This window comes from Psammomys obesus, unplaced genomic scaffold, assembly GCF_907164565.1.
Source record: "Psammomys obesus unplaced genomic scaffold, mPsaObe1.curated_primary_1811, whole genome shotgun sequence".
Taxonomy (NCBI): Eukaryota; Metazoa; Chordata; class Mammalia; order Rodentia; family Muridae; genus Psammomys; species Psammomys obesus.
Genome location: NW_026589732.1, coordinates 1698354 through 1770442, shown reverse-complemented (window position 1 = coordinate 1770442; position 72089 = coordinate 1698354). Strand labels below are relative to the sequence as shown.

General features: G+C 40.2%; 3 protein-coding genes across 6 annotated transcripts in view; 1 reads left to right on the top strand and 2 right to left on the bottom strand.

Moving 5' to 3' along the window:
• Slc25a51 (solute carrier family 25 member 51) overlaps positions 1-1807 on the top strand; it is a 12127-nt gene extending 10320 nt beyond the window's left edge. For all 3 annotated transcript variants that reach the window (XM_055605314.1, XM_055605315.1, XM_055605313.1), the window contains one exon: positions 1-1807. This exon is cut by the window's left edge and continues 2012 nt beyond it. The gene's annotated coding sequence lies outside the window, so the exon portion shown is untranslated.
• Positions 1808-13443: 11636 nt separating this feature from the next.
• On the bottom strand, positions 13444-54061 carry Dcaf10 (DDB1 and CUL4 associated factor 10). 2 transcript variants are annotated; one of them, XM_055605253.1, is made up of 7 exons: positions 53429-54061; positions 42906-43019; positions 31268-31465; positions 18911-19113; positions 16596-16706; positions 15093-15238; positions 13444-14470 (listed from the first exon to the last, which is right to left on the bottom strand). In XM_055605253.1, the coding sequence occupies exons 1-7, from the start codon at positions 53977-53979 to the stop codon at positions 14102-14104; spliced, it is 1692 nt and encodes a 563-aa protein (XP_055461228.1). In that variant the 5' UTR covers positions 53980-54061; the 3' UTR covers positions 13444-14101. The 2 variants fall into 2 exon arrangements, with proteins under 2 accessions (XP_055461228.1, XP_055461229.1); XM_055605254.1 differs by lacking the exon at positions 53429-54061 and adding an exon at positions 44417-44492.
• A 2043-nt stretch (positions 54062-56104) lies between these two features.
• Positions 56105-68919, bottom strand: LOC129675242 (uncharacterized). The gene is made up of 4 exons (XM_055605270.1): positions 68788-68919; positions 65260-65359; positions 61360-61490; positions 56105-56451 (listed from the first exon to the last, which is right to left on the bottom strand). Exons 1-4 carry the CDS (start codon positions 68917-68919, stop codon positions 56155-56157), a joined length of 660 nt encoding a protein of 219 aa, XP_055461245.1. The 3' UTR covers positions 56105-56154.
• Between the last annotated feature and the right edge of the window lie 3170 nt (positions 68920-72089).

Below are 72089 nucleotides of genomic sequence, written 5' to 3'. Positions count from 1 at the left end.
CAAGGAATTGTGGAGCTAGTTTCTGAGTCATGTAACACAACTCACCGTTGAAATGAAGTAACATCCAGTCTGGAGACGTAGCTTAGGAATCTTGAGACAGCTGTCTGCCACACTAGCGAGTTAAGCTTGCTTCCTGGGATTTGATAGGAGAAAGTCAGTTTCTTTCTTTCTTTTTTTTAATGGTGCTAGGGATTGACCCCAGGGCCTTGCCATGCTGGGCAAGTGCTCGTCCACTGAGCTACACTCCAGCCTCCCAGTTTTGTGGGTTTTTTTTTTTTTTTTTTTTTTTTTTTTGAGGGAGTTTGTTTTTTTGAGACAGGGTCTTAGCATGTAGCCCAGGCTGGTCTTGAACTCACAAAGATCTACCTGGCTCTGAGTTAAAGGGATTAAAGGTGTAAGCTGCTATACCGGGCACCCCCAGTCTTTAAAGATAGGTTTCTTACTAACAATTTCTCATGTGGGTAATTGCATGCAAGTAAGCGGATAGACCTACAAACTGAAATTAGACCCTCAACTGAAGTTTGTGAGAAGTTTCTGGGGAAGAGAATCCAAAACAGCTGTTTACCTCTCAACTACACTGAGGCTGGCAAGGTCAACGCCCTCCAGCTGTAAAGGGTGGGAGCTGGTGAGTTCAGGTGGCAGTGACGGAGGTCAGCAGCTTTGAAGAACGCTGCCGGAAGATTTTGTGCAGCCCAGTGTGGTCGTTAAGGGAGATGTGAGGACTAAGACGAGTTTGACCCAGATAGAGTCTGAAGCGAGTGAACTCTCACCAATGGCACCTTGCTTCCCGACCCCTCACAGCATTGAGCACCGGGGCCTGTCAGGTGCAGCGCAGGAAGGTGAGTTAGCGGGGATTACACCTGGCCCTGGGCCTGAGCCGCGCCGGCCTCCAGGGATCGTTTTCTTTACACTCCATGATTCAGCTGTGACGCACTCCAGTGAGCTACGTGAGGATTGGGACGGTGATGATTCGGCTTTTGCCGCCTCGATTATGTGGCATTTTCAAACAATTACTAAACTTTTTAATGATTTTTAACTTTTAAACATTTTTGTCACTCTTAGAGCTCTTGAAGCCTAAACTGCAGCGTATTACAGAGATGGCTTTTTGTCTCCTATAAATTTAACTTTGACAAAAAAAAAAAAAAAAAAAAAAAAACTTCAGAACTTGTAACCCACTCTGTCTGAACTTTTATGTCAGAATGTAACTAATAGATTCTAACTAGTGCGGTAATATTTTTTAAACCTGAAAAGACTAAAGAACTCTCTGAAAAGCTTTAAAGTGGCCTTTCTGTGATGTGTGTGGCACGGGTGGCTCCTGAGCACAGAACACTTGTGCCCTCAGAAACATGAGTTTTGCATTTAACACATTTCAGTGCTGTGAACCCTCAGGACCGCACAGGGTCAACACAGCCTCTGCATGATGGCACACTGGTGTCTTCTTTTCTTTGTGGTTAGAGACTGATGTTCGCGCCTATCACCATTTATCTCGTGGTTGGTTATATAATCACTTGCTGTGCATTGTGACCCTGTGCAATAAAGCAGAATTGTACATAAATAGGTATATCTGGGCACCCGGAATTCCTAAGCTCAGTTGCAGTGTAGATAAACTTGTAAGGTTCAGAGAGCTGGCCTTGTGTGAGTGGAGAACACCAGGTGAACACTTGTTTGACGGAGACCCATGCGGCGTGGGCGTGGGTTGCAGCCATAAGCTGAGGGCCAGACTGTTGGCAATAAGGCTCTCATACTTGGCTTCTCTATGTCAAATGTATTTTTTTCTCATATACAAATAAAAGCATATCAAAAACAATATGTTCTCTCTGGATTTAAAGTTTTTTTTTTGTTTGTTTGTTTTTTAATGCTCTTCTTTGTATATATTTGATGCTCTTCTTTGCTTGCCAGGTCGGTGAGAAGGGTCTACATCTATTTTCATTATTAAAAGTGGTTCAACACAAAGTTTTGGGTGCTCTTTTGAGTTGTGACTGAGTTTGAGTAAATCTGTTAAATGTTCCTATTAACTCCTGGGAAGTTGGAATACAGCATGGTGTGTCATGGCCGGGGTCTCTTCCACTAGCACTTTTGGGGGTATGATAATTAGCCTACCGGTCTCTTTGGTGATAATTCACCTGAAGGCTCAGCAAGAGCACACATCTTGTTTAGTAGGTTTGACCTACCCTTTACTGCAAAGCATTTTGTTTCTTCAATGTCAGTCATTTCTGCTGTAATGGCTCCCCTCTAAATCACGCTTCCAGGGATGAATGGTCTGGATATATGGTTTCCACTGAGGAATTGCTGCCACCACACGCTGGCCTGTGGACGTGTCAATAGGCGCAATCCTTTTTTCAATTTTGTAAAATGGGGCCTCACAGTGTTGCCTCAGCTGGCCTGGAACTCGCTGTGTAGACCACATTTGCTTGGAACTCACAGAAATCCCTCTGCCAGCTGGGATGCTTTCTTGATTGCTAATTGATCTAGGAGGGTCCAGCCCTCTGTGGGTGGTGCCAAGTGGGCCTGGGCTAGGTAAGAAAGGGGGCAGCCTGTGCTTGGAAACAAGCCCTTAGCCGCGTCTTTCCTGTGTTCCATTCCAGGCTGGAGCTCCTGCCTTGCATTCTCTTCGTAGTGGACAGTGAGGTGAAGTAAGCTTTCTTCTCTCAGGTCAGTGAGACCAAACATTTGGTCAGTGTTTTATCCCAGCAAGCAGGAAGCAAACATCCAATTTTAAGTTACTCCCTGTTTCTGGAAAAAGCTGAGGTCCCGGAAGGGTTGGCTGGAATTCTAGCATTTTAATTTTTTTATTTTGCTGAGGAATTTTCCATATACCTGCCTGATACTGTAAAACTGCCTTTTTAGGGCAAAGAATTCTGAGCATTGAGAGTCTGCCCTTAACTTAGAACATTAGCTGCTTACTAAATTCTGAAGGAAAATGGAAACCTCTATTGAATGCTGCCTCCTAGACTGAATTCAGTGTGTGCATCCTCTTTGGGGGTATCTTAAGAAATCAATCTTGGGGCTGGAGAGATAGCTCAGAGGTTAAGAGCACCGACTGCTCTTCCAAAGGTCCTGAGTTCAATTCACATGGTGGCTCACAACCATCTATAATGAGATCTCGTGCCCTTTTCTGGTGTGCAGGCCTGAAGGCAGCCAGGATACTGTATAAATTAATCTTTAAAAAAATCAATCACCCTGGTGCACGTTCAGTAGGAGCGGTGGGAATGCTAGAACTTCTAGTGATGAGCCCAAGTGCACCCCCACTCCAAAGGCCAGAGCGCTCGCCTTAGATTATGACAGTCGTTTGCTTCATTCTGTGTGCAGAATGAATTCAGGACCCCTGCATGCAAAGCAGGCACTCTACCACCAGCTCCTCAGAGGTGCACTTTCAATTTATTCTCTCTGAAAATGCCACAAGACGAGGGGCTGCCCACTTCTGGCAATACAATAAGCTGTTGTTTTCCTGTCAGGAACTGTAATTTTTAAGACAGACTAGGAGCTCCTTCAATTAAATATACTTGTTTGATTTGTTTTGATTTTTATGTGTATGGATGTTTGGCTATGCATGCATTCAGTTTCGGCAGAGGCTAGAAGAGGCCGTGGAGACCCCTCCTGGAACTGGATATGCAGACAGTTGTGAGCTGCAGCATGGGGCTGGGAATTGAATTCTGGCCCTCTGGAAAAGCAGCCAGTGTTCTTCACTTCTGAGCCATCTCTCCAGTCCCTCAATGAATAAATACAATGGGGGCTGGAGAGATGGCTCAGTGTTTAAGAGCAATATCTGCTCTTCTAAAAGACCCAGGTTCAATTCCCAGCATCTACATGGCAACTCACAGCTGTCGGTAACCCCAATTCCAAGGGATCTGACACGCATGCACATAAAATTAAATTATTTTTTAAAAGAATGCAATGTGTTCATAAGAGCTGACATTTTGTACTTTTTGCCCTTGTTACCTAGTATTTATTTAATGTTCGAAAAGCATTCTGTTCACAATGAGATTTGGATCTTTCCTTTTATCCTTACAAAAACTAATGTTTTAATGAGGAAGGCTTACTAGTTAATGCAACCACAGCAGTGTATCATAATGTAAAAATGGCTTCCAAGGAGATTAGTTGTGTGTGTGTCTGAATAATTTTGTTTTCCAAGGCTGGGGATCAAACTCTGCCTCCAGGCTGGTAAGCAGGCTCTCTACTTAAGCCCTTAACAAATGTTTTGAATTAGCTCTTTTTCTGTTCTCTCTTTCTTTGATACTGGCAACAGCAGGGGCAGCTACTTACAGCTCCTATGAGAGTGCTTTTAACAGCAGCTCCCCTAATTTAGAAAAGCTGCACAGCACTAAGTCTGTAGCTCAAAAGGTGATCTTGGCCTAACAGCTCAGTGAAGTAGATGTTAAACTGAGAAATCTCGGCTCCGGCTGGAGGAGTGCCAAGCTGCTATCCTGGGACCATAGAGCTGATGGAAAACATTGTTGTCTGTCTATACTGTCAATCCCAGAGTTGTCTTCTGGGGCCAGTGATACTGGCTCAGCTGGCCTGACCACCCTGGAACCCACATAAAGGTGGTGTGGGTTCAGTAGTAAATTCGGCCCCCATTTGGCACTATTGGAAGGTATGGCCTTGTTAGAGGAAGCGTGTCCCTGAGAAGTGGCTTTGAGGTCTTATGCTCAGGCCCCGCCCAGTCAGGGGAAGATGGTTTTGGCTCCTCCAGCACCACGTCTTCCTGTACGCTGCCATGCCTCCCACCATGATGCTACCGGACTGAACCTGAAACTGTAAGGCCGCCCCAATCAAGTGTTTTCCCTTGTTAAAGTTGCTTAGATCATGGTGTTTCCTTACTGCCATAAAACCCTAAGACAGGAGGAAAGAGAAAAATGACTCCTTGAAAGCTGTCCTCTGACCTCTCCAAACACACACACAATAAGAAAACTTAACACAAAAAAATATTTAAAGTTGTTTTCTGTTCGACTTCATGCAGAGATCCATCACACACACACACACACACACACACACACACACACACACACACATCCTAATTGTTTCTGTGTTTCTCAAACTGTGCTGCAGCAGCAGCAGCAGCAGCAAACTGGATGGATAGGAGGGGGGGGCTTTCAAGCAGGCGAAGGCCGATAAGCAGGCTGTGGACTAAGTCCTGTGGCTTAGCTCTTGCTCCCGATTCTAGTGTACATCGGGGACCTCTGCTTTTGGAGGGACTTGGAGGAGAATGCAGCTAGGCGAGCTCACTATTGAGAAGGACCACATTGTCCGGGGAGGGGGGCGCTAGAGAGCACGCAGCCTCCTCAAAATGAGAATTGCAGTGATGAGGATAAAGTCAGAGCTCATCAACACAGCTTCTAGCACAGGCTTCTAATTGTGAGCGAGAGCGAGGAAAAGCTGTTTGGGACCTGAGTAAGCATCCCATCCCTGAACGAAATTAATCAGTTTAGGATGTAGAAAGGGGCCGCGGAGATGGCTCAGGCGGTAGAGGTGTGCGATGCCACGCCGGATGGCTAGGGCTCAGTGTCCAGAAGCTGAATGCCAGGAGGAGAGAACTGACTCCTACCCGCACCGCCACACAAGCACACCCGCTACCACTGCACAGTGAATAAATGTAATAAAATACTTAGATTTTAAAGGGTGGGGAGGCTTATTTTGGCTCAGTTTTGGAGGTTCCAGTTCATGGTCTGCTGACTTGTTCGGGGCCCATGAAGCAGTGTACCTGTGCTGTTGTGTGTCACCTGGCAGTCAAGAAGCAGAGTGGGGAAGGGGCCTGGGTCCCCAAATTCCCTTTGAAACCACTCTCCCAAGGAACATCCCCACAGACTCCATTGCCTAACGGTTCTGCCACCTCCTGAATGTGCCATGGGTTAGGGAATACTGCAGACCCAGACCCCTGCAGGGCTGCTGGCTGTTTTCAGTGTTCCTCTAGACTTGGAAGACAAGGATGGAAACTCGGTCGGAACTAGGTGTGGTAGGGCTCACTTGTAATTGTAGTTCTCAGAAAGCTGAGGCAGAAGGGTCACAAGTTTGAAGTCAACCTGGGCTGCATAGGGAGCTTGTCTCAGAACCTAAAAATCTGATGAGTGTGTACACGGGAGCGTGTGGGCGCGTGCACACATGCACACGAGCCAGGAGTCAATCTCAGGTATTGGTCTTGGTTTGGTTTTGGTTTTTTGAGACAGGGTTTCTCTGTGTAGCCCTGGCTCTTCTGGACTCACTTTGTAGACCAGGGTGGCCTTGAACGCACAGATCTGCTTGCCTCTGCTTCCGAGTGCTGGGATTACAGATGAGCACCATCATGCCCAGCTTCAGGAATTGTTTCTTAAGCCATCCACCCTATTTTTGAGACAGGGTCTCTCACTGGGATGGGGGCTCCACGTTTGGGCTGGACTGGTTGGCCAGTGAGCTCCAGGGACCTGTCTGTCCCTGTGTTTCCAGCTCTGGGATTCACAAGCACAGACCAGCACACATGGATTTTTATGTGGATGCTGGAGATGAAACGCAGGTTCTCATCAACTGAACCACCTCTCCAGCTCCAAAACAGATGCCCCAGCTACGAATGACCCACGGTGTGAACACAAACGTGCACTCTGTCTGTGCCCAGTGTGCTCACCAGGCAATAGCCAGAGTTGCAGTGTCACGCTCTTCATGCTAGACAGCCGCTGACTTCCCTCTGCCCTTGAATAGTAGCACTGTGGTTTCTCTTTTCAGCTCCGAGAGGCAACAACCAAGCACAGCTGTTTCTGCTTTTAAAACTATTAACTTCAGCTGTTCGCACTCAGTAGAAAATGTCTTTAAGGAAAAGCACTTGGTGTAATTCTGAAGACATTACTGATCCTAAACAAATATTCTGGGCTTTCCACATTTTTGTCCTGATCCTAGAAAATGTTTACTTAAATTATACGGCAAAGCTGCAATGAAATTCTATCACTGTATGAAGAACCGTAACAGTGTCTTACACAGATTGAATCCAGTAGTTATCAAGTAGCATGTTAGGATGAGAAGGACGTGACTCAGGGAAATGAAGCTTTCATTCTGAAGGATGACAGTACCTGCTTCCTAGAGATTAAGCACCGAGCCTGGTATATGACTAAGCCTAACACTCAGCACACAGCAAGAATAATGATCCCCACACATGCTGGTCATGGTATCAGAGAAAAGATGCGAACATACTGTCATTGGCTTCACAATGGGGAGAGACAGCTAAAGAATACAGAGCATTCTCGCTCGAGTCCCCAGAAGGAATATAGCCTCCTGCTGCCTTAGGCTTGCCTTTTGCATAGGAACCCATTTTGTACCTGGAACTCTAATTTCATCTCTGTACTGGTTTAAACCACTAAGGTTATGAGAGTCTGTTACAGCATTAATAGGAAACTAACATATATTATTAATCTGCATTAAAATGCAGATTTCTTGCCTTTTGAAAATCTCACTAACACTCTGAACAGCCTTAAACTTCTGATCCTCATGCCTCAACCTCTCAAGTGCTGCAATTTCAAATGTCAGCGGAAGTCACAGTGAGAATTAGAGCTACAGTCTGCTAAATCAGTACATATAGTTTGGCAAATGAATCTGAATTGAATGAAATTCATTATTTCCTTATAGTTGTGCGATGGGGTCATGCTATGTCACCCAAGCTGGCCCTAGATTCTTAATGCAAAGGCTCAAGTGCTCTATTTCATTTTTTGTCTTGTATTTTGAGACAGGGTTTCTTTGTGTAGCCTTGGCTGTTCTGGATTCTCTCTGTAGAACTCACAGCCTGCCTCTGCTTCCCTGACTGCTGGGATCAAAAGTGTGCACCACCACGCCAGGCTGGCTCAAGTGGTCTTTGCATCTTAGGGTGCTTGAAAGTACAGGCCTGGGCAACAAACCTGGTTAAATCATTTTCTCTTACCTCTGGAACAGGGAGAAATTCAAAACCTTGACTTTAAAGTCTTATTATACTACTATTGCCTTATGCTCAGTCCTGGTCTGGAAATGCCCACCCATGTGCTGAAAGCAAAATATTTCAAGCCACTCTAATATATGATATATGATATGTAATATATATACCATCAACCTTTCAAACATGTTAATCACACACAAGTGTGTCAAATGTTTGAAAGTAGCATTTATTTCTTAACATTACATTATGAAGTAGAGCTATACCAAAATATCCAGTACACATAAAAAAGTTTAATAAAACTGAAGATTTTATGAAGATATGCGAAGTTTTGATCTGTAATTCTGTCTATCCACTCAAAGGCTGAAAACAAATGCAATGGTAAGGGTAAAAACCATTTTGCTATTCTATTCTGAAATGAACATTCACATACCAAAATCCTTCTGGAAGAAGCTTTAATTATAGATTACAAATTAAGGTATGAAATCGTGCACTCTGCAGCTATCTTTGAATGACTATCTTAAAGGAGGTAACTCCTGGTTCGTACAATGTCCATCTAGGTGAGAGCTAGTTAATGTGTGAGCCCAGAGCATATGAAAATGTTGGGCTGCTTCTCATAACAGGCATGAAACAATTATGGCGCCTCTATAACTCCACAGCCCTGTAACGCCAGCCCTGGATTGCTGTCTATTTCATATGCTTCTATAGTGAGACCTTAGTTTTATCTCTGTCCCCTGAGTACCTAGAACTAGACAAGGCATATGGTAGGGGTTCAATGAAAAATAGAGTCCTAATTTAGTTTTCAAAATCAGTAAGAATACCCAGATAAAGATAGCCTGTTAATTATTTAAAAAACGAAACAAAAACAACTGAGGCTACCTCTGGGGCTCAACCATTTTTTCATCACATTCTGGCTTCATGAGAACTTGAGGCCACACATAGTGAAGGTTCGTTTGATTCATTCAACAGATATTTATTGAACAACTACTCTGTCAGATCCTATCCCAGGCACCGTGGATACAAGAATAAAGAAGATAGCCCTGCCCTCAAGGAGCGCACAGTCTAGCAGAAGGACCAATAGCACCTTAGAACCTGCTGAGAAAGTGCTCTGGTTGACGGCATATTAGTTAGAATATTTCAAGTTGCCAAAAATATAAACCTAAAGTTTGCCTCTCACCGCCCCCCCCCCAAAAGAAGCAGAGTTTGGAGGTTGAAGGACACAGTCAAATTTAAAAGAAAATTCAAATATATATTCTTCATGTAAAAGCCATGAAATCTATGAGCCAGACAGAGCCTTGGGAAATACAGAGTGGGCCTATCTTAAAGACTGTGACCAGATTTAAATCCTGAACATTATTTCATTATTCCTGGGGTTAGGTGTCACTTACAGTGACATTTATATATACATACATTCAAAAGATACGTGCATGAGACGTGCTCCTTGGGGCTTTTGATTAAACCTCTCAGGTCATTTACAACTCAAGACATCGTATAAAGGCAAACTGGAGATTTTCCTCTTGTTGCTAGTTTCCATTATCATTTGAATGGGAGCGGTTCTCAGGGCATAGTCTGAAGTTAAATATAGGATGTGCATGTTGGCGCAATCTTGCCCTACAATGAAACCAAACTGTCTTCTAACGTGCTATTCAAGTGTACATTTTCATGGTTATTCAATGGTGTCTCCCATAGTCTTAGGCCTACCTGGATTTTCCTTTTCCTGCCTTCCTCTTCTGCACCTTTGTTCTCAGCAGCAGGAAGGACCCCTGTAGCTGCCAGTTTTGGCTGTTCTTAACCCAGCAGCAGCCCTGCCATGTACACCTCTTGCGTGGTTCCCACTGAGAAGTAGCCCACCATTAGTGAGGAGCTGTATTATTTAAATGGCGAATAGAGCAAAGCCAAAGGCGCTGCCACACAAACCATGGAACCAGAACTTGCCCAGTTATTTTTGTAGGCGCTGACCAGGGCCGAGTTAAGTTGTGTCACAGAAAGAAAGTGGAGCCTGTTAGAAACAGGCATATTGATAGAATACGTTACTTTGCAGGCATGAAACATTTGCTTAAAAGCTAACGAGGCAAATGATTACATGGTTGAGGGACTAACTTGTTCAAAGATATTCCTCGCATTTCCTATAGCCCTTTGTGTTCTGCGAAATGTTCTATAGAAATCAGAGCTCACTGGGTATTGGCAATAATACATCATGAATGTAACTTCATCACGATAAGGTGAAATAGACTGAGCATGCTCTTTACGGAGGCAGGGAGGTAGACGATCATCCCTAAGGAGATTTACGTCAAAAATAACTACAGATTTAAAATTTTGGCACTTAAGAGAGATGCATTTGTTGTCCGAACAAAGTTCATATATATGGACTGCTTCATGACCAACAGAAGGTGTTACTGAGTGCGGCACCCTTGACCACTGGGCACTAAACAAGCATGATTGTCATCAGGAAGTCATCAAGCCAAATGAAGCCTGGTGTGGTGACACATGCCTTTGATCCCAGCATTTGGGAGGTAAAGACAGTGGAATTTCTGAGTTGGGGACCACCCTGGGTTACAAACTGAGTTCCAGGACAGCCAGGGCTCAAACAAAACAAAACACCTTGTGCTAAAAAAAAAAAACACCAAAAAGTAAAATAAAAAGCAAGTGTATAGAGACTTATGGACACAGTGATGCGTGCTTCAGCGTGACAAACAGCAGTCTTCTAAGATTCTCCAAGTGTCAAGTCATAACTTTTAAGGTTGTGTTCCCTAGAAGGATCCACCACCTCTGCCATGACCCCCACCAGCTGCAATTACACATTTTCACTTAAAAGTAGAAGTCTCTTACTTTAGCCCTTTATTTCCTGATTGAAAATAAGCAGCTACTGTATATTTCATACACCTACAAGTTATTCAATATAGCATTTCCATTAATAGACTACTCTGAAGGAAGCTTTTAGCCTGGAAAATGATATTTTTTAACAAGATGTACCAACGGTAATAAATCCATTATTAATTATAATATACTCTGCCAATTATAATAAAAATTGTTGAATAAAACAGTAAAAAAGTACCAGAATCTTAGGTTGTTAAAAAAAGGTGGGGGGAGCCGGGCGTGGTGCCACATGCCTGTAATCCGGCACTCAGGAGGCAGAGGCAGGCAGATCTCTGTGAGTTCAAGGCCAGCCTGGTCTACAAAGTGACAGCCAGGGCAACACAGAGAAACCCTGTCTCTTGTCAGTTGTCATGTGTGGCTTTGCTTCCACACAAGGCTGACTGACTAGCCTTCACTTTCTCTACATCACGGCTGCTGTATGAGCTGAGGGATGAGTGTATCTCATCCTTCATGAACTAAGGGGTAAAATGGTAGAGGAAGAAGTCCAGACTTGAAGTAAAATAATAGACAAATCTCGGTCTGAATCCAGTGTTGCTGCCCACTGCCCACTCTGAGAATTCAGGCAAGTCACTTCTACCTTCAACACGATGTGAGGCTCCTTCCACCTTCTATGTAAGGTCTTTGTAGGGCCGGTAGGAAAGCGGGCACATTTCTTTAACACATAGTAGGTGTTCAAAAACAGTGACCCAAGAGTCCCTTGCTTGAATTCGGTACATTTGAGACAACATCTGACATAGAACTCTTTTCAAACTGATGTAATTTATAGAATCTTGTTTTATCTTTTGCTTTTTGATACAGGGTAGCCTTGGCTGTCTGTCCTGGACTCACTCTGTAGACCAGGCTAGCCTCAAATTCACAGAGATCCACCTGCCTCTGCTTCCTGAGTGTTGGGATTACAGGTGTGTGCTGATTCACCTGGCTGTAATCTTCTTTTGAGTATTTAATCTTTATACATAATTTAAATTCAATTTAATCTTTATAAATAATAGTTTTTAATTGTTTCCAGGTACTGGTGGTGCAAATCTTTAATCTTAGCACTAGGGAGGCAGAGACAGATGGATCTCCTGAGTTTGAGATCTGCTCTACAGAGAGAGTCTAGGACAGCCAAGGTTACACACAGAGAAACCCTGTCTTGGAAAAAAAAAATTGTGAAGGTTTTAATTATAGTATTTCCCTCCCAAACTATTCTCTTTTTTTTTTTTTTTTTTTGGCGAGGGGGGGGACTTTTGTCAGTCAAAGCTATGGCAAGTCTACAATTTTCATTGTGCTTTGTTGTTTTTTTTCAATAACACTATTTCCAGCTTTTCCAATATCTATGATAAAAAGTCTTGATTTTTAAAGACTGTCCTGGAGCTAGCATTGTTCTCTTTTATTTTATTTTATGTATATCAGTGTGAAGGTGTCAGATCCCTTGGAACTGTAGTTACAGGCAGTTGTGAGCTGCCCTGCGGGTGCCGGGAATTGAACCCTGGTCCTTTAGGAAGAGCAGACAGTGCACTTAACCACTGAGCCATCTCTCCAACCCAGCATTGTTCTCTTTGAGATGCAGCTCTTACAGGTGTGTGAACGGCCGTTTGATGGGCACTATAAAGAACTGTTGTGTTCATTCATGTATTTGGGTTGTTTAAATGTCTCTGTAAGTAGTAAAATACTTTTTTCTATGAAGAAACTTTCAGCATCTATTCCCATGCCTTCCTTTTACAATATGATCATCTTTCTTACAATAATATAACCTAAAGACAAAATGTCCACAATCTCTTGTGTTTTAAAAAGCCAGCATAATATAACAGGAAACTGCCCTGAGCAAAGAATTATGAAATTGACTTGAAGCCCTGGCTTTACCACTAACTTTGTATGACCTTAGGCAAAACAAATCACGTACCTTCTTTCATTTGTCCAACAGTGAAATGGATATCACTTCAAGTTATTTGCTATTCTAAAATTGCTATTATTGATTTATTATTATTACTATTTAGATAGCTGAAACATCTTATGGGAATTATGTTAAGCACCAAATATCTACTGCAATTCAGGTTGTGTTTTTAAACTATGACCTGGATGCCACCCAGACACAGATTTGAGATTCTGTTTAAGTAGTCCTTTTTCCTGCCTAAATAAGTCTTCTAAGGTCAGGCCCAGACTCCTACATTTTTTTCACAAGTCCTTCAAGGATTATACTGCATCCTAATATTAGAGAAGCACTGGCCTAAAGGGCATGTGAACAAAGAGAACGAGGCTATTGCATGGCTTTAATTATTCCAGCTTCTAGCATATCTCAACATAGTGCCAATCAAGACTGGAAGGACGCTGTCCATTCAAGACAGGCGTAGCCTCGTGCTCACACCTTCCTCCCAGACTTCCTATAGCCAAACACAACGCAGTAGTGCCACTCAGTCGCTGACTCTCAGGTCTGTGACAGCAGCTGAAAGAGGACTATAGCTCCCTTTTCACCATCAGTGCGAGCTGACCTGACGATCCCTGGCTGAAGGAACAAACACAATAAAATCTTTACTTGACTTCCCTCCCACCCCATTACTATGAACAAATCATCTGTGTGATTCAAAGAATCAGAGACTCCTCAGTCTATGGCCAGATACTGTGCCACTAAGAACAAATCTTCTGTACAACAGAAATGACCAAGCTTATTACTTTTCTTTTCCAATGCTGCTGACAGGAACAAAATACCAAGTAAAGACACATGCTGGAGATTTTAAATTCATAGAAGTAAAATAAATTACAGAGAGAAGTTGCAATGTTTTTCTAAAATTTCACAACAAAATCTCACATGAGATAACTTGTATAATTTTAACAGGAAACTTTAAAAAGATATTTTGTTGCAAAGTATCTGTTATGAGAATGTCATTATCTGTGCTCAATATTTGACAGCAACTTTAAAGGCCAAGTGTACTGATAAATGAAGATAAGCTTTTTCAACAATGGGTGTGCCAACATCCAACTTCTGGGCTTTATTTAATACTAGTGCCACGGGTTTTCTCATCCCAACCAAGACTCCTGCAGAATGTCCACAAAATTCATACCAAAATAAAAAAAACAAGGGAGGCAGGGAGGAACGGTAGAAACAGGGATGGGGAGAGAACAAGAGCCACATGCAAAATGACCAGGAAAACCCAAGCCAGTGGCACAGACAGGAGCAAAGGAATGCTGACAGAACGATGCTGCACGGTGGAGATGGAGATGCCGGGATGCTGGATGGTCACGTACTCAGGCCGTGTTTATGTTCACTGGCCCATTGGAATTGAGATCTTGACCCAAACTTATAAGAAAGAAAATACTTCACCTAAATTGAAGTAATTTATAAGCCAAACACCAGAAGAGTTCCTTATTCGATGTGAGTCCTGCCTAAAACTTTGGCTGATACAAAGAGACCCGTCCGCTAAGGCACCCTGAGGCAATCTGACAATGTGTTGGAGAGAACTTTGTTGTCAGGACCACATCATTATGAGAGTACAGAGAACGAATTACCCGCAGGGGACTGGCCTCTTTGGGTAAACAGTCAACAAGCTCACTGCACTGTTTGTCAAATCCCAACAAGCGAATCCCGTAGCCATGTGGGGAAGAAATCATTCGTCCGTCAGGGCTGAAGCAAAGTTCTTTGATGTAGCCCCTGCCTACGTTGGCTTCCTCGATATAATGAGTCAACCGCAGAGAACAGCGAGGTGAAACAGGTCGCACTGGAGCGCCTTCTTGGAATTCATAGACACAAGTCCACTGGAGGAGGAGAAAGGAGACAAACTGAGGTCACAGATTCCCAAATGGTACTACAGAGGTATTCTTTCTTTCTTTCCTTTTTTTTAAAACTCAGTTTCTCTGTATAGCCGTAGCTGTCCTGGAACGAACTCACTCTGTAGACCAGGCTTGACCTTGAACTCAGAGATTCTCCCTGCCTCTGCCTCCCAAGCACTGGGATTTAAAGCATGTGCCACTGCTGCCTGGCTTCCCCTGGCTTTTAGAGAGATAGTTATGATAACTGTCTTACTAAACCCCAAACATCACATTTAGTATCAGCTTAGCTGAACAGGTCAGTGTAACATTTAAAATACGGTTGTGTTTGTTTTTTATGTGATGGAGCAAGAATGAAGAAGCTAGGCATAATATGAGATGATGATGCTCTTTTAGGGTACTTCCCAGCTCACTACACTGAGACAGGAGAGGGAGAAGAGACTGCAGAGACAAAGCAACAGAGAGGGAGGTACAGGAGTGGAGAGGAGGGGCCTAGAGTGGTATGCCTTGAGGGCAGGGACTGAGCCTGGTTATCAGCTAAGGTTTGCACACAGGACAACAGCACTGTGTCCAGTGAGCTCTGATGAAAGTGAAGCACTGTAGCCTATACCTCCTGATCATCAGTGTTGCTTGAGCACCGAAGAAGAGTGGCCCAGCCTTTGGGGTGTAGCTGTAAGGATGTGATGCAGTTTCCACGATCTCTCTCACCAGGAACTTCAGGGGTTAAGACTTCAAGACTATTTCGTGGTGAAACTCCTGAGATACAATAAAATCAAATATTTTGGATTTTTGTTACAGTTCATCCATACCATGATTTCTAGCAACTACCTCCTTGCCTTCACCCCTTTGTTTGTTCCACATGTAAAAGAACATGCCTACCCTAACCCCAATATATGGTATACAAGTTTTGCAACAGAAACAACCAGTGATCTAAGGCATAAAAGCTGAGTGGGCCCTCTTTGAATTGGACCTGATCTCAAAAGGTTCTTTAAGAAGCGAAGCCATGTGCATGGAAGGTGTCTAGAAAATTAATGTCATAATTCTCAACTCAGAGGTCTAATGGTCTACAGAGCAAAGAAGAAAATACATGGAAGGCAGGGCTGCCTTTTAGAAAAAGGTGAGGACTCTGACCCCAAAGGACGGTCCAGATGTTCCTCTTATACTGGGATTAATGCACTCCTCCAGAGCTGAAACAGCACAGATTGCCGTGTACTCAAGCCACTGGGCACCACAGCTCTGTGAGAGCTCACTCTACAGTGTTAGTTGTTCTCACAACTGTATGGCTGGTTGGAAGAAACACATCCCACTTTCCAGAACCGGGGTGGGGGAACAAAAACAAAAATGAAAAAACAAAAAAAGCAATGCATATTTGCTAGACTAGAAAAAGACCAAAATTCAAAATGTGAAGTTTGGTTTCTGTTGAATGCATGCTATTTTATACCACTGTGAAACTGGAAAAATCGTAACTTGAACAACTCCAAGTCTCAACCCATACTATTAATAGATATAAAACAAGAATGAGAGCTATCTTCCTGGTGACTGTACTAAGCCACATCATTTCCTTCAGTCTAGTTCCTAGCATGCCACTGTTGCTAATGACGGTATGCCATGTCCCGTAGGTTTATGAGAACCCATCTTCAGTGTCATAAGAAAGTAGCCTAGAAAGTTAGAATTAAGAGAGAAACTTTTTTGTTGTTGTTCTTTTTGAGACAGGGTCTCATGCAGCCCAGACTGGTTTAGAAGTCTCTTTGTAGACGAAGATGACCTTGAACTTGATACTCCTGCCTCTCTCAAGAGCTAGATTATAAGCAGTGCCACCAGGTCTAGCTCTGTACACATACTGATTTAGCTTTCATAGCATCCTTGTTTGGAATCTACATTTCTTAAGCATGCTTCTCAACTAGACCAAATTAAGGTTGGTCCAGGTAATAAAGCCAGAGCTTCCATTAGTGGTTAAGGTACAAGATAGTTGACCTTTTTCAAATGATGACTGAAAGAGCAAGAGAGGGCCTCATCTCTCTTGGCTTTTGTTTTTATGGATTAAACCTAGACCAAAGAAAGCCATTTGATACGATCTATTGCTGTAAGGTTGTAAACCTAACTTTTAACCTACCTTCTCGTTGAGAGGCTCGTGACATGTGTTTCTCAGATGAATTAGAATCACTGTGATGACAAGGTGAACCAGAAACTCTAGAACCAGAAGAACTTGATGAAGTAGTCAAATCTTGAAAAGAAAATTGAAAAAATAAACCTAGTGTAACTCTTGTAGTATCTTTAAATTTTTAAATGATCTATTTGAACTTTTAAAATATGCTGACAAAATCTCATGTAAATGGAACTATAATTAAGATGAAAACAAGACAGTTCTTGGTTCTGTTTAAGGTCTACATTCTTTTAAAAACCTTTCATAGAAAAGTCTCATGTGAAATAAGACAAAAGGCCAAATAAGCACACAAACATCTCTGCTTCTCTATCATTTACAAAATAGAAGAAAACAAAGTCTGTAGGAGATGAATATCAGACACTGTGTGCTATGGCACTTCACATAGCTGCGCTTCACCCTGCATTTCTGGAAGCTGCACACTTCCATGGAGTCCTTGGCCTGACCTCCATTACATCACTTACAACTTGAATCACCTTTACGAGAGACTGAACAGCTTTTTGGTTTTTCAGCCAAAAGTGAACAACTTGAGCGGTGTCATTCACACACCTCTAGTACCTGTACTTGGGAGGCAGAGGCAGGTAGTTCTCTGAGTTCGAGGTTACGCTGGTCTACATATTGAGATCCTGGACACCCAGGGCCACACAGTGAAACCCTGTCTCAAAAACCTTAAAGAAAGTGGCCAACTATATCTTCTAAATCATTTCTCCTTCAGTTGATTATCAATGTTTAAGTTTGTTTTTAATAGAAGGCAATAGAACCTGAAAAGTATTATACTTAAATAACCATTAAACTTTGTAAGTTTGTAAAAGTTAAAAATTTAAAATTAGAAATTTAATACAGTTATACCTGCATTTTCCCAACGGATTAAAAACAAACAAATGCCAGGTGGTGGCATTTATCCCAGCACTTTAATCCCAGCACTCTGGGGGCAGAAGCAGGCAGATCTGAGTTCAAGGTCAGCCTGGGCCACAAGAGTGAGTTCCAGGACAGCCAAGCCTACACAGAAAAACCCTGCCTTGGAAAGAAAAATTAAAAACAAAAACATCCAACCAACCAACCACATAAACTAAAACTAAACCTGCTGTTATTTATTGTGTGTGCTGCAGCATGAGTGGGGAGATCAGAGAAATGGAAGTTGGATCTCCCAACTATGTGGGATGAAAAGGGACAGAATTCAAGTTGTTGGACTTGGTGGCAAGTGCCTTAATCCACTGAGACATCACTTCATCCCCAAAAGGAATTTTCAGGAGTAGCCTGTCCACACAGGAGAAAGAATCTAACCATTTGAAGTTGTTTTTAAAACACCTTTGTTTTTTTTCCACCTTTGTTTATAAACATTAATACTATGTTTCTAGGCCAGTCTTTCATTTCCAGATGCAGATAATATTGCTATAATGTAGCATTTAAGTTTTTGGAAGCCCCAACTTCATTTAAGTTAGTGAAACAGCAATGAAAGAAGAATAAGGCTGGAGAGATGGCTCAGAGGTTAAGAGCACTGGCTGTTTTTCCAAAGGTCCTTAGTTCAATTCCCAGCTACCACATAGTGGCTCAAAACTATCTATAATGAGATCTTGTGTTCTCTTCTGGTGTGCAGGCACACATGCCGCCAGAATAATGTATAAATAATAAATAAATCTTAAAAACCAACCAACCAACCAAACAAACAAACAAAAACCCAGAAGAATGTGGCTCTGGCAAGAGGATGCTCCAAGGTGGCATTAGCTTGTGAGTGGACATGGGAAGTGTAGGACAGACTACAAACTCAGAACCCAGAAGTTAACTGACTATAACTTAACATCCTAAAACCAGTTTCACTTTGGGCCATCACTAAATTTGAGGCAAGAATGATTCTCTGGCTAGTGTAAATCTGAAAGAGCTTTTAGGGCTATGAGTCTTTCCAGAGGCACAAGTTAACGTTGTCAGAGGTACACACAGCTCATCACACACCCTTGGAAAGCTATGAGTCAGTTTTCTAAAGAACGGCTTCCTTTCCCTTTCCTTCCCAGCACACTTAGAACACAAATACATGCCACCTCTGTGGCTCAGATTCTTTTTTTTTTTTTTAAAGGTTTATTTATTTATTATATATGTTTGCATGCCAGAAGAGGGCACCAGATCTCATTCTAGATGACTGTGAGCCACCACGTGGTTGCTGGGGATTAAACTCTGGACCTCTGGAAGAACAGCCAGTGCTCTTAACCTCTGAGCCATCTCTCCAGCCCCGCTCAGATTCTTTAGAAATCTTTTTAATAAGAAACTCTTACCTGAACTTGAAGTAGTTCTTCTTGCTCTCAAAATGGGATAGCTGCCTACTTCTAAAGACTTAGTTAAGTCCAAATCGTGCAAAATCAAGAGATATCCAGAGGATGTTGAGATCAACATTTTGGAACAATCTGGTGTTAATCTCATTCGCATAAGAAAACGTGTATGAAAGAATTTCTTATGTGGACAACCATCTTCTGTGCACCTACAGAAGAAATCGGACCAACAAACCTAGTGTTACCACAAATGTAATGAGTCCCAGCACCAAACTGTTTTTCTCTTAAAGCAGAACTGAAAGCCACACACATACTTTACGCTGCATTACTTTCTATCCTTTTTTAATCCCTGACCCTTCTTTTGAGATCACTTTTTTCTTAGTATATCCTTCACAATTTTTAAACTTTATTGAAGTAAATTCTTATGTATTTTATTCTCTTGAGCAAAGGTTTCACTGAATATACAACTTAAGGATGACAATGGTTCTCTATGAATGGTGAGGAAACTATTCCACTGCTGCTATCTGTAAATCTGCTAGCAGCCTGTTACTTACATATTCCTTTCTCCACTTCCTCACTTTCTAAATCTTAATATTTATATTATTCAAACAGTCTAGAAAATTTAGTTATTATCAATATTGCTTCACCCCTTTCCTCTATTTTTCATATCCTGATATTTGAAACATTCATATTTGATGATTTTTATCGCAAACTTTTTTCATCTTTTCTATTTTCTCCATTTCTTTATCCTGTGTTCTACGTAACTTTTCAATTACCTATCTATCTAATCTATTTTTTTTTTTTTTTTTTTTTTTTTTTTTTGACCTGTCCTATATAGTTTAAGTTTCCGTACTTTTTATTTGTTGGTTTGTGAGGAAAAGCAGACATGTATTCTACCAATGAACCACACCACCAGCCTTTTTTTTTTTTTTTTCTTAATTTTATTTGGCTCTTTTTCAAGATCTGTCTGCCTATTTTATTCCTTTTTAAATTTCCTTTTCCTTTTCAGTTTTTGTAAAAAATCACAAAGCATAAAATACTCACAAGAATTATATAAACTAAACATTTTCCCCCTAAATTAAGAAAAACTCGCCTGTAATCCCAGCACTCAGGGAGGCATAGGCAAGTGGATCTCTGTGAATTTGAGGCTAGCCTGGTCTGCAAAGCAAATCCAGGACAGCCAAAGCTACACAGAGAAACCCTTTCTCAAAAAAAAAAAAAAAAAAAAAAAAAAAAATATATATATATATATATATATATATATATATATATATATGTATGTATGTATGTATGTATGTATGTTGGTTGGGCACATGTATAGAGGATAACCTGAAGGAGTTGGTTCTTTTCCTTTTACCAGGTTGCAGGCTTGGTGCATAAAACATATTTAGAATTTTAAACTGAAGGGCTGTAGCTCATTACCCAGAGGTTGAATACTATTACTCCATTAAAAGGCCTCTCTTCTACTATATATTAGTTTAGAATCCAAGTCTTCTACCTAAGAGAATATGGGTAACTAGTTAGTATGTTTTATTCTCTCATGTTGTGTATCTCCCCAGAAACCTATTTATGTTTCCTCTATTAGAAGTTTTTGTCAATCATCTGATTATCATTGCATGCTTGCTCAGTTTAAGAGCAAGGAATTCAAGGTGACCGGGAATTCTGAGGTCAAGGTAGGGTGAAGTCATTTCTGAAGACACTTTTAGTGCTAATATCTTTGGAAGCAACAACGGAAAGAAGCTAAAAATTTCTGAACTCAACATTTATGCGCATTGCCACTCGGTCAGTTGGTTTTGGATAAGCAATTAAGCCTCCAACTATTGCTGCCATCCTTTTATATGGTAATATTTTCCATATTGCCCTCTTTACAGAAATAAACTTCTGGTAAAATGATCCACTGCCCATTGGAAGGGGTGAAAGGGAGAGCTATAAAGTTCTTAAATATATATTATTCAAACTTCTCCTTTAGCTACCTCTTTTAGTACAGGATACCCAGAGCTGCCAATTCCATAGTTTCTGAGGATTCTGAGTAAACTAACTGAAGTTTTAAAATTTTTCCTCTGCAACTTAGGATTTAGGTTTTGTTTTGTTTTATATTTATTTATTATTTACACAGTATTCTACCTGCACGTGTGCCTGTGCACCAGAAGAGGGCAGCAGATCTCACTATAGATGGTTGTGAGCCACCATTGTGGTTGCTGGGAATTGAACTCAGGACCTCTGGAAAAGCAGATAGTGCTCTTAACCTCTGAGGCATCTCTCTGGCCCCTAGGTTTGTTTTTTACTTTTATTTACATGTATGTGTGTGTACGTCACACGTGCACAGGTGCCTGAGGAGGCCAGACGATAACATTGTATCTCCTGAGCTGTAGTTGAAGGTGGCTGGTGCTGGGAACTGAACTTAGGTCCTCTGGAAGACCCAGCCCCGGGAGTTGGCTTTCTTGAACTTGAGTGAAACTGCCTAAACAGAAGTTGCTAAATCAGTTGCCATTCATCTACCTGCCTCCCATCTTCTAAAATTCTACTGTCAAGTTCCTTCTTCGGACTTTTTCTTTCTCTTTCTGTTTCTTTCTTACTGAGACAGGGTCTCTCTGTGTAGCCCTGGCTGTCTTGGACTCACTTTGTAGACCACTCTTTTCTATCGATTTTATTTTAATCTTATAAAGACTTAAATTTAGGCCTCACAACTAGCATAAACATTATCGATTTTCTGTGAAATTATATACTTTAGCTACACCCATACTTCCAGCACTTAGGAGGCTGAAGCAAGAGAACCCTGAATTACAGACTAGTTTGGTCTATACAGTAAGTTCCAAGCTAGTCTCAGCTACTCTGCAAAATCCCATGTCAAGATATATATAACAATTTGAGTGTAGTGGCACATGTTTGTAATTACAGCTCTTGGAAGGGTAAGACTGGAAGATCAGGAGTTCAAGGTCACCCTGTTACCTCATTAGTTGGAAGCCACTGTGGGCTGTAAGAGACCCTGCCTCAAAACAAAACCCCAATCATCAGTCAAACAAATAAATCAACTAAAACTTATGTATTTATATTTGTGAGTACATATACATGTATACATGCGCGCACACACACACACACACACACATTTTATTTCAAAAGTGCTGGTATACGCAAACTCAAGGATAAATTGGTTAAAAAGTTGTATCTGTCTCAAAAACAGAACAACAACAACAACAAAAAATCCAACAAACCTTTCAACTATTTGTAAGGACACACTCACAACAAAATTACAATATGATTGACTTGTACATTATCTTGTACTTAGTAACCTTTAAGGATTTGTTGTTGTTGTTGTTTTTGTTTTCAAAACAGGGTTTCTCTGTGTAGCCTTGGCTGTCCTGGACTTGCTTTGTAGACCAGGTTAGCCTTGAATTCACAGAGATCTGCCTGCCTCTGCCTTCCAAGTGCTGGGATTACAGGCATGGGTCACTGTGCCCAGCATACCTTTAGTTATTTTTAATTGAGTAAAACACTGTGTATAAAATTGTATATAAAAATTGTGTATACTTACAGTACGTAACGTGTGTGTGTGTGTGTGTGTGTGTGTGTGTGTGTGTGTGTGTGTTGCTAGGAATCAAAGCTCGGTCTTGCATATTCTAACCCTATACTAACCTATATTCCCAGCTAACATGTTTTGAAATGGCTACATTGTTAAGCTAATTAAAATATGCATTATTTTATATTATTTCAGGAATTTTTTCTTTTTTCCCTTTTGGTTTTAACATAGGGTCTCTCTACAAAGTCCAGGCTGTTCTGAAACTATGTAGAACAGGTTGGCCTTGAACTCAAAGATCTGCCTGCCTCTTTCTCTCAAATGCTGGGATTTAAAGGCCTGTGCCACCAAAGCCTTCTTTCATGGATTTTCAGGTATACGTTGTTATTAACTATGGCTACTGTGTTACATAATCTATACTTCTTGAGTTTGTCCTCCCTTATTGAAAGTTTGTATCCTCTGACCAATCTCTCCCTCTGCACTAGTTTTCAGCCCAGTAGATAATTTACCACCATTCTAGTCATTGCTTCTCCAAGTCCTTTCTTGGATTCTACTTATTTCCTAGATAAAAGCAGAATCTGTCATTCCATGTTTGGCTTATTTCACTTAAAATGTGCCCACTAGTTTCCCCTATGTTGTTGGAAAAGGTTTCCTTATTTTAAGGGGCTGAACAGTATCATGTATGTATGTACCATACTTTTTAAAATCCACTATCTGTTGGATGCTGTACAATGAGTGAGTGAGTATAGATCTTCAGACTCTGACTTAAGCTCCTTTGGATGGAGAGACCACTGGGTTACTATGAGAGTTCTATTTTTCTTTCTTCTTTAGAAAATTCCATACTTTTCCGTAACTGATAGCTAACAATTTTGGTTAATTTTTACTAATTCTGATTATTTCTCTGAAGACTTTCTAGGATTTTCTTATATAGGTAAGTGTAACAGTAAGGGGTTGGAAAGCTATGGCTACGGCCCAAACCTGGTCCACCAGCTTTTTATACAGTGTGCATGAACACAGCCACATCAACTCATGTATTGTTCCTGGGTGGCTGCCCGGAAACCACATATATTTATTATTTGCTCTTTCACAGAAGGTTTGTCAACCCTCGAGAGAATTACATAATCTGTGAATGATATTAAATTTCCAATCCATATACATACAGGATGATTTTTCTTTTATTGCACCATCCCACCCGTGATACTGATTAACAACAGTCCTAATGGGCATATTCTCTTACCCAGTTTTCTAGAGAAGCTTCTGGAGGTTCACCATTGAGAACTGTGTTGAGGTACTGAGGTATCACCCAGCTGGGAGAGTGCTTTTCTAGCATGCACAAATCCTTGGGTTTGAGGCCCCACAGCACATAAACTGGCTATAGCTGCACACACTGTAATCCCAGCACTCAGAAGGTGGAGATAGGAGGATAAGAAAGATGTTTAAGGTTTAGCTACGTGAGAGTTTCAGGCCAGCCTGAGCTACAAAACTCGTTAAAAAAAAAAAAAAAGTGCTGAATACTCTATATACTTTTGGTGAATTTCTACTTCTGCTTAATCATTTGGTTTTCACACGGTTTTATTGAGGAATAATTAACACACCATAAAATTCACTTATTTTAAGTGTACAGTCAAATGACTTTTAGGAAGCTTAGAATTGTACCGTCAATACAACATAGATTTACAACATTTCCAGCAACTTAACAATCTTCCTAACCATCATCAGCAAACATCCCTCATTTCAACTCCTAGGCCTAATAACTACTGGTCTACTTTTTGTCTCCATTATTTGCTAGTTTTTATAGTCATATAGCAAATGTTTTTTGTTTTTTTTAAATTCAGCTTTTTTACTTAAATACTTTGGGGTTTCTATGCCATAACACACACCAATATTTAGTTCATTTTCATTGCTAAATGTTATTTTTTAATTAGATATACTACTTTTTTTGTTGGTTTGTTTTCTGTGACAGGGTCTCTCTACATAGCCCTGGCTATTCTGGACTTACTATGTAGACCAGGTAGGCCTTTGCCTTCTGAATGCTGAGATTAAGGGCATGTACCACCATGCCCAGCTGATAAACTACCTTTTTAAAATCTATTTACCACTTGAGAAAAATCAGATTGCCTCCATTTTTGGAGGCAATTATGAAAAATACTACTATAAACATTCATATCCAAGTCTTCCTGTGTTCATTTTCTTGAGTAGACACATCTAGGAGGTAGAATTGCTGGCTCATAGGCTAACTATATTTATTATCTCATAAAGCTGGCAATTGAGCCAGGTGTGGTCACACACACCTTTAATGCCAGCACTCTGGAGGCAGAGGCAGGCAGATCTCTTGGTGGAGGCCAGCCTTTTCTGCATTGTGAGCTCCAGGACAACCAGGACTATGTAGAGAGGTCCTGTCTCAAAAAACAAAACAAAACAAAGCAAAACAACAACAATAAACACAAAAGAAACACAAACTGACAAAACGTTAATTCCAGTAATAAGAATTATAATAATGATGCTTCCAGTAATGAGTTCTAGTTTCCCACATTCTTAACATTGTTAACAATATTGAGTCTAATTCATAAACACGTAGTATCTCTCTGCTCATTTACACCTTTTTCTTTCAATAATGGTTTAGTTTTTACTGAACAAATCATATGCATTTCACACACTTTATTGTGTTATGGACCAAACCCAAGGTATTACGAACAATAGGCAAAGGAGTATCTTATTTTTTCCTGATAGCACTGCAAGATGGAAATGTTTTATTTGTCTTTGGATTGTTTTCTATTTATATATAAAAATACAATTGGGTTTTGTATATTAATTTTGTGTATTTGCTCATAGGTAGAAATACAATTGGGTTTGTCTAGTTTGTTGCCAAAGATGTTTACACTATTACTCCCTTATAATCCTTTAGTTTCTAAGTATGTTTTATTTAATGTTTTTTCTTTGCTTTTGAGACAAGGTCTTGCTATGTGTAACACAGGCTGGCCTCAAACTCATGATCTTCCTGCTGTTGCCTCTGTTTCAATCTCTGTTAAATTGGTGGCATTATATTGGTGGATTTTTAATTTTTTTAGCTTTTTTTGAGACAGGGTTTCTGTGTGTAGCTCTGGCTGTCCTGGAACTCACTCTGTAGACCAGGCTGGCCTCAAACTCAAGAGTTTCACCTGCCTCTGCTATACAAGTGCTAGGATTAAAAGCATGGGCCAGCACCACCCAGCTGTTGTTTTTTTAATTAAAACTAAATGTTGAATTTTATAAAACAAAAGAATCACATGTATCTATTTTATCTGTTAGTATAATTAATAGAATATCTATTCATTTTTAGAATAAATTCAATTTGGTTTTGATATTTTTAAGTAATATCTTCTAGGATTTAGTTTTTTATTTTAGAATATTTGCATCAGCATTCATATTACATATTGGATTTTTTTTCCTTCTAACTATCTTTGTTATGTTTGGCTACCCACGTCATACTATAATAGCTTTATACATGAGGCACAAATCCCCTTTTCTAGAACCTAACCAATTTCATTAGAATGTTATTTACAATATTTGGCAAAAGTCAACTATATAAAGTGTGCTACTTTTTTATTAGATAAGTTTTAATTAATTAAAGTTTTAGTAGATAAGTTTTAATTAGTTTTTATCATTTAATTGTTTTAAGATTTATTTTTTAAGTTATGCATATATGTATTATGTCCTGTGTGGGTATGTTCATGTGAGGGCAGGTACCCATGAGATTGGCACTGGATCACCTGAAACTGGAGTTGGATGCCATTGTAAGCTGCCTATTGTAAGTGCTGGAGGCCGAACTATGCTATGTTCTTTGAAAGAGAGTAAGAGCTCTTAACCACTGAGCCATTTCTCCAGCCTCATTTTTTGTCATTTTGTAATGGTCACAGCAAAAATAATGTTCAGTTCCGTAAAAACACCGGATAGGTAGAACAGATGTGAGTGGTACAGAGTCTTTGATACTACCGTATAAGGGGACTTCGGCTCCTGGGTCTTGGGATGATCTTGAGGGTGGTCTATCTAGAGGAGGAAGAGTAGGTACCAGAAAGTGCTGGGTATGACTTAGAGCATGAATAGTTATTAATTAGTATGGCAGTTCACTATGTGTGTGTGCTGGAGAATCAAACCTTGAGCCTGTGCAGCTATGTAACTGAGGCCCCAGGAAGTTCAATCTTTTAACAGCGACTTTTGCTGAACAAGAGGGCATGTTGATTAAACATCAGACTTGGTAACAAGTCAATTCTCATTGGTCAGTTTTACTGAGGTACTGGTTTTTTTGTTTGTTTGTTTGTTTTGAGACAGGGTCTCACTATGTAGTGGCCTGGAACACTCTGTAATCTTCCTGCTTCAGTCTTCCAAATGCTAGGACTATAGGAATGTGCCATTATACCTAGCTTCTAATGTGTACTAATGAGATGCCCATTTCATCAAAATTTTAAAGCATATTGGTATAAATGTGTTATTGATTTTTTAGCTTTTAAATTACCTTTATTTTATGTACATGTATGTGTGGATGTGTGTGCACATGTGGAGGACAACTTTCAGAAGTAGGTTCTTTCTACTTTGCGTGCTTGGGGGTAGAAGTAGCATGGGTTGGAGATTGCCTCAGATTGTCAGGTTTGGTGGGAAGAACCTTTATCTACTAAGCCATTTTACTGGCCACACGCTATTTTAAGACATGGTTCAATTATGTCGTCCAACCTGGCCCTGAACCGGTAATTCTCCTGCCTGAGGCTCAGTGTTGGGATAATAAGTATATGTCACTTCATCTAGCTCATACTTTAGTCTTATCTCCCTTTTCATTGCTAGTATTGTTTTTATCTTGTCTTCTCTTTTTCTTCCTCTTTTGATGAATCTTGCTCCCTCCTTTATTTGATTAGCTTTTTAAAAGAATAGACTTTTTGAGCTGGTCGAAGTGGCCCACATCTATAATCCTAGCACTCAGGGAGGCAGAGGCAGATGAATCTCTGTGAGTTTGAGGCCAGTCTGGTCTACAAAGCGAGTCCCGGACAGCCAAGGCTATACAGAGAAACCTTGTCTTGAAAAATAAAGGAAAAAAAAAAAGACTTTAAAAAAAAATCTTAATTTTCTTTTTTTTCTTTTTTTTTTTTGAGATAAGTTCTCACCCTGTAGCTCTGGCTGGCTTTGAACTCATGGAGATTCACCTGCCTCTGTCTTCCAAGATGTGCACTATTGTGGCTATGTTTTTACTTTCTTTTCTTTTTCTTTTTTTTCTATGTGCCTGCAGGTGTGTCTATGTGAATGTCAGATCTTCTTGAGCTGGAGTTAGAGAGTTGTAATCCACCATGTGGGTTCTGGGAATTGATACCAGATCCTCTGCAAGAGCAGTCAGTGCTCTTAACTGCTGAGTCATTTCTCCAGCCTTGTATTTTTCTTCTTCAGATTTATTTTTTGTGTGTGTGTGTGTGTATATGAGTAACCAATCTGCATGTACATGTGCACGCAAGAAGAGGGCATCAGATCCCATTCTAGATGGTTATGAGTCAGCATGTAGTTGCTGGGAATGGAACTCAAGACCTCTGGAAGAGCAGACAGTGCTCTTAACCTCTGAGCCACCTCTCCAGCCCCCTGTATTTTCATTTTCAATACTGATTTTATACTTCTTTTTTATTGTTGTTGTTTTGTTTGTTTTTTTTTCTGAGACAGTGTTTCTCTGTATAACTGCCCTGGCTGTCCTTGAACTTATTTTGTAGACCAGGCTGGCCTTGAACTCAGAGAGATCCGCCTGCTGAGATTAAAAGTGTATGCCACCATGCCTGGCTTACTTCTATTTTTTAACTATTATTATTTCCATACATCTACTTTTATTGAGTTTACCCCCTTTTTTCCTCAAGTTCTTTGAATAAGTTCATCAACTCTCAGTCTTCTAATTTTCCTACACCTAGGCCTTTCTCTCCCTTTCTTCCTCCCAGATGGAATCTCATTATACGTAGCCCAGGATAGCACCAATCTCATCCTCCTTCTGCCTCAATCTCTCAAATGCTGGATACAATGCTAAGCTAAATGTGGGAACTTGTAATAACTGTGTTAACTAAACTGGACAGAGTGCAGAGAAAACAGTTTGTGTGACAGCATTTCTTACCTAGTATGTTGTTTAATACAAGTTTTTTATTGGCTCTAGGTCTGTTTAAAGGAATATATTTACTGTTTAGGAAAACAGAATTCTAGAAAAAAAAAGTATATCATATTATTATTATTTAAATCTCCCAAAGCCTTACTCAGTTCTAAATTCTTTTTTAATAAGCATGGTGTGTGTGTGTGTGTGTGTGTGTGTGTGTGTGTAGGTCAGAGGACATTGTGAAATACATTCTACATTCTCTCCTTTTATATTCATGTGGGCTCTGGGGATGAAACTCAGTTCTCCAGGCATGCATACTAATTCATCTCCCTGCCTTTTCTAAGATCTATCTTATCTATTAGAAAAATGAAAGAATGGGCTTGATATTTCCTGATTTCTTGTTGTTGTTTTTAAGATTTATTCATTTATTATGTATAGTGTTCTATAGGCATGTATGCCTGCATCCAGAAGGTCTGCATACCAGACCTCATTATAGATGGTTGTGAGCTGGGAATTGAACTCAGGATCTCTAGAAGAACAGCCAGTGCTCTTAACCTGAGTCATCTCTCCGGTCCCCTCTTGGCTTTCCCCCCCCCCCCCCCCTTTAAAATCTTCTATAGATTTTTCTTGTAATTCTGTCAAGTTTTGCTTCTAAGTATGAATTTTATTTTTATGTACATCTAAGAATTTGTTTATATTCTACTAAAACTAGCCTTTTAATATAGTTGGTTATGCTTCCTGCCTTAAATTCCTTTGTCAGCTATTGATGTGGCCACAACTGTTTTCTTCCCTATTCTATTTTCTGGTTTTTGTATGTTTTATGTAGTTCTTCTAAAGAATACACAGTTTGATTTTACTGTTTACCACTATCTTTTAACTGGCTACTTTTGTATTATGGATTGAACCTAGAGCTTCACGCATGCTAGGCAGCTACTCTGCCACTGAGCGAAGTCCTTGGTCCTTTTATTACATAATTCTGAGACATTTTACTACATTGCCTAGCTTAGCCTTGAACTTAAGAGCTTTTTTGCCTCAACATTCCAAATAGCTGGGATTACAGACCCAGCCTATTTTTGTTTTCTAAAACAAAGTGTTCCTGTGTAAATCAAGCTAGCCTTCAATTTCTCCTGCCTCATATTTCCAAGTATTGGGATCACAGGAATATGCCATTACACATGGCTTGTTTACTTTTTAAATGACTCTATCCTCCCACTTTTATGCTTCTATTGGACTGATTGTTTTATTAGGTTTTATAATCTTTTTCTAACTTGGAAATTATTACTTATATTTCTATTCAGAATTTTTTCCCTAAATTAATATCCTCACCTTCCCGTACACATTTACATCTACATTTTAAAAGGTGTGTTTTTACTTGTTGAACGACAGTAACCCTGTCCTTTACTCAAACATTGGGCGTATCTAGATTTTTTTTTTACTGCGAATATCTCCTTAAGATAATTTCTAAAGGCTCTAATATGTCTCACCACACCACAGTGAGCAATAAGCACACTTTAAGTATTTCCCAAGCTTCACAATTTCTCTGTAAGAAAACATTTTCTTACAATGTTTCACAGCTCAGGGTATTGTGTAAACTGTGCTGTAAACTGCAGGATGCTAAGAAACAGTCCCTGCCAAACTGGTGCCAGAAGCTATCTCTTTCTTTCACAGACAACCCAAATGATTGTACGCATTATTTCTAAACACTGCTTCTAGAATAGAATAATTTCAAAGGAGAACTGCTCTTTTAATGCATGACAATAAAATTTAAAAATTAGAGAATAAATACATTTAGAATCTAAGGTCCAAAGAATGAGAAATATTTTGTTTCACATAGAAAATAAAAATATTTTCCCAGCCAGGTACAGTGGCACATGCCTGTAATTCCAGCACTCAGGGAGGCAGAGGTAGGCAGATCTCTGTGATTTCGAGGCCAGCCTGGTCTACAAAGAGTCCAGGACAGCCAAGGCTACACAGAGAAACCCTATCTTGAAAAAAACTAAAACAAAAAAATCTCCCTTATACTTAAGAAATTAATTAAATATATACCTTGTTCTCCTGCCTATATAAATTCCCCCATCTTCTTTATTTTTGCAGTGGTGGGCCCAGGAAGGTTAGAAAAGCTCTCTGCCATTGAACTATATTCTTAGTTCCAAAATCTTTAGTTTTAATACACGACTAAGTTTGTTTTTTTTGTTTTGTTTTGTTTTTGTTTTTGTTTTTTTTTTAAGACGGGGTCTCTCTGTATAGCCCTCCCTAGCTGTTCTGGGACTCACGCTATAGACCAGGCTGACCTCAAACTCACAGACCCACACTTACCTCTGTCTCCCTGAATGCTGGGATTAAAGGGCTGCATCACCACATTCTCTTTCTTTTTTCTGTTCTTTTCCCCCTGAGACAAGTGCATCTCCTGTAGCCCAGGCTACCCTCCAAGTTGCTATGTAACCAAGAATGCCTTTGACGTTCGATGTCTTTGTCTGTCTCTGGACTGCTGAGGTTACATGCTTATATCACCATGTCTGCTTTATGTGGGGATGAGGTACAAATGCCCAGCTTCCTGCATGCTAAGTGAGCACTCAATCAACTGAGCCACGTCCCCAGCCTAGGAGTCATTTTTTGATTGTTCCCCTGCCCAAAAAGGTAATTTTCTGACACCCCACTCCCCGACTGTACAGCAGAACACTGAACTTGTTCCCCACCCCACCTCTTAAAGTGAAAAAAAAGCTTTACAGTATTACATTCCTAACATGGTCTCCTATTTACAAACCTGTTAGTGTCCCAAATAATGACATTTCCATCAAATCCTGACGTTACTAAGAGTCTTGTATTAGTGTCATATTCGATGTTCTTCACCCAGCTAGTGTGACCATGTAAAGTGCATACTTTGGTGTTCAGTTTTCTCAGATCCCATAGTGCTATTGTGGTATCATCAGAGCAGGTAGCAAATAGCCGGTTATCAAGAAATCTACAAAAGCAGAAAAGAAAAACTGGTTCATTTAATCTCTACTGAAAGAAAATACGACTTTAGAAACAATCTCTATATTACCAGTGGGAAACAAAGTAATGCAACCTCCCTGTAGGCCGCAGAGATTCTGACATGGCAGATGGTGGCCCTGGTCCACAAAGCCGTACTTCCAGGCTGCTGACTAATCATTAGAGACATACTGTAACTGGCCCACCTCGCTTCTGATTTTATTTGAAACTAGAAATTGTGAATAGATGTTTGGAGCACAGTTGGTGGAAAGAAAGTAAAGAATCCCAAAATCTGCCCAGGAAATGAAAAGAGAAAGTTTATTAGACAACAGATTTTAAGGACTTAACTGCTCAGGGGACACTGTATTAGATTTTAATAATAGAGATTTGCTACAAGTCATGCCTCCTCCTACTTGTAACAGATTTACATATCAAACTTGAAATTCAAATTGCCATCATTTAAATCTATTAATTCAAAAGCATTCCCCAAATAATTTCCCATGACAACATTTTATTAGTCAAGACTGTAAGACAGACAGGCTATAATGTAGACTTTTTATCATTTTTACTAATTTCCTAATCCTTAGTAACAACATATTTTATATAAACACTTATAAACTGACCATTCACACTTGCTTTACTGTCTAACTTAATAGTAGGATGGTGTCTTTAGCAAACACTGTTACATATAACTTCCTAGTCTCCTGTAGAAAAATGAATTCTGGAGTTTCTTCCAACATAAAATCATATATAATTCTGTGTAAAATAAATACCAATATCTAAAAACAACATCGTGACCTTCCTGCAATTTATCACTTATCATGGTTCTCCACCCCCTTTTTTATAAGCCCACAGCACCTGGTATTCCCAGGCTGTGTCCCATCTAAGTACTAACCAAGCTTGGCTCCTGCTTTTTAACATTTAGCTGTCATCTTCTCTAGGAGGCCTTCCCTCTTTATCTTGTCTAGGGTAGGTTCCAAATTTGATAAAGCTCTCCAATCACTCTGTAAGTTTTGGGGTATGTGTGTTGTATTTGTGGTGTACATGCATTTCCTTGTGGTTCAGAGGTTGTCTTCCTATATAGTTCTTTAGCTCATTTTTTGAGGTAGTTTCATCAGTAAATATGTATTAAATGAATGAATTAAGGAGTTCATTACCCAGAGGACAAAAACACTTTGTTATATAAAATAATTATGTGAAAATAAAGAGGTAGTTAGGAAAGACTACAATGAGAGCTGACAGAAAGGAATAGGAACTCCCAGAGGTTAAGAGACATACAGGTATGTAAAAGACTGCTACATGTGGGCAAGAAGACAAATGTGGAACTTATCACTGATACCTTCCAGTGATTCCCAATGGCCTTTCTCCCCTTCTCTCCCTCCATCCCTGATTCCTCTGAACAGGATCTCACTATGCAGACTAGGCTGGCCTCACAGAGATCCTCCTGCCTCTTCTTCCCCAGTACTGGGATTAAAGGTGTGTACCAGCACTCCCAGCCACCTCCAGGGCTTTAAATAAGAAAGGGAAATGATTACATAGGAGTTTTACAATGATCATTTAGATGACAGGTCTGCAAACTTTTGGGTTTTTATTTTTTAAAGTAATCAGCTTTTCAGCATTTGTTAATAAAGTAACTAAAAAGTGATTGTTGCATGAAGGATATTTTAATTTCCAAAATGTACAAAGAATCTTGGAGTAAAAGCTAATAATTCTGAATTGAGTTTACCTTAATGAAAAATTCAATACTTGGACATTAATTCATTCATTTCCCCCCAAAAGCATTAACTGATAAATTTCTGATACTGGAAAAGATTACTTTTCCATAAATCCTCAGATTTCATCAACCAAGAGCCAGTAAAGTTCTCACAAAATTCTAAGTGTCTCTTGTACCGTTATTTCCAATACTCTGCCTAATTAATATTTTTCTCTATCAGATCCTTTATTGCCAATGATTTTATATGTATCTTGACCACTTCTCCAATATCACTTTCAGGGTTTTGTGGAATTACACATGCATTATATATACATATACATATGTGTATATATAATGGCAACTGGCAAATGCTGCATTTGTCATGTATTGTATGAAATACACAAAATAGCCAAAGACCAACAAAGACAGTGAAAAGGAAAAACAAGACTCTGAAGTAGTAAGCAGGCACTGCATTGGTTTGGTGGCATCACTGAGTGAATATTCTTAGAGTTACCTTGGGGCTTTCTCCTTTCACTCTCATAATTACAAGAACCTGGATTGCTACATGGACTCTTACATCTAAACAAAGTTGTCATAAATAAGAAGTAAGCCTAGGGGCTGGAAAGATGACTCATCAGTTAAGAGCACTGGCTGCTCTTCCAGAGGACCTGGGTTCAATTCCCAGCACCCAAATGGCAGCTCGCAACTGTCTGTAACTCCAATTCCAGGGGTTTTGGCACCTTCACAGACATATGTAGGCAAAACCACCATTGCACATAAAATAAAAATAAATAAATCTTAAGAAGTAAGCCTATAAAAGAGATGTATTTAAATTATAAACATACTTCTTTCTTAAGACATGAACAGAAAATATTCTTAGCTATCACTATTGTTATTTTACAAAATTAACAAATCAGAAAACTAAAACACAAACTTGAAGACATTACCAAGAATGTACAAAATGACTACCCAGAACGAAACCAGAAAATGCATGCCCACACCTCTTGACAGCTATAGTGAAGTAGTCTAATGAACCATGTATGATTCTATTTCTACTCTTTCCTGTATATGAAGCCTTGGACAATTTTATAAGAGTGATGGTTTCTTCATTCCTTAAAACCGGTATGGCATTTGTCTCATACAAAGACATGATAAACATCAACAAGCTGAGGCAGAACTATGACAAGTTCAAGACCGCCAGTATAACACAGTGAGTTTAAGCCCAGTCTGGCCTATACGTGGCAAGACCCTACCTCAAAAACAAATGTAGGCAATGTTAATGTCTGTGTATGTATGTATGTACACTCACTCTGGTGCACATGCAAAGGCCAGAGACAACTTTGTGGAGCTGTTCTCTCCTTCCACCATGTGGGTCCAAGGCTTTAAACCCAAGTTGTCAGGCTTGTCAGCAAAGCACCTGTCATTCCCCATCACCCAAGTTTTTAAAAATCTTGAATATATCCTATGAAAAGTGTTTTGCTGGTTTTTGACACACAATAAGGACTCACGAAACAGAAGTTAGTTTTATTAAGTAGTGAACACTTCAGTTCACCCAGAGATCTTTCTGGTCTTTAACCTCTTAGGTTACTTGTGCTTCTAAACAAACTTCAAAATCCATTTTCCTAGTGAACAAACGGGAAGAAGTAGTTTCAAATTTGGAGGCACCAGTGCTAAGGCAGCATGCAACAGTAGCACATGAGCTGATACTGATACAGAATTTGACAGGTTAGTCAAAGGTCATCTTGAGTAGGGGCAAACAACTTGATACAAGTCTATTCTTTTTGAGATACAAAAATTTTCAATTGTAAACTATTAGAAATAGAAACAATTAGAACAAATATAACAAACACCTGTGATACCCACCACCCAGCTTTATCAAATTTTAACATTTTGTTATCATTCAGAATTGTCTGAAAATACAAACATATTTGAAGTACACTGTGAGTCCCTCCCCAAGCCCATTCCCCTCCCTCCCTCTCCAGAGGGAACCACTATCCAAAATTTGTCATTCCCCATGCACGTGTTTAAATACTATAAATTAATATATAGATATCCATCATTTTTCATACGGTTTGTACTGAATTTATTCTGGAAATAAATAACGAGCACCCACCATGTACAAGGCACAGTTCTGGGTGCTAGGATAAAATAGAATAAACGCATGCCTTCATCAAGCTTATGTTTGTGAAGTTTTAAAATTTTATATAAATGGTATCATACCATACAGCTAACTCCACAACTTGCTTTTCTGTCTCATCCTTACACTTCTAGGATGTGTTTGGTTCATTTAACTGATGTATAGTATTCCATTGTACACTAACATGTATCTCCTCTCCTCTTTAACAGACATTCACGTTCTTTTTATTACCCTAATGCTATAATCAATCTTTCCTCTTCATGCATCTAATTCATGTGGTTATGGTGTGTATTAATTTGTTAAAAGTATAATGATCTTTAATTTTACCAGGCATTGCTGAACTGTTTGAAAACTATGTGACCCATTTAGATTCTTTCAATAAACCTGTGTTCCTACTTCTTATCACTGCCAATACTTGTATTTCTTCACTGACAACTGATGATCAGCCTGAAAACCTTTCCATATTTATTGCTCACTGTGATTCTCTGCACATTTTGTTAGAAGGTTTAATAGCCTCAAAATCCTTATGGTCATGATTGGAAGTATCTTCTATCAGCCTTTATCTTCCCATACTGTTAGAGGGTTTCTATAACAAAACTACAACGTCATTCAGTTGAACTCACCAATCTTTAATGGTTTATCCTTTAGTGTCTTAAAAATAGGTACAAATATGTTCTCTACTCTCTCCTAAAACTTTAAGGGTTTGCTACTATAGTTAGGTCTTTAACTTTAAGTTATTTTCAGCCATGGTGTGAGAAGGATCTGATTTTGTTTATTTTTCATGTGTATAATCAATTTCATCTTTTCCATTTTTCTCCACTGAGTTGCAATGCTTTTGCTCTTAGGTAAATGTTCCTATTTTACCGGTCTGCTTCTAGGTGATCTATTTCATTCCCTGTCTCTGGCCCAAGGCTACATTTCATATCAGGAAGGGTTGTTATTCTAACATTTTAGCCTTCTCCAAAACAACTTCAGCTGTTTGTGGCAGACCACTCAACAAAAATGTTAGTTTTATGAAAGTCTCTGATGTCATGTATCTTAGTCAAAAGTTCACTGCATTAACAGACTAGTCTGGGGAGAGTTAGCTTTTTTATGGTATGAGTTTACTTCAGTGAGGACTTGAACACTTGTGGAGTTTTTGTTTTTTGTTTTCCCGGGAGAGTGTTTCTCTGTGTAGCCCTGGCTGTCCTGGAACTTGCTTTGTAGACCAGGCTGGCCTTGAATTCAGAGATCTATCTGCCTCTGCCTCCCAAAAGTTGGGACTGACCTGTTTTTTTTTTTGTTGTTGTTGTTGCTTTCTGTGAGTGTGTATTCTGAATGTGGCCCAGGCTGGCCTCAAACTTCTGATCCTCCTCACTCCACCTCCTTCAGGAAATCCTATCAACATGTGCTACCACAGTCAGCATTTGTTTTTTTTTTTTTTTTTTAAAGCCCCAGCCTAGAACTCACTATTCAGACCAGGTTGACCTCCAACTCAAGGCTCCACCTAACTCTGCCTCTGGGGTGCTGAGATTAAAAGATCCACCAAACCTGGCTGACTTACACATTTTTGTTTTATAGGTAATTTAGGAAGTTCTTCCAATATGTCTCCAATATACAGTTGATGGCTGGAGGTGTTGGACTATACTGCAGGGTCAGTGTGTATGAGGACTGGCTTGTGCTTAACCCTTTCCTCGATGCTAGGCTAGATTTAGAGTGGTTTATTTTTAGGTTACCTTTATGAGGAAAGTAAGATACTTTGGGTTTCAGATTTTACAGCCTTCTAAAAGAATCTTTAAATGGAACTGACCCTAGAATCAAGTCTCCTGTCCCCTGTACTCATTTCTATCAAAACAAAAGCTCAGAGTCACCAGGGTCACCAGCATATCTTACAGGGTAAAAGCTGAAGCTAGTTACCTCTCAGTGTTCCTGCTTCTACTTCCTTTGTAGCCCAAGAGTTCCCTTCTTTCCTGTTCATGAAGCTCTATTAAAATGTGCAGACATGTATATAGTTACTTTATTCAGCACCTGTCTTATTAGAAATGTTATTCATGGCATTTTAATATGCAGTCTTAATTCTTCAACAGCTTGATTTACACTGACTAGTTTTGTACTCAGCTATCAAACCTCATTTATCACTATGGATTTGATACTTTGATTTTGCTTTGTGATGTCAGGGCTGGGTTTAAGGTACATACAAAGTTTGTGATTCTCTTTTGAGTTTTCCTTTTACTATAAATACTATTGCATTTTACCTTTAATGTCATTGGTTCTTTTATCTGTCCAATATTATAAATAATTTTGTGACATCGCTGCTTATATATACATATGTACACAAACACATATATAAATCATATAAATGATTCCTGTTCTCATTCAAATTGCAGATTGTCTTGTTTTGTTGTTTTGTTTTTCAGACAGAGTCTCACTGTGTAGCCCTGGTTGTCCTGGAACTCATTATATAGAGCAGACTGGCCTAGAACTTAAGAGATCCTCCTGCCTTTATCTTCCATGTATTGGGATTAATGGAGACACCATGCTCAGCTCCAGACTGGTTCGTTTGTTTTTAAGTCAGGGTTTCTCTGTGTGTAGCCCTAGATGGTCTGTGTTCTGAACTCTGCTTTGTAGACCAGGCTAGCCTTGAACTCACAGAGCTCTGCCTCCCAAGTGCTGGAATTAAAGGTGTGCACCACCACGTCCGACTTTCAGGCTATTTTTTAATTAATATCAATGTATGGATGTTTTCTGTGAAAGATCTATATCTATATCTATCTATCTATCTATCTATATATATTGTTTGTTTGTTTGTTTTTTAAGACAGGGTTTCTCTGTGTAGCCTTGGCTGTTTTGGAATCAGTTTGTAAATCAGGCTGGCCTTGAACTCAGAGATCTGCCTGCCCTCTACCTCCCAGAGTGGTGGGATTACAGGCATGCAATACATGCCCAGCTTATATTAAGGACTTCTATTTCTATTCCGTTTGTGCTTTAACTTAAAAAAACAATTTAAGCGTTCCCATTTCTACTGAACTGACCATGTGTCCTTCCTTTCTGGTGGTCTGAAAGCTGTAAGTTGTATTTATAAAACTTTAATTATTCCATTAAGTTAAAAAAAAAAGGCATACATTTAAATGTCTGAAAATGCCCAGTATTTGTTTTCTTCCTAAACATGGCCTTATTATATTGTACTATTTCATACTACAAAACTTCTCTACATTAACTTACTGTTGTCACTGTATAAAGCCACATTGCCAAATATGTTATCAATAAGTGCCATTTGGCTTTCAAACACTTGCTATGTGACCCATTTTATACTTAGTGTGTTCTAAGTATAACACTGTATAACAGTGTGTCCTAAGTATAACAAAACACTGGGTTTTGAGGCAACGTTAGAAAATAAAAGTAAAATATCTCAAAAAATGTGTAGTGACATGTTGAAATTAGTTTTTAAAATATATTAATATTGCTTCTTTCTTTAGTAATACAACTCACAAATAAAAATTATATACGTGCCTCGTATTACATTTCTACTGTACAGTGCTTATCTACAGGTTTTAATTGTCTTGTTCTTTTGTTGTTTTACAATGCAATACTGAGAATAAAACCCAGGGCCTTCCACAGGCTAACTGCTACTCAAGCATTGACCACTAGACTACATCTCTGGAACTGTTTATCTGTTTGTAGATTAGGTTTTCCTGTTCCCTAGGCCTCTGGGCTAAAAGTGATCTTTCCCAGCTCGGCTTCCTAAGTAGTTGACGCTGCAGGCACATATCACTGAACCAGGCTTATTGCTTTCATTTTAGCTTTGTTAAAGAAAACCCCTCAGAATTCTATTTTCTGCACTGCTAATAGTTACAGTGAACATTTCACCTAATTAAAATTATTCAGTCTGTATTTACCCAATAAAATGTTACATGGTCTTGCCTTATCAAATATGCTCCATTTTCTCCTTGTAGCATATGAGAAGAAATGTCTTGTCAACTTATTTATCATACTTCCACATGTGACTGACCTCTAACCTTACTAGCTTTTTTAACACTTTTAATATTTTTTAAAAAATATTTATTTATGTATTTATTATGTATACAATGTTCTGTCTGCATGTGTGCCTACACACCAGAGGATGGCATCAGATCTCATTATAGATGGTTGTGAGCCACCATGTGGTTGCTTGGAATTGAACTCATGGACCTTCTGGAAGAGCAGCCAGTGCTTTTAACCTCTGAGCCATCTCTCCAGCCCCCCACTTTTAATATTTTTAAATTTTATATGTATGGGTATTTTGCCTGCATGTATGTCTGTGCACCACATGCGTGCCTGGTAGCTACAGAGGCCAGAAGAAGGTGGGGATCCACTGGAACTGGAATTACAGAAGGTTGTGAACCCCTATGTAGGTGCTGGGAATTGAACCAAGGCTTTCTGGAAGAGCAGCTAGTGCTCTTAAACACTCAGCCATCTCTCTCCAGTCTCTGCTTCTTAAGATCTTAATCTGGAGTTTTAGCATAACCTATTAACCAAATAAGATTCACCTTGAACCTGTTTCGAACTCTAAAGATAACTGGTTCTCCCTCATTACTAAGTAGTCTGAATAATTATAAAATTAATTGCTCAGAATCTCTCCAATTATTTACAATTAATTAGTTAATTAACTAATTTTGAAAAAAGCTTCCACTTGAGGCCCAGGCTAGCCTTGAACTTGAAATCTTCCAGTTTCCCAAGTGTTTGGACTATAGGTATGTGCTACCATGTCCAGTATTTTGCAATTCTTTATATATATTATAGTTTCAGTTAATCTGCTATTTTAACTATATACTCATACTCTTTAATCATTTTTTATATATATATACTGGGTGAATATTTTGGTATTATTTTCCAACTTCCAATTTACTCATCAATGATGAAAGAGTAAAGTTCATCTGACCAATTAGATTTAAATTTTGTACATTTTAAAATTTGTGTTATTATTATTTTTTGTTTTTAAAAGAGGGTCTCACATAGCTCAAGCTGGCCTCGAACTCAGCATATAGCCAAAGATTACCTTGAATCCCTCCCAGTCTTTCTGCTTCCCTCCCAAGTTCTGAGCCACCATATCCAATTCTAGTTACAAAGGTGGAAATAGACTTATTTTTCACTATTTACCCTTTTGTACCTTTGAATTTTGTACCACATGCATGTAGCAATCAATCATTTAATAATTCATCAATCAATCAATAATTTATCTTTAAATTCAGGGTTTCACATATGCTAACCAAGAACTCTCCCAATTAAGCTATACCTCCAAGTTTTTACTTTTAATTTTGGTGCTAGAGATTGAACTCAGGGCCTCATATATGCTAAGCACATACTTTACTTACACCTGAGCTACATCCCTAGCCCCAAACTGGAACTGTGTTCCTTTAAGTGCCAGTCTTTTCTTATCTTCCACAGCAAGGTTGGGGAATCCAACCTAGCACCTTACACATGCTAAGTAGCTATCACTGAGCAAAAGCCCTACTCTGACCTTCCCCCTTTAAAATATATTTCATACAGCAACAGATTTTATTTCCATGTGTTCAAGTTGCCTCTTTACTATATAAACCTGATTCTTTTAATTTATACTCCTCATTCTTTAATGGAGAGTATTCCTTATCTCTTTAAGCATTCCAAAATGTTTTAAGTCTCTCCCAATCAATGGAATACTATGCAGCCGTTAAAAAGAATAGATCATCCCATGGATACTAATATGAAATGATCTCTAAATATGTTCAGTTAAAAAGGCCAGTCATATAATCGTATGTGTAGAATGCTACCATTTATATAAAAGTATATGTGGGGTATATATGTGTATATGTATGTTTATTTATATGCTTGAACATGCATAAACTATCTCAAAAAAAGATAGCAAATTAGTAATAGTGGTTGCCTCTGGGGAGGGAAACTGGGTGGCTAGGCGACAGAGGTGGAAATAGACTTACTTTTCACTGTTTACCCTTTTGTACCTTTGAATTTTGTACCACGTGCATGTATTACCTAGTCAAAAAAAAAAATAAATAATTTATTTTTAAAAATAAAGTCTTTGTTGGACTACTTACTCCATAAGTTAATTTCATCCAGAGAAATCCCTGTTCTGGTGGTTTAAATTTGTTGTATTAATATTAGATGTCTTTATGAATGTTGAAATTTTGGTTATAGGCTTAAGTGGGAGAAAACATTTTTTTTTCTCCCTTCCTACTTAAGGGATTTTAGACTTGCCTCTACTTGGCCATCTGAGCCCCTAGACTACCACTGGGGTTTTATAATGATATTTCAGGGCCCCAGTTTCATGGTAATATTGGAAATAACACACATACACATTTCAGTCACTGACCCAACAAATACCTTCAACTCAATTTCCATTATGAAGCTGTGTCTTTTTTGTTGTTGTTCTTGTTGTTGTTGTTGCGCGGGGCGGGGGGTGTTGAGACATGGTTTCTCTATGTAGCCTTAGCTATCTTGGAATTTTCTCTGTAGACCAAGCTGGCCTCAAACTCACAGAGATCCATTTGCCTCTGACTCCAGAGTGCTGGGATTAAAGGCAAGTGCTGCAGCCTGGCTGAGGCTGTGTCATTATCAGCTAAAACCTACAGCCTCAGTTCATCAAAACAGCTTTTTCTTTTTTCAGACTTTCAAAAATGAGACAGACATTTCAACTAAAGTCCTGGCTTCACGTGGTGATTCGGGCTCTTTCTCCACACAGAACTCCTTAGTGCTTTAATGTTTTAACTGATAGGACGGTAACTAGCAGGTATCAGCGCTGGAATCAGACCAGGACCCTATAGCCTCAGCCCTGTGCAAAGCTCAGTCTGTGTTCTATGGCTACAGAAATACTGACATCTGTTTTGGAACCTGATTGCAACTTGGTACTACTTACTTTCTGGTTCTGTATGGATGGGTCAGCAGAATTACATCAAAATGCAGTAAGCCACATAAACTACAAGTCATTTTTCACATTTCTTTTTAAAAATAATATTGAAAATATTATCAAACTAATACAATTTCATATTTCATATTCATAATTTCATTGCTTAGAAAATAGAACGTTAATGGTAAATTACCCACTCTAAACTACTGCTAAGAGTTAAAAACAACCTTTTCTTCTTTATCATTTCATACTTGTATAATTTGCATAACTTTAACTTACACAATTCCAAATACTTGTCTATAGTATTATACAGTCTCTACAATCATCATTTTAAGGATTGTATATTAATCCACCAAACTATTCAATTGTAATTTGCTTCCCAGATCATTGAGTAGGGAAGAAGATATTATCCACGGATGTTACAAAGATGTTTTCTATGCATGTGGTTTTTTCCTCTCAGTACTCTGGATGTGGGTGTATTAAGATTATGAGAGATATTAAGCCATTGCAGTAGTACAGTAAATGGCTAAGGTTTATAATGATGACCTTGATACACAAAGAGGAAAGAAAAAAAGTCACATGAAAGTGAACAATATATTGCAGAGACGTTCCAATCCAAAAATCATTAACAGTAAAATTTGTAATTATAAGGTAAGTTTTACAACTGGATAATGTAGGACATTTTCACTAACTTGCAAACCAGATTCTGAGACTCCAAAGGCTTGCTTATTCACCAGTACACTCACCTGATATTATTCACACAGTCTTCATGTGCTTCAGAAAGGGTTTTTATGTGCTTTGAAGATATAGGGTCAAAAAGCAGAACTTCAGTCTGTTCACAAGCAACTGTCAGCACTGACCTGAAAAGAAAGCACACATTTCTCATTTATTCTTCTATATTCTCTGGTTCACGTATTTATAATTATATATATTTTTATACAAGTAATTGTACAAAATTTTCCTACCCAAGTTTTTATATTAGTAGCAAAGATTTGGAAGATTGGTACTATCCATACTAGCAGGACGAGGGAATGGAACTCTCACTCACAGAATGAAGTGTGCGTAAACTGACGCCGCTCATGCTTAAAGAGCACCTCTAAAGTATCTATCAAATTTAATTTTATCTATCTGTCTGTCTGTCTCTCTATCTCTCTGTCTATTTTGTTTTTTCGAGACAGGGTTTCTCTGTGTAGCCTTGGTTGTCCTCATTTCGCTTTGTAGACCAGGCTGGCTTTGAACTCACAGCAATCCACCTGCCTCTGCCTCCCTGAGTGCTAGGATTAAGAGCAGGCACCGCCACTCCTGGCTTCTACCACAATGTTAAACATGCAAACTGTTTAACTCAGCAATATTTTCTTGAGAATTTAGTAGAGTGAAATAATTATTAATGAATACAGAGAAACATGTCAAGATACGCTTCACTGTAAAAAGAAATTGAAAGCAATCTAAATATACATGAGAGAATGTGGATTGTATAAACCATGGAGCATTGTAGTTGTCCTAGTCAATGAGGGAAATATCTCAAGCCCCAAGTGGATGCCTGAAACTCCAAATAGTAAGGACTTCTACACATACTGTCTTCCTCCTACACACACTTATGATAAAGTTAATTTTCAAGTTAGACTCGGTAGAGATTAACAAGTATACTCAAATATAACAATTACAACTATCTTGTGGTGCAAGTTATGCAAGTGGGCTTGCTCTGAAAGCTTATTATCCTGCTGCAGACCTTAGCAGTCTTGCATCATTGTTGTTTTTTGTTTGTTTTTCATTGTGCAATGGGGAACTTCCAATCTTTTCACCTGCAGGATGAACTCTCTGGCTGCTCTCTGGCATACTCCAACTGGCAGCACCACTACTCTTGTGCTTTGTAGATCTCACTACCTAAAATAACAGTTTCACAGAAGCACTGTGAAACCTGAGTTGATTTGGTAACTAGGACAGCTACCAAGTGACTAGCAATGTGTTCTTGTATGCAGTATGAATACAGTGAAAGAGAATGACTTATATTCTAGGTGGGACAGAATGGAATGATAAGAGATTTCATCAAATTATAAAAAATGGCACCAAATATAAAACTTAGAGGAGTTATTTCTGGAATTTTTTCATTTGCCCTTTGTGGACTGTGGTTGATTAGAGGTAATTGCAAAGTAAATCATGAATAATGGGAAATTATTCTACATTTCAGAAATTAACAAATGGCTAGTGTGGTGGTTAGAATAGGAATGCCACTATAGGCTCATATTTGAATGCTTACTTATCACGGAGTGGCATAGCGAAGGATTAGAAGGTGTGGCCTTATTGTAGAAAATGTGTCACTGGGGATGATAGACTTTGAGGTTTCAAAAGCTCAAGCCAGGCCCAGTGGCTCTCTCTGCTGCCTGCAGATCCAGAGGTAAAATTCTCAGCTCCTTCTCCAGTACCATGTCTTCTGGTGTGTTGCCATGCTCCCTGCCATGATAACAGATTAAACCTCTGAAACTGTAAGAAAGCCCAAACTAAATTCTCTCTCTCTGGTTTTTTTGAGACAGGGTTTCTCTATATGGCCTTGGCTGTCCCAGAATTCACTCTGTAGGCCAGGCTGGAACTTACAAAGATCCGCCTGCCTCTGCCTCCTGAGTGCTGGAATCAAAGGTCTGCACCACCATAGCCCAGCTAAATGCTTTCTTTTATAAAAGTTGCTGTAGTCATAGTATCTCTTCACAGCAATAGAATATTGACTAATACAAGCAGCTTAATATGGAAATGAAAAAAAATTTTTTATACATATGGAGGAGGGTTGTTGTTTTGATTTGAGATAGAAGTTCACTGTTTGGCTCGGGCTAGCCCTGAACTCACTATGTTGCCTAGGTTGGGCTTGATCTTGGAGCAAGCCTCCTGCTTCAATTCTTTGCATGCTGGAATTATAAACATGCACCACTGTGCTCAGTTTCCAAAATGTTATTTAAATTTAAAAAGTTAGTTGTAAACAAACATGTATCAGAAAACTCAAGGTCGGGGGAGATAACAACCAAATTTTGCATTTCTTCATCAGTTTCTAGAAAATGTACTGGAAAGGGGCTGGCTTATACCCTACCAGGCTAATTAGAAAAAATCAGATATACCATTCTTTCCTTTATGGCTTTTTGTTTTGTCTCATATTCCATACAAAGTCTAAGTTTCATGAAATTCATTTTGATCTGTGAGACCATGCTATTTTGTTAAGTGTTAGTTGTCTATAGGCATTACTTTTCAGATTCAGATTTAACAAATGAGATCATGCATTTCTGAAACTCTATGTCTTCCCAATTTATATAGTGTATATAAACACCAGTTTGTATGTTTAAGATAAAAGCACTTAAGACAGAATTTTCTTTCTTTCTTTCTTTCTTTTTTTTTTTTGTTTGTTTGTTTGTTTGTTTGTTTTGGTTTGGTTTTGGTTTTTTGAGATGAGGTTTCTCTGTGTAACCGCCCTGGCTGTCCTGGACCTCACTTTGTAGACCAGGCTGGCCTTGAACACACAGAAATCTGCCTTCCTCTGCCTATCTAGTACTGGGATTAGAGGCATGTGCCACTACTGCCTGAATTTATGTGACAGAATTTTCAATAGCCAAAGTTTTCCTTTAAGAACAAACTTTTGAAACAAAGTGGGAAGTGCAAACATCAACACAAAGAGGTCTTATTCACAGTTAGTCATGGAATTGCATTTTAAAGGGTAACAACATGACAATTTGTGAGCTATCTGAACTTCAAAGTTTAATAATAACTACAGAATTTTGCTGCAGTTTGAATGTGCTTGCCAGATTTCATGTGTAGGAAACTTGGCCTCCCAAACAGTAACACTGGGACACATGGCTTCTAGAAAATGAGTGGGCCATGGTGAATAAATGCATCCATCACCAGAATGATGGGATACTGTTGTAAGCTCTCCCTGAACCATGTGATGCCCTTTACCATCATACAAGACAGCAAGAGCGTTACACTGGATGCCAGCCAACGCTCTTAGTCTTATACTGTATAACTCTTGGTGCTTTCCAGTGGCTGTAATAAAACACCCTGACAAAAAGCAACGTAAGGGAAAGGGTTTTTCTGGATACAGTCCATCACAGCAGCAAGAACTTGAAGCAGCTGGTTACACTGCACTAACAGTCAAGAAGCAGGGAGGGATGAAGGCTAGTGCTCGGCTCACTTTCGCCTTTATTCAGCTCAGGGTAGGGAAAAGTGCTGACTACAGTTAAAGTCAGGTCTTCCCAGACCCTCTTAGCAAAAGGAAAGTCATGTCTGGTACTGGAAGTCAAGCCAACTCCCGAGGGTTAGTGAAGTCATGGATCCTGGAGAAGAACCTACAACTAACACTTTACTAAATTAGTATACCTCTAACTATATTCTAAATAATTTGTGCAATGTCCACATATGAGTGTAATTCTCATCTCTCATGAAATAAACTTCTCTTTGTGACAGGCAGACCACTACAAAAAAACCATAACCAATGAAAATGCAGAGTTGTAGAGTCCAGTCCCAACATATAGATACATCTTTAATATAACTCACACACCTAAGGCTCAGGGATCATCTTGAAGAAGGGGTAGTAAGATATTAAGAGCTAGAGGATCAGGAAGTTTGTTGTGAAATTTTATCTTCTAGGAATGTCAGAAACCATCACCAACATGACTGAACAAGGACAACATCAATAGACATGCTAACTAATGTGGACAGAAATAAAACCAAAGAGGCTTCAACCTTACAAAAAGAACAAGCAACTAAGGAATGCTGAGAACAAAAGGCATGGTCTTGCCCAGGGAAGATCACACCAATTGGTTTTTCAATACCAAATGTTCATCTCTAAAAACATATATACAAGTAACAATATACAGACTGAACAGGTTATATTTATATATTTAGAAACATACATGTCTACATATATCTGTATGTAACAACAATTAATGAAAAAAAAGTGTCATGGGCTAGGTGGTGGCAGCAGCAGTGAGAAATGCCTTTAATCCCAGCACTTGGGAGGCAGAAGCAGGCAGATCTCTGAGTTCGAGATCATACTCGTTTACAGAATAAGTTCCAAGATAGCCAGGGCTACACAGAGAAACCCTGTCTCAAAAAAAAAAAAAAAAAAAAAGAAAGAAAGACAGAAAAAAGGAAAAGACAAGAAACAAAACAAAAAATCTATCTCTATCTAGTTTTGATTTGTTCTAGCTGCATACCAAGACTAGGCAATTTCAAAACAATTAAATTCTTTAGACAGTTTCTTGTGACATAGTAATTGTTAATTTGACTGTATCTACATTCACTTAGGAGACAAACCTGTAGCTATAGCCTGCAAGGGATTATCTAAATAATATACGTATTATAAATATATATATAAAGTATATATATTTGTTGTTGTTTTTTGTTTGTTTGTTTCAAGAGAGGGTTTCTCTGTGTAACCTAGGCTGTCCTGGACTCACTTTGTAGACCAGACTGGCCTCCAACTCACAGAGATCCTTCTGCCTCTAACTCCTTGAGGGCTGGGATTACAGTTGTGCATCACTGATGCCCAGCTGTTTTTTGTGTTTTGTTTGTTTTTAAATATTTTATTTATTTATTATGTATACAATGTTCTGTCTGAATGTATACCTGCATGCCAGAAGAAGACAGCAGATCTTATTGTAGATGGTTATGAGCCACCATGTGGTTGCTGGGAATTGAACTCAGGACCTTTGAAAGAACAGTCAGTGCTCTTAACCTCTGAGCCATCTCTCCAGCCATGGCTGTCCTGGAACTAGCTCTGTAGACCAGGCTGGCCTCAAACTCATAGGAATCCACCAGCTTCTGTCTTCTGGCTGCTGGGAGTAAAAGAGTGCACCACCACTGCCCAGCTATATTAAATATAATACAAAAAAAGAGAATTTTTAATACAAAATTTATCCTTTTCTCATTGACTTGTAATATTTTTATCATCATTAACTTTTTGTTTGTTTGTTTATTTATTTCTGTGTATGGTGTGTATTTGGGAAGGGTCAGTCAGAGGACAATTTGCTGAGTCCTCTTGTCAGTCCTCTCTGGTTCCCCTGCTCTCCCAAGACAGGGTTTCTTTCTCTGTTTTAGCTCTGGCTGTCCTGGACTTGCTTTGTAGACCATGCTGGCCTCAAACTCAGAGCGATCCACCTGCCTCTGCCTCCCTAAATGCTGGGATTACTGGAGTACACCACTAAGCCCAGTTCTTTTTTTTTTTTCCTTAAAAAAAATTATTTAGTTCATATGTATGTGTGCATCTCTTTTTAGCCCACAAAGCCATCTCATTAATCCTGAAGAGGTCTGTTTTTGTGTGGCAATTCTGTTTTTTTCAGACAATTCTTCTGTTTATATGTTTTCTGTACCTGGTTCCTTCTACTGAGTGTCCCTCATGAACATACAAGTTTAATAGAGATAAGGCTGGAGAGATGGCTCTGCAGGTGTTTACTGTTTTTAAAGAGAATCCAGGTTCAGTTTCCAGCACCAACATGGCAGTTCCATGTTGGGATTCCACCACCCGAACCCATGTGGTGGACATCAACTCATTCAGAGACACAAACACAAACACATGTGGCCCACACAGTGGGCTGGGTCCTTCTATATCATTTAGCAATTATAGTATATATTTAATTTGGGGTTAGGCAGCCAGCTCCATTAATCAAACACTTGCCACATAAGCATGAGTGTCTGAGGGCTTTTGTAAGACTGGAGATAAACCACTCACTCATTGACCCACACCCCTTGACCTCCTCCCCACTTTTTTTTTTTTTTTTTTTTTTTTTGAGACAAGGTTTCACTCTGTAGTCCAGGCTGGTCTTGAAGTCTCAGTGATCCTCCTGCTTCAGCTTCCCAAATGCTGAGATTACAGGAGTGAGCCCCCACACCTGGCTGTGATTGTATTAATTCACTAGGAAATGAGATGATTTGAAGTTGGCTTTAGTGCTTTGGAAACTAACCCTGATCAAGCTTTAGTCCTAGGGTATATTCTTATACAGTTTCAACCCAGGCCCATCTCCTTGTCTGATCTTAAACTATATGCATTTCACTCCGATCACCCTGAGCCATGTGTCCATTAGAACCCCTCTTCAGTCTCTCTGCTGCTGCTCTTGGAACTGATAGAGGCCTCTTAAGAAAAGTGACCTCAAATGCAGAGCCGACATCTCTAGATTTTGTGCCTGCAATTTCTTCATTATTCTAGTAATTTTATAATCCCTTCAAACATAAGCTTTTTTATACTTTTTATTAACTAATACATACTTTTCTATAACCTTTCTGATTATTCTGTTGGAAAGGCTGTCAAAGCACTTATCTACTAGTTCTGGGAGTTAAGCTTTCTAGCTCTTGTACCTACCACACCAGGTTAGAGATTAATGATAAATGCTCCCCTTTTCATCCTGAATGCTGTTTGTGTAGCCTCTTGATCAATGCCATATGTGTTCATTATTATGTCATTTCAAAGACATTCTTTTCTCCATATTGAGTATTTCTATTTTCAAATTTCATTAATTTCTACTTTTTAAAAACTTTATTTCCAAAGCCTGGTTGTATTGGCACCTGCCTTTAATCCCAGCACTCTGGAGGCAGAGGCAGGTGGATCTCTGAGTTCAAGGCCAGTCTGGTCTACAGAGTGAGTTCCAGGACAGCCAGGGTTAAACTGAGAAACCTGTCCATTGTGGGTGGTGCCATCCCTGGGTTCTGTAAGAAGGCAGGCTGAGAAAACCATGGGAAGCAAGCTAGTAAGCAGTACCCCTCCATGGCCTCTGCATCAGCCCCTGCCTCCAGGTTCCAGCCCTGCTTGAGTTCCTGTCCTGACTTCCTCTGATGATAGACTATGATCTGGAAGTATAAGCTGAATAAACCCTTTCTTCCAAACTTGCTTTTTGGTCATGGTGTTTTCGCTACAGCAATAGAAACCCTAACTAAGACACAGCTCTACCCTCAGGTGTATGGAGGCAGGGGGCACATTAGCACACTATATGTGGGGGGGATCAATTAGAATAGATGCAGGCTTATAGTTCTCTACACAGATTTTTGTTAATAGCCTCTTGCTATGCTGGTTCTTAATTCTATAATTGCTAATATAATGGTTTACTCTAGGAGTATCAAGGAATGTACTGAAGCACTGCAATGAAGACACGTTTGGAGAATTAACTTCAATTACTAGGAAAGAATCAATATTTTAACAACTGGTATAGCTGAAGCAGTATGTAGTGGCTGAATATCATGGTACAGAGTGCTCTATCCTTGCCCTTTTAAAGATTTTAAGTGATACTGAAAAAATGGTGATACTATCTTACCTATGTATTCTTCTTCTTTCCCTTATGGCGATAAATTTGCTGTTTTCTCCCAGAAGTGTCAAACCTTGTTATATTTTAAATCTAATATTTGTTTAATCTTTTGTAAATACCCATTCAAGTTTCTAGGAAGAGCTGAGTTTTCATCATTATGATGTAACTTAGTCGCTTTATTAATTTTTTCCCTTCAAGCCTATGTTATCCTCCTCTTAATATAATTGTTTTAGAATGTATTTGATATATATTTGTATTCCCTTTTAACTATTTTCCTCTGTAATCTAACAATCTTTGCTTATCCCTTTGAAATAGAGTCTGGATATACTGTCTAAGCCTGTTTCAAACTAATGGGCCCAAGTGGTCCTCCTGCCCTTAGACTTCTGCCAGCTGGAACTATGTTTTTTCTTTATTAGAACACGTATTTATTGTACTTAGTAGCATCTGGATTTATTTTCAACTATACTTTGTACTTTTTATCCATTATACTTCATCTTATGTGGTGGGGTACTTAATTAAACCCACATGCTGGGTAAGTGCTTTACGACTGGACAGTATCAACCATTATCAACAGCTCTTTTTCTTCTGTCCCTTTCTTACCTTTGCATATCTGTGCATATGTGGATAAACATGTGTGCGTGTGTGTGTGTGTGTGTGTGTGTGTGTCTTCCTGTGATTCCAACACTTGGGGAGGCAAAGACAGGCGAATCTCTCTGAGTTTGGAGCTAGCTTGGCCTACAAAACGAGTCCAGGACAAAGAAACCCTGTCTTGAAAAACAAAAAATGCTTCTGGTGGCTGACAAGATGGCTGGTACTTAACACCAAGGTAAGTTAACACCAAGGTTAACTTAAGGTACTTAACACCAAGGCTGACTACCTGAGTTCTATCCCTGAGACCCATATGTGGAAAGAATGACTTCTCATGTTGTCTTCTGATCTCCACATGTAAGCCATGGCATGCACATGAACTTGTATGAATGTGTGATGTCTTTAATACTAGCACTTGAAAAACAGAGGAAGATGGATCTCTGTGACTTCGAGGCCTGCTTGGTCTACACAGTGAGTATCAGGGCAACCAGGGCCATCATGGAGACAAAACCAAAATGAAACAAAATGAATAAATAAATTTCTCTGGAAGAAAGGAGTCCATATTCAAATAAGAACTATGTGTAGCCAGGAGGTGGTGGCATACGCCTATAATCCCAGCACTCAGGAGGCAGAGGCAGGTGGATCTTTATGAGTTCAAGGCCAGCCTGGTCTACAGAGTTCCAAGACAGCCGGGAATACACAGAGAAACTCTGCCTCAAAAAAAAAAAAGAAAAGAAAAGAAAACAGGAACTATGTGTAAGCCTCATTCTAACAGCCGCTGGGCAATTTAAATTAAATTTTTCATAATTAACCCTAGAATCACCATTTTCTATTTACAAAATCTACCTCCAAAGAATCAACACAATTTCTTCTGAAGTCCTGAAAGTATAAATAGACATTTGATAAAGAGGGATTGGGCTATAGAGAAAAAAGGAACAGACAGAATTTGGGGAGAGGAGGAGGCTTTAAGAGTAGAGTATAAGGAAGACAGTTCTATGAATGAGCTTCAGGTAACAAAAGTTTCTCTTCTCGTAAGTTTTCTTCCAAATTCAGATATGCACCCACTGCTAAAACTCCAGGAAACTGCTATGGAAGATGCCCCAAAGATCCTAGTACCAGGTATAATTAGGAAGAAAATTTTTATCAATGAACTAAAACAGGTCTTACTTGCTCAGTAGCTATGTTCCCTTGCTTCTTTCTCAGCATATTAAATCTTTCTTCCTTGAAATTTTTTTTTGCTTCATCATTTCCTCTAACATGATATGCTAATATGACACTTCAGCATAAGTTCATATTCATATGAAATACTTCTATTCTTTACCCAGAAATCTTGATTCATTTATCTTCTGCAATTTAGAGACAGAGCTGTAGCTCAATGGAACAGCACTTCTCTAGCATGTGTGAGCCCAGGACAGTAATCACTCAATCAATCAAGTAAAATGTGATACCAAACCAATAATATAACCATATCTTCTGCAATTGTTTTCTGATCTTGATTCAAGTGCATTTTCTCACCTTAAATACCCAAGATCGACAGGCTTCAAGCCTTTATCTCAATGTGTGGGTGTACACTGTGCATTACTTAGACTCTCATAACTAATAGAGCCCAAGCTCAGTAAAAGGCATGTTATTAGCTAGTCTTACTCACCACTGGTAGCCACACATTTGCAACCTATCAAGTGTTCCAGGTGCATCTAGTGAATGAGGGATTGAATGAATGAATGCATTAACTAAGCAAAGGCTAGTAACCCAGAGGCCTGATGTAATAAGAATGCTATTAATTATGTCATCTTATGGTGGAACCATGAACAGTATTTTCTTCTGATTGTTAAAGCTGTGCACTTGCAAGATAAAGGACTAAACAGACCTGGGGTAGTTTTGAAAATTTCCTACAGCTTGAGGTAAAACAACAGCAAACATCTTACCAGTCCAGAAAAAAAAGCTGGATACCCTCAACCCAAGCATGTAGTCATTCCACAAATGGTCCAAACACTGAGAAACGTAGTTCTTCAGTGTCTGACTTAGTATCTTTCTGGAGCTTGATTGTCTCATGACAGGATCTGGCACAAGGTCCAAAGACTCTGCAAGGTTTCCACCTTCAACACAAACTCAGATCAGAGAAAAGCCAACCAGGATAACAGCAAAATGACGAGTACGCATTTAAAGCGCATTTACTGAGCACCTGAGAGTACCACAAAGTCCTAGTGGTGGACTGGCTCTGACCTGCAGCGACGGCTTAAGCTATTTCTCTCTCACCGAGCCTCCAGGACCCCAAGGGAAGCACTGGGCCTGCCTACCTCAAAAGGCCAGGACGGGGCTCACGGGCGACAGACAATGTGCTTCTGAAAGGACCAGGGGCACGAAGGCCAGCAGCCTGGCTGGAGGGAGCCGGCTGGGGCGCGGGAGCTTACCCGTCCGGCGAGTACTCGAGGTTGAAGACAGCACCGTGGGTGCGGGTGCTGAGGTACACGGAGTCGGCGGGGTGGATGGAACCATACAGGTTTGTCATCGTGCGGAAATTGTCCCGCGCCGGGTCCACGAACAGGCCGCGGCCGAGGCTTCGCTCTCTCAGCCACCCGAACAGTCTGGCGCCGGGGCCGCCCAGGCCGGTGCTGAGGCCCTGCCGGCTCCGGCTGCCCGCCTTGCAGTCCGGCCGCGAGCGTCTGCGCGGCGAGGACGACGGTGACAGCTCGGCCTGCGGGGCGGCAGCGGACAACTCCAGAGCTCCGGGGGCCGCGAGCTCTCCGGCGCGCTCGTCCGGGGACAGTGCGGGGCCGCCCGGGAGCCGAGGGCTCCGGGCGGCCGGCGGGGGAGGGGCCGCGTCAGCTTCTTGCTGTGGAGGCGCCGGCCGCGGGGCTGGAGAGGGCGGTCTGGAAGCTGCCGCCGGCCCTCCGAGAGGCGGCGGCTCCTCGGCTCCAGCCGCCCCGTCCCCGCCCGGGCTGTGGGGCCCGAAGGGAAACATGACCAACGCCCCCGCCCCCTATTCCGGGCCGCTGTCCCGCCGCCCGACAACTCAGCGCTCCCGCTCCAGCCGCCACTTCCGGGTGTCGCGTCCTAAACCCGCCGACTGGGAAAGCCGTGCCGCCGCTTGGCTGCCCTCCGCCGGGGACGGAAAAGCAGGGGCACCGCCGAGTCGTAGGCGCCACCACCCTGGAGGACTGTGAGGTCAGGAGGGAGCCACTAGCCCTCTGTGAGCCGCGTCGGGCGCACAGGACCCGACTACAAACAGCTGGGAGTCGGCCCACGGCTGTCGGTGAGCTGGCTGTGTGGCCGGCCGGTTCGACGAGACTGGGTCGGATTACCTGCTGCTGTCCTTACACTGAGATTGGGCAAGGGGGTGGGGGAGGGAGTATTACTGTATTTATGTAGGTCACACAGTAAATCTCTTGGTGCACTGCCTACTCAGCCTAGGAGTCTAATGATTCACGAATATTAACACTTAAAAGGCATCGGACTGTGCCTAGAATAACGGAACCCATGGGTGCCATAAATGTCTGCCCAAATCTCGGCTACTGCGCAGTAAGGTAAATCTTTATTAAGGCCAGAGCCTTCTCTTCCTTGCAAAAGGAACATAGATGCGGCTAGGAGTAACTGAGGGGGGCTGAAGAGCTGCATCAGCTCAACCCTACAAAGCAAGAGCCACTGTCAAGTTGAGCGCATACTGAATCTTCCGATCACTGCACAAAAGTCCCCGAGGATAGAAGGCCTTTCTCACTGCTGCTGCGGAGTACGAATAAACCTGTTTTTAGCGAAAGTATTAACATAAAATGGGGGTTTTCAGTGCAGAGAAGCTTAGTCCTCAAAAAGGATAGCTTGAGATAAAAGGCAAGGCAGATATTCTGACCAATTCTCTAGGTCTTAGACAGCATTGTAGAAGTTCACATTTAGTGACTGTGATGGTAACCAGGAAGACAATCTAGCCTGTGAAGATAGACCTGAAAGATGTCTGCAGGAAGGTAATTAGATATTCAATGATTGCGCTCTTTTGTTTGTTTTTGAGACAGGCTTTCTCTGTGTAGCCCTGGCTGTCTTGAACTCTCTTTATAGATCAGACTGCCCTCAAACTCACAAAGCTCCACCTGCCTCTGCCTCCCATGGGCTAGGATTAAATTCGTTCACCACCACCGCTCCAGCTCAATGGATGAACTCAAAGCAGAAGATCAAGAAATCTTCAGTTTGTACGGCTGAACTTTAAGCAGAAAAATCAAGAAATCTTCATTCTGTTTGTATTAACTCCGCATAGTCAGGTTTCACAGGGCAGGGGATTCAACATGAAAAAGCATACCAGGGTCCCAAAGCCTAAGAGCTGTTTCCCAGGCTGAGAGTATGGTTCAGTGGTGGAGCATTTGCCTAACATGTGTGAAGCCTGATGTTAACCCCTAGTACTGTAGAGAAGAGAATAAAACGTGTCCACTGTTAATTTAGAAAATCTAAGGAAACAAAATGGGAGTAAAAAAGTTTGTATTACATGTTTTCTGTCATGTTATAATGACTCTCGAAAAATTAAAATGGTTGTAACACAAAGAATAAGTCATTTAGTAATACCTGTTTCTTTAAATGCTTTTACTTAATATGTAATACTTATTCCAAATATTTACTAAAGGCTTTTTAGCATATTTTTAAAAGCATATTGCATAACACTAAGATTCTATATCAGTAAAAAACTTGAGAAGGCACTAAAAATAGAACTAAAATTCAGCTGTTCCTGTAGATCCACTACCTTTGAGAGTCTATACATTCAGCCATGTTAGTAGGAACTGACTTTGAATCAGTCTAGATTGACCAATTTCTGGGTAAAACCATTTGGAAAGCTAAAAAAAATTTCAACTTTAGTAGCAAAAGTTCACTTAGGTATCTATTCATATTTAAGCATCACTGGAACCCCTTTGCCTTATGGTTCTTTTGGATCACAAAGGAAGTAAATACTCAACAAAGATTTTCTGAACCGTGTCCCCAGCTGTCAAGTATCACATGTCCCTGACAACTCAGGACCTATTTTTCATCAAGTGGGTGGGGAACAATGCTTTTTCTATATTCAATAACTAGGATGTTTTATTTTTATTTTTAAATTGCTATACAACTGATGTCTTCCAGTGCAACATAAGTGAAACGATAAACACTGGCCTTTCCTGTCAGGCTAACATATTTTTGGAGCAGTACTTTCATTCTCAGTCTGTTTAGTATCATTGTTTCTGCCCACTGAATAGAATCCCCTATTAGGAATGATGTCGATAAAATGAACAAAGCGGTTGGCCATAGCATAGAAAGCTGTAATGGTAGCGATGTCCCAGGCATCTTCTCTGTTGAAGCCGTGCATTTCAAGCTTTTTGAAATGCTCATCTGTTATTTCATCAGCCTGGGAAACAGCAAGTGCAAACTCTACCATTGCTTTTTCTCGTGCAGGGAGGTCAGACTTTCTCCAGTTTATACAGACCTGCAATGAAACACACAATCAAAATCTTGGTCCATTACAACACAGCTAATTCAAGGTCTAATGAAATTAATGGGGAAAAGCCCTCAATGTTTATTCTAGAATAAAAGGAGCAAAATCATACCAGAAAGATTAATATTTTGGTCAGGCAGGCCTAATGGAAATCTACTTCAAAACCATGTCTACCAAGAAGTCTTTTTTGCAGGACTGGAGAGATGTCTCAGTGGTTAAGAGCACTTGCTCTTACAGAGGATGTAGGCTCAGTTCACAAGCATCTGTAACTCCAGTTCAGGGGGTCTGACACCCTCTTCTGGCCTCTGAGGCACTGAGTGCACACGTGGTACACATGCATGCAGGTGAGGCTCGCACACACAAATAAGTACACGTTTCTAAAGACTTTCTGCTTAGTTTACTTTCAAAATCCTCTTTATTTTCAGGCTGGAAAGATGGCTCGACAATTAAGAGCATTGACTGCTCTTGCACAGGGTCCAGGTTCCGTATCCAGTACCCACGTGGTGGCTCATACCTGCAGTAACCCCAGTTCCAGGGGATCCAATACCTTCTGCTAGCCTGACAACACCTGCACTTCTGTAGTGCACACATACTCAGGCGTACACACACCCTTAACTTTAAAAGAGAAAACAGCTCCTCCTTTCCACCTGGACACAGTGGCGATCCCTTCTACTCAAAGCTGACACATGAGGATGACTTAAGTCAGTTTAGTAACAGTCTGGGCAAGAGAACATGACTTTGTCTCTTAAAAATGAGCAAATTCTCCCTTTTGAGGCTGGAAAGATGTCTTAGAGATTAAGAGCACTGGCTGCTCTTCCAAAGGTCTTGAGTTCAATTCCCAGCAACCACATGGTGACTCACAACCTTCTATAATGAGATCTGGATCTGGTGCCCTCTTCTGGCCTGCAGGCATACATGCAGGCAGAACATAAATAATAAATAATAAATATAAATAAATAAATCTTTTAAAAAAGCATCCTTAAAAAAAATTCTTTTTTTTCCCTTTTCCCCTAAACAGCCATGATTTAAAGAAAAATCTCAGCATCAGGCCAAGAAGTGAATCCCAGCACTTGGGAGGCAGGTAAGTGGCTCTCTGAGTTAAAGGCCAGCCTGGTCTACAGAGTGAGTTCCCAGACAACCATGGCTACACAGAGAAACCCTGTCTCAAAACCAAATAGACAAATAAATAAACAAACAAATATCAATCAATTAATTAATTAGCTAATGAATCTCATAGTCAATAACTTTATCATACTTGAAGAGCTTCCCTCCTAGATAAAAACAAGGCTCTCAGTCCCCAGTAAAGCCCAATCAAGACACAATATTTGTGAAATTAATAGTTTCTATTTATCCACAGATAAACGGTGGCTCATGCTGAGGCAGGAGGTTCCCTGAGAGTGTGATTCTACCTAGGAAAACACAGTGAATTCCATCCTGAGCTGCAGCACGAGAGACTGTCTCACAAAGCTAAAGCCAAAAACAAAAACAAGCCGTACATTCAGCCACTGATGCATTAAGAATGTGTTGGGCATTTCATTATTTATATCTCATTCTCTAAGCAGCAGTATTTTTATTATCCCCCATTTTATTGAAGAAGAAACTGCAGCTCAAAGAAGCAAAGTAACTTCCCTATGGTCATATGGCTACGCCATTACAGAGCTGAGGTCAGGTCCCAAGGACATGAGGCCTTACAGACTGTACTAATAACCATTTTCTCTGATGGGAGCAAATTACTGGAAACTACTAAAAACTTAAGATATTAGACCACCTTATCAACCACAGTATGACAACACACTTGATGGCAACTAGGAGGCAATGCTTGACAAAGCCAGGACAATCACGGGCCAGCTGACTGGAGGGGCACTCTGAAGGACAGAAGGGATCCTGAAGTTACCTAGAGGCTAGCAACACAATTTCTGCTCAGGTGAGGTCAGGAGAGAAGACTGTAGGAGTAGAGAAACTGACGCACTTCAACTTTAGAATAAATTTAGAGAATTTCTTTTATTTCCCCAGCTCCAAAAACAAGGGATTTTGTAGAAAGTAGGACCAGGGAAACTTGGTGGCAAATCCTCATTTGCTGTCTTTGTCCTCAGCCCATTTTCTGCAAATAATTAGGATGGCCTCTGAGATGAATCAAGGACAGAGTAAGTTGGTTACTGGGTAAACAGGACTAATTTCACAATCCATCTTGGTGGGAGAGAAGATAGCGACCATTCCAGAAAGATAGGCAGATTGGGGCAAAAGCTGGGGCCAGCACTAAGAAATAAAAGCTAAAACTCGAAGAAGATATCAGAAGATGGAAAGATCTCCCATGCTCATGGCTTGGCAGGATTAACATAGTAAAAATGGCCATCTTACCAAAAGCAATCTACAGATTCAATGCAATTCCCATCAAATTACCAACACAATTCTTTACAGACCTGGAAAGAAAAATTCTCAACTTCATATGGAATAACAAGAAACCCAGAATTGCCAAAACAATCCTCTACAATACAAGATCTTCTGGAGGTATCTCCATCCCTGATATAAGCTGTACTATAGAGCAACAGTTATAAAAACTGCATGGTACTGGCATAGAAACAGAATGGCGGATCAATGGAACCAAACAGAGGACCCAGAAATAAACCCACACACTTATGGATACCTGATCTTTGACAAAGATGCCAAAACCATACAATGGAAAAAAGATAGCATCTTCAACAAATGGTGCTGGTCTAACTGGATATCTACATGTAAGAAAAGGCAAATAGATCCATACTTATCACCCTGCACAAAACTGAAGTCCAAGTGGATCAAAGACCTCAACATAAAACCAGACACATTAAATCGGTTAGAAAAAAAGGTGGGGGATACCCTTGAACTCATTGGCACAGGAGACAACTTCCTGAACAGAACACCAACAGCACAGGCTCTAAGAGCAACAATCAATAAATGGGACCTCATGAAACTGAAAAGCTTCTGTAAAGCAAAGGACGCCATCATCAAAACAAAACAACTGCCTACAGACTGGGAAAGAATCTTCACCAACCCTTTATCTGACAGAGGGCTAATATCCAGTATATATAAAGAACTAAAGAAGCTGAAAAGCAGCAAACCAAGTAATCCAATTAAAAATGGGGAACAGAGCTAAACAGAGAACTCTCTGTAGAGGAATAATGAATGGCAGAAAAAGAAATGCTTAAAGAAATGCTCAACGTCATTAGCCATTAGGGAAATGCAAATCAAAACGACCCTGAGATTTCACCTTACACCCATCAGAATGGCCAAGATGAAAAACTCAAGTGACAACACATGCTTGAGAGGTTGTGGAGAAAGGGGAACCCTCCTCCACTGCTGGTGGGAATGTAAACTTGTACAACCACTCTGGAAATCAATCTGGCGCTTTCTCAGACAACTAGGAATAACGTTTCCTCAAGATCCAGCCATATCACTCCTAGGCATATATCCAAAAGGGGATCAAGTACACAATAAAGACATTTGCTCAACCATGTTTGTGGCAGCTTTATTTGCTTTATTTGTAATAGCCAGAAGCTGGAAACAGCCCAGATGCCCCTCAACTGAAGAATGGATGCAGAAACTGTGGTACATCTATACAATGGAGTATTACTCAGCAATGAAAAATAGGGAAATCATGAAATTTGCAGGTAAATGGTGGGACCTGGAAAGGATCATCCTGAGTGAGCTGTCCCAGAATCAGAAAGACACACACGGTATATACTCACTCATATAGACATATAACATAGGATAAACCTACTAACACCTGTACATCTAAAGAAACTAATTAAGAGAGAGGACGCTGACTGAAACGCTCAATCCCCAACCCGAAAGTCAAAGAGGATAGACATCAGAAGAAGAAAAAAACAGGAAACAACCTAGGAACCTGCCACAGAGGGCCTCTGAAAGGCTCTGCCCTGCAGACTATCAAAGCAGACAACTGAGACTTAAGGCCAACTGTTGGGCAAAGTGCAGGGAATCTTATGTAAGAAGTGGGAAATAGTAAGATCTGGAGAGGACAGGAACCCCACAAGGAGAGCAACAGAACCAGAAAAATTGAACACAGGGGTCTTCCCAGAGACTCATACTCCGACCAAGTACCGTGCATGGAGATAACCTAGAACCCCTGCACAGATGTAGTCCATGGCAGTGTAGTGTCCAAGTGGGTTACATAGTAATGGGAAGAGGGACTGCCTCTGACATAATCTGATTGGCCTGCTCTTTAATCACCTCCCCCTGAGTGGGGAGCAGCCTTACCAGGCCACAGAAGATGACAATGCAGCCACTCCTGATGGGATCTGATAGACTAAGATCAGAAGGAAGGAGAGGAGAACCTCCCCTATCAGTGGACTTGGGGAGGGGCATGCGTGAAGAAGGGTGAGGGAGGGTGGGACCGGGAGGGGAAGAGGGAGGGCCTTATGGGGGGATACAAAGTGAATAAACTGTAATTAATAATAATAATAATAAAAGTAGAAAAAAAAGCGCTAAAACTCTGACTTGGTTCCTCTAAGAATAATCAGTGGATGTATCACTGCCCACTAGAAAATACAAGCAGCGTAGCATAGCAGAAAAGGACAGCTCTGAAATAAGATGTTGTCATCTTACGTTTGGATGCTCCCTGCGAGTGCAAGCTCTGAGCTGAGAGTGAAATGATTAAAGTGAGGCTCACTTTAGGGAGGAGAGAATATAGGTCAGGTAACCAGCGCATCTGGCATCAAGCTGGGGTTGTTCCTCTCTACCTCATATCTCATGTATAAAGAAGCAACAGCGATGGGGTCCGGAAGGGAACTCAGATAGTGAGAAGAACGTGAGGTGATTGCACTGCACCATACAATGACATGGCTTTTGCCCTTTCTGCAGGTACACAGAGGCCCTAAAACTGGCACAGGGGAGGTAGGCACCAACCTGCTCAGAGAGTACCGGGTTTTTCGAGTAGAACCTGTACATGGCACTGTGGACAACCACGTTGTATAGGCACCTTTCACTCAAGCTGGTCACTATGATGATGAGTTCCTTGTCAGCTTTGCTGAGTCCACCTGGAGAGGAAAAGGAAAGGACACTCATCGAGAAACCTCAAACTGCTACTTAGAAAGAGCTTATCCAGCCTAGGTGTGTTTTAGCAACGGCTCTGCCCGTTTACCTATTTGCCTAGGCTCGCTTATACATTCATTTTTGTTCCTTGTTGTCTTTATATCACTTAACTCTTCCTAAAGTCAATTTGTTCTTCTATTGTCTCTTTCTCCTCTCAAGAGTGTATGTGAAACTGCTGGTAAGGCCCCACTGCTTAAGACAACACTGAACACGGAACACCAAGAAGTCGAGCTGGTGTCTAGCTAAAGCTTTCACCCCTGCTGACTAGTATTCATGGTACTGGAAGGTACTTAGCACACTACCAGAGGAGAAAGGTAAACACCAACCCAGCTACAAACCCTTCAGTCTACAATGGGGACTCGGGGGTTAAGAGCACTGATGACTCTTCCAGAGGACCTGGGTTTAATTCTCAGCACCCACATGGCAGCTGTAACTCCAAGATCTGACGCCCTCACACAGGCATACATGCAAGCAAAACACCAATGTCGATAAAATAAAAACTAAGATAGTGGCACAAAAGTTGTGGCAGTAAGCAACCACTATCTGACTGGATTTCCGCCCCACTCATCAGATGGAACTCAGGCCTGGAACTGCTCAGGTAGCCAAGGACATGAGATAGGGCATAAACCAAGGGAAAAACTATATACTAATTGTTCTGCTAAAGGAATATAACAATAAAATGACTCCTGACATTCTGCTATACCCGTACATTAGGGTCTCATTCACTCATCATCGGAGAAGCTTCCTCCTGCAGTAGAAGGGAACTAATACAGAGACCCACAGCTAGACAATGTACAGAGAGTGAGAATCCTAATTGGGATATATTCACCAAACCCCTTACCTCAGGACTCAGGGGGCTACGTAGAAGATGAGGCAGAAAGGTTTTAAGAGCCAGTAGGGATGGAAGACAAGGAACCACCTTTCTAGACACAATAGGACTGACTCTGAGACACCATGGCAGCACGCACACAGCCTGTGCTGATCTCTGCCAGATGAGGTCCCAGTGCTCATGAGCCCCTTCCCGACCCCAGAAGCTATCACCAACTGTCAATCACCCACAGAGGGAAATTTAGCTTCTTCAAAGGACTCTCGGGGGTATAAATCACACTTAGAGCGGGCCCTGTGCCAGCCGTGGATAGCTAGCCCCAAATGAATTCAGTGGGATTTCTGGAGATTTTTTTTTCCTCAGAATGGAGGGTTTTTAACCTTCTGGTCTTTTGATTATATATTATGGTTTATAATAATTTTGTGTTTTTATGATTTGTAGGCATGCATCTACATGTGTGTTTCTCCTGTTTTTTGCCCCTGTTTGTTTATTCTGGCTTGGTTTTTACTTGCCTTTTAGTCTATATGTACTATGTATGTATTATAGTATACATACATATAATAGTTTACATACATAACATATAATATACATACACATAATAATATACAATGATTATATAAAAATATTGTGTATACATATAACAACAATAATAATACACAGGGATTCTTTGTGGCCTTGGCTCTCCTGAACTCACTTTCTAGACTAGGCTGACCTTGAACTCACACAGACCCACCTGCCGCCACCTTCCTGAGTGCTGGGATTAAAGGATTAAAGGCATGTGCCACCATGTCTGGCTTGCCCTGTTTGATTTCTAAAGAGAGAAAGCAAGCATGAAGTTGGATGGGTAGGAAGGCTGAAAGTGAGGAAATGAGGAAAGGGAAACTATGATCAGAATACATTGCATAAAAAAAAAAACATTAAAAAAATTATGTGAAAACCCATGTATTTCTATGACTTAAAAACTGCTATAATCCCAAAAGATTTTGGACATATGGCAATTACCTGAGAAGATATGCTCAATGAATTTATAAATTGCTGAGATAGCAATTTTAAGAACAGATACTACTTCCTAACGTCAGCAAACCTGCTGTCTATGAATAGGGTAAGTACAGAAGAGGAAAGCCCCGTCCATGCCTGGCACAGCTCTAAGCTTTCTATATGCTACCTCATTTTCTCCTCACACCAGCTCTTTGGTACTTAACACTCACTAGTAAGGAAATCAGGCTGTGAAACATTTCAATATTCTGTTCAAATTTATTTGGACTACTTTTAGCAAAATTCCTATTTGAATAAACATCGGTCTTTTCCCAGAGGGATAGAGAAACTGCAGACAGAAGTGCTGCCAACACAGGGAGGGGATTCTTGCACAGCACTGGGAAGGGGAAGACAGCAACTAAAGTAGACCATAGAAGGAACAATCCCTTGTTCTTGAAAGCAGATTAGATGGATTTTGGAGCAAAGAGCTGGTTCACCACAAAGGGTAGAGCGGTAAAAAGACGTACTGGGATGTAGCATACTGAGCACAGTTAAAGGGAAGATAAAGCCTGGCCCCCTGTACTATGAAAATAAAATGTAGTCTATGTTGATTCAAACAGAACAGAGGAATTGTGGATGAGGCTGGGATGTTAGGCTGGTGACAGGCCATGAAGAACTACTGTGACAGAGGGCTGAGAGATGGCTCAGTAGTTAAGAGCACCGACTACTCTTCCAGAGGACCTGGGTTCAATTCTCAGCACCCACGTGGCAGCTCATAACTGTGTGTAACTCCAAGATCTGACATCCTCATTCAGGCATACATGTAGGCAAAACACCAATGCAATAAAATAAAAATAGATTATTAAAAAAAGAACTACTGTGACAGACTTGCTGCTGTCTCCCGATATTTGTTATCAAGGCACTGCTGTGCTTGTGTTTATCCCTAGCACTAGGGAGGCAGAGGTGTGGTGATCTCTGTAAGGCCAGCTTGGTCTACACAGTGAGCTCCAGGCCAGCCAAGACTCATAAGGCCCTGTCTCAACAAACAAACAAACAAACAAACCCAAAACAATCCATCTGTGTCACTCCCTTTTTCCTTTAGTACTCAGGATCTCCGAATGCAGCCGAGCACAGAACCTTCTTTTGTAGCTAAATCTGATGGACAAAATCTGGCCTATGAGAGGTAAGTGGAGGTAATGTGTGCAACTTCCATGCCCTGACCTTACGGAAAGGGACAAGTGACGACCACTGCTACTTCTTTTTGCTGGTGACAATTATCCCACAGCACACACTAAAAAAGACCAAGTCAGGCCTTAGCAGCTCATATGGAAATAATTAGATGAGAGAGAACAAAAAATTGTATTAAACCAATGTATTGTATACTTTTTCTCTGGGTGGTATCAGCCCAACTGAATCCTAAGAAATAAGTCTTTAACTTCCAGGCTCATGATTATTTAGGGACCATTAAGAGCCACAGATAACTAAGTACGAAAGATTACTATTACTTTATTTAAGTTCTGTACCTATAGTCATAAAGCTGCAGTCAGACATTGACTTCAAAGTCTAGTCAGTGAACGTGGTAGTATAATCCCAGCATTTGACAAGCTGAGGTAGGAGGAATGCTGTGTGTTCAGGCTCAGCCTGGGCTACACAGTGAATTCCAGGCCATGCAGGACTATATGATTAGGTACTCATATTCATTCCCATTCTCTCTCTCGCCCCCTCTACTTCTCCCTTTCCACCCTTCCCCTCACCCACTACCACTAATAACAAAACAATAAGAATGCAGAGATGTCACAGAAGCTGAGTTGCTTCCTGACATAGGGACCTAGGACTAGGGAAGAAATGCTAGAACCAGAAGCCAGGCACCTGGGCTTTATCCAAGAATATGTTAGCAATGAATTTCCATTTACCTGTTTCTTTGTTATAGATGGCATTGTAATAAGCAAAGAAAGCTCGGAATTCCAATGGCCGGTAAGATAACACTTTAAATATATTTGGTAAAAATCCTATCTGCAAGAAAGAAAAAAAAAAAAGAGTCAAAGAAAACAAAAACTAGAAGCAGAATAACCAACAATAACTCGGTACCACTCCTATCCTCTGTTAAATGCCAGCCTTGCGTTACAGCCCTCTCCTGCACATTCCTTCACCTTTCAGGGTATAAGTGTTACTTCCAAAATACATATGATAGCTTTGGGTAATTAACATTTTGAAATTTAGAGACTGCAATACTTAGATTAATGAAACATCCTACCATTTAGATTTTCTGGCCTAGGTACTGCCATTTCACAGAAAGGCTGGTGTGCTTCATTATTTCTTAGAATTATTAACTAGTCCTGGGAACATACCTACACTCCCAGGTCTTGGGGGGCTGAGGAAGGAAACTTGCTGTGAGTGTAAGTCTAGTTTGGGATACAGAATTAGTTTCTTTTTTTTTAAGATTTATTCATGTATTTTATTTATGTAAGTACTCTGTCTTCATGCACTACAAGAAGGTGGCAGATCCCATTTCAGATGGTTGTGAGCCACCATGTGGTTGCTGGGAATTGAACTCAGGACCTCTGGAAGAGCAGTCAAGTGTTCTTAACCACTGAGCCATTTCTCCAGTCCCAGAATGAGTTTAAAACAATCCTGGGATATATAGTGAAACGCCATTTAAAAACAAAAACAAACAAACAAACAAAAAACAAAAACAAAAACCTGGCGGTGGTTGCATACACCTTTAATCCAGCACTTGGGAGGCAGAGGCAGTTAGATCTCTGAGTTCAAGGCCAACCTGGTCTGGTCCACAAAGTGAGTTCCAGGACACCCAAGGCTACACAGCTACACCCAAGGCACACCCAAGGCTGTTTTTTTGAAAAAAAGCAGTAACTCACCTTGATATGGCTGATAGGGTAAAATTCTTTTCAAAGTTTTTTTCATACTTCCAATCTCATTTATCCTTATCTGTAAATCTATAAAGTATAAGGCAGGTAATAATATTCCCCAGTTTAATGATAAAGAAATAGAGGTCTGAACCAGTTGAGCGTGTTATTCAAGGCCATGTCTTGATGGGAAGAGCAGTCTACAGATTCTGGCGTTTATATTTTTTCTAACATGATGGAATGGCAGACAACTGTCAGTTTCTTTTTTCCTCCCTTGACAACAGAACTTGGGATTTGTTTATATACAAAGTCATGGTTCAGCAGAGTCTAAACGATTGTTGTAACACTAGTGGATGAATGAATTATAGTAAATTCATTTTATTTGTCAGTGATTAGCACATGAAATGAACTAATGTGACTAGTTAGAAATGAAGGGGAGCATATATTACTCTCCAACAGGGATAAGAGAAAGGAATATGTAGTGGAAGTTTTCGTTTGTTTAAAAACTCAGGTATGTTATGTAAATGTGCTTTTGTTTTAATCACTGTGGGATATGGGACTGTTTTAGTTTGTCCACAGCTCGTGCAGCACAGAGAGGGGTGTGGTCTTTGCCAGCTGCAGGTAGGGTAAATATGAGAACCCAGACAGCGAGAGAAGGCAGTGGCTTAGAGGAGCTGAACAAAGAGAACGCTTTGAAGAAAGAACACTGCTTGCTGTGTTTGCTGGATATCCTGATGACTGAGACTGGTATTGTATCCCCGCCAAAAAAAAAAAAAAAAAAAAAAAAAAACAACTGATAACCTACCCAAAAAACAACTGATAACCTACCCAGCCAGAAGAAATAATGAGGTCTATGCCCCCTTTCCCTTCTACCTTCCTCCTCTCCTACCTACAGTTGGAGGGTTGGAAGGGAGGTAGAGGCTTTATGAACCCCAAATAAAGTAGAGTTTAAAAACCTAGCACCTACAGGAATGCCCTCCTTTCCTCTGTGGCTGGCTGTACGGGGATGTGATCTCTGCTGCCATTGTGGTCATCTAAAAGGCCATAAGTCTGAGCAGTCATCACACTGAAATGAAAGAAAACTAATCCCCATGATATCACTGAGCCACTGAACTAAACAAGCCAGGGATCATTCTACCTCTGAAGCTGCAGTTAAATGAGACATTGAACTATTCCTGCTGTTACACTACAAAACTGAATTTTCTGTTCAAGCTGCAGCTGAAAACAAAGACACTGACACTACATACTAAATGGTCACTAACAGTCCGGAAGACACAGCATAAAGACCCATTTACACTAGATGGACGTTTGGGAAGAGGAAACAGCTGGGGATGGCAAGGTTTTCCAACCAAAGCAGCCATGTTCTTATCTTTATATAACTGGTTCTATTAAGGCAGTATTAATTTGAAAAAACAAGAGTTTAAAACAAATGTCTATGTTTACGGAGGATCTTGGAATTTGGCCAAATAAATCCCCAGCTACTAAAAACTACTATCAGAGCTCCACCACACAAGACGCTACAGAGCTCCCTGTCAGAGTCCTGCTGTATAGCCTGCTGTTCCTTGTTTGTGCAGGATCGTAACTGTTTCTACAGCCGAACATTAAAGCACTGAATCTATCTTGGATATATGCATGGTTGAAAGCCTTTAGGCTAAAAATCAGATCATGTAATTATTGATTTATACAGAAAATATTACATGAATGTTCAGAGATATTATTTTGGTTTAGTTTTATTAAAATATGCTTTCATAAAAAATTTAAGGAATTATTTTAAGCAATGCAGTTCATTTAATACTGTGGTTTTACAATGTTACTCTGTAAACAGGAAAACAAATTATTTATACTAGAAAATGCAACAACAAGCAAAACTAAACTGCAATCAGAGAGCAATTCATGGATGTACAAAAAGATATATGGACAAACATATATACACGTACAAAGATATACATGTGAGCAGTTTGTTACAAGCTCAAGTCCAGTTCTGGTGGACTGTGGAGATAAATTACAGTATCTTTATACAAGTGGCCTCATAAAAGGCACCACTAAAAATAATGATGTTTGACCTAGAACAATTTTCAAGATAACATAATTTCATTAAAGAAATTTACCTGGATATTTTTACAAAGAATATAGGAAAGAAAACATCAAAATATTCATAATGGGATATAATAGGACATATAGAAGTATATATTCTCACAAAATATAAATGAATCAGATTGCTGTTTTCACCTTTCTGCTTGACTTTTACAGGAAAGAGCAAGATATCTATCACTTACGTAGCTAGCAAGTATCCTCGCTCAGTTATGTTGGTTATATATCCACACTACACTACAATGCTAGACAGAACTACACAGTGCACCTCAGTCACAGTGGGCAGAGGACTAAGGGACAGAGGAGAGCCACAGAAGCCTAGAGGCTATACCTAGGAGGAAAGGTATATGGACGAAGGAACCTGGACCTGGGAAGGGTCCACACAGTGGTGAGTTCAGACAGACCATGACAAGCAGTGCTGGCGATTACACTGCGGTCCATATAGGTCTCCACTGGCACTGGCCCCCTCAGCAGGGGGTGTCTCACCTGTCTCTCCACCTCATCCATGAGCTCTACAATGTCAAAGGGCAGGTCCTTCTTATAAGGAACAGGGTAACGGCCAATGGGTTTGGAATTCTTTTCTTGCTCATCCTTAGAAGGGTAAGAATTCAGGGTCATCACCGGCAACTTTTTCCAAACCTTACTTGTCAAAAGGTGAAGAAGAGACTGAAAGAAAATAAAGACAAGTTTAGGGGAGCTACTAAGGCATTTCGTGGACAGCCACTCTATCTGGTCCTGAAGGAGAGATGACACGTAGTTCTGTCTCCTATGTCAATTTCTACTGGTTAAAAGTCACTGCCTTAAGTAATGTGACAAGGATTCTGGACCCAACATCCAACAATCAGGAATGTATGATCTAGGGAGGGTATGGTAGAATATTTGCAACACTTGACTTGAAGGGTGTGGGAGGTGATAATTCTATTTAGCATTTACAAGGCCCTGGGTTGGAACTTTAGTAATAGAGTGAGGGATAAAAGAAAACCAAAAAAGGAAAGTCCATGTGAGGTACCATCCAATAGCAATAAAGAAGATTAAGTGTGCCAAGTGATTGGCAGGGTATTATCATCCTCTCTAGTAACAGTACTTGCTACCAACCAAGTACTTTCTAGTACTCCTGAGTCTTTATTTTACCAATATGAAGATTAAGAATCAGAAAGGCTACAGTGATCACATAGAGGTAACAGTTTGACTCTGTATTCAAATCCAGAACTGTCAGATTCCAGAGTCTATTTTCTTCCCTCTACATACTCCTGTCTCTTAAAAAAGGTTAGTCCACAGGAGCTGGAGAGATGGCTCAGTGATTAAGAGCACTGGCTGCTCTTAACCCAGCTTTGATTCCTGGCAACTCTATGACTGCTCATAAGCATCTGTTACTCTAATCCCAGGAGACCCGACACACTATTCTGGCCTCCATGGACACCACACACATATAATGTACAAACATACATGCAGGCAAAACACTCAGACACATAAAATAAAAATCAAAGTTACAAAATAATAATTAGGGGCTGGCGAGATGGCTCAGAGGTTAAGAGCTCTGCCAGCTCTCCCAGGGACCCAGGTTCAATTCCAGAACTCATATGACAGCTCACAACGGTCTGTAACCCCAGTTTTAGAGAATCTGACACCCTCACATAGATGTACATGTAGGTAAAACACCAATGCACATTAAATAAAATATTAAAAAATAATGATTAAAAAAACTATAACAAACAACAAACTGTTATTCAAGCTGAAAAGAGGGAAACAAACAATCTGAATGTGCAGTGGGTTCATTTCTTTTACCATATAAGGTTATAGAAAACCATGATTATGCTTTTCTAGAAAGATGTCCGCTCAGATAAACAGAAACTGTGAGTATAATGCAATGATGTCTGAATTAGGCTGCCTGGGTCAAATCCCCCCACCCCACACTTTTTTTTTTAATTAAAATAAAAAGTTTGTTTGTTTGTTTTTGTTTGTTTGAGACATGATCTCTCTATATAACTTTGGCTGTCCTGGAACTCAGTATGTGGAGCAGTGGCCTCAACCTCACAGAGATCCTCCTGCCTCTACCTCCGCCTCCTGATCCCTGGGATTAAAGGTATATGCCACCATGCTGGGCAAAATTTTATATTTTTAAACTGTGTGTATGTGTATGTGTCTATTCATGACTATGTGCACTTGAGTGCAGTTGCCCACAGAGGCCAGAAGAGGTGTCAGATTCCGTGAAACTGGAGTTATAAGCAGTTATGAGCTGCCTGACTTGGTTGCTGGGAACTGAACTCAAATAATCCCTAGAAAAGAAGCAAGAACTCTGCTGAGTCATCTCTCCAGTTCTCCACTGTGGGGTTTGATTAAGAATGGTCCCCACAGTTCATATATTTGAATGCTTAGACACCAGGGAGTGGCACCATTTGGAAGGATTAAAAGGAATAGGAGGTGTGACTGTTGGAGGAAGTGTGTCACTGGGGGTGGGCTTTAAGATTTCAAATGCCCATGCCAAGCCCAGAGTCTCACACTCTGCCTACAGATCATGCTGTAACTCTCAACTAGTGCTCCAGAACAATGTGTGCCACTAAGCAACTTGCCCTGATGAAAATGGACTAAACCTCTGAAACTGTAAGAAAGCCCCCAATAAAGTACTTTCTTTTATACGACTTGTGTTGGTCGGCTATAAAACAATAACTGAGATACACCTTTACACTCCTTCTGATGCTTGCTTTAATGTGCCAGCTTGCCTGGGCAAGTAAGTGACGCCAGATAGCTGTTGTTTTCGTTACTTTTTTTTGTTGCTGTGATAAAACACTAGGAACAAGGCAATTTACAGGATCAAGAGTTTATTTGGACTTATGGCTTCAAAGGCTTTAAAGTCCATGATGGTGGAGCATGGCCGCAGAAACAGTTGAGCGCTTACATCTTGAACCACAAACATGAAGAACAAACTAGCTGTAGTGACACTTTTAATCTCAAAGACTACCCTCAGTGATATACTTTCTCCAACATGGCCATACTTCCTAAGCTTCTACAAACAGTGCCACTAACTGGGGAGCAAGTGTTTCAAAGGCCTGAGACTCTGGGGATATCTCATTCATGTCAACATAGCTTTAACATCAGTGAGTGCTTTAGAAGGTATTATTTGACCTGTGTGCAGTTGTGCACACCCATAATCCCAGAACCTGGGGAAGTAGAGGCAGGAGAATCTCTGAGTTGGAGGCCAGCCTGGTCAACAAGTGAGTCCATGATAGCCAAGGCTACACAGAGAAAACCTGTCTGAAAAAAAAAAAAAACAATAAAAGATTTAGAAAGAGTATCTAAACAGGTAGGCAGAGTAAAGATGATCCACCTCTATTCTTGTTGGAGGAATGTTATTTGACAAGGACCCAAGGACAGATTCAAGCTCTCTTACACTAGAATATCTGTCTCCTTCTGCTCCAAGGCATTGAAGATGCTCACTTCTCAGCCTTGAACTGAATTCACCTTTTTCAGTTCTCCAGTGGTTTACAAAGTACATAGTGGGACTTCTATATTCATATGAGCAAACCTCAAATGTCATACTATCCTGAATAGGATCTGGGACCCACCATGAAATAAAGCCATTGTTAATTACAGTGCTTTACTGGCTCTACATCTGTAAAGAACATTCTTCATAGGTGTTGCCTTCACTAGTGTTCTACTGCTGACATCACTGACAGGCACATTTCACACCTCATCTTTCTGTCAGCACACGTTATAAAAAAAGAGTACCCCAGTGGTTTGATTTTACCAATAAAGACCCAGAAGCCAGATGTTGGGATGAAAGCCTACTA

Excerpts from the sequence above, each read along its gene's own strand:
- Dcaf10 (XM_055605253.1), bottom strand. The coding sequence starts at position 53,979 with ATGTTTCCCTTCGGGCCCCACAGCCCGGGCGGGGACGGGGCGGCTGGA. Across the intron at positions 19,114-31,267 it reads ATTATTTGGGACACTAACAG|GTGCACAGAAGATGGTTGTC; the intron begins GTTTGTAAATAG and ends TTTCTTCTGTAG. Across the intron at positions 16,707-18,910 it reads AAGAACTACTTCAAGTTCAG|ATTTGACTACTTCATCAAGT; the intron begins GTAAGAGTTTCT and ends TTTCTTTTCAAG.
- LOC129675242 (XM_055605270.1), bottom strand. The coding sequence starts at position 68,919 with ATGACCCTGAATTCTTACCCTTCTAAGGATGAGCAAGAAAAGAATTCC. Across the intron at positions 61,491-65,259 it reads CATCTATAACAAAGAAACAG|GTGGACTCAGCAAAGCTGAC; the intron begins GTAAATGGAAAT and ends TTTCCTCTCCAG. Across the intron at positions 56,452-61,359 it reads ACCCGGTACTCTCTGAGCAG|GTCTGTATAAACTGGAGAAA; the intron begins GTTGGTGCCTAC and ends GTTTCATTGCAG.